This window comes from Schistocerca americana, chromosome 2, assembly GCF_021461395.2.
Source record: "Schistocerca americana isolate TAMUIC-IGC-003095 chromosome 2, iqSchAmer2.1, whole genome shotgun sequence".
Classification (NCBI taxonomy): Eukaryota; Metazoa; Arthropoda; class Insecta; order Orthoptera; family Acrididae; genus Schistocerca; species Schistocerca americana.
In genome coordinates, this window is record NC_060120.1 from 871,839,574 (window position 1) to 871,911,662 (window position 72,089).

Genomic DNA, 72,089 nt, shown 5'->3' on the forward strand with positions numbered 1-72,089 from the left:
TGACAACCCCTTTCAAAGGAGGAAAAGCAGGGCGTGGTGGGGCTGACCTTTTTCTTGAGAGACACAAGGATCAGCTGTCAATTCGCAAACCTTGTGGAACTTCATATGCTGGAGCCTTAGACTTCAGTAACGAGAATGTGATGGTTTTCTTTGGTTTATTGGCAGACGCTTTCAACAAACACTCATAGCCAGCAGGCGAGTGTATAACGTGAACGAGACAGGCCTGTCCATTGTTCAAAGCAAAATTCCAAAAGTGATAGGAATGGAAGGGAAGAAACAAATTACAGCTCTATCGTCTGCAGAAAGAGGGGCTACAATCACAATTATTGAGTGCATGAGCGCTTCGGGACATGTCCCGTCCCGTCAATGATAATTTTCTCTTGAACCAACATGTTCCAAGCTCCAATGAGAAGCTGCCCCCCTGGTGCCATTGGTAGACACCATTCTTCAGGATGGATTCAAAACAATTTGTTCAACGAATGGTTCGTTCACTTCACTGAGAAAACATCTCTGACTCAACAAAGGCCCATTCTCCTCATCTTAAATGGTCATTATAGCGACGTTCGAAATCCAGGTGTGATTGACTTGGGGAAAGAACACCACGTGACTATCATCTCATTTCCTCCACATTGCACCCACAAATTGCAGCATCTAGATGCAACGTCCATGGGACCTGTGAAAACATCGAGGCAGTGAGAGTATGATTGCATCACAGTGGGCGTCCTCCCATACCTTACGACGCCAAGCCTATCTTCGTACCCAATCAGCTGAGATAGCAATAAACGGATTCAAAGCAAAACTGGGTTGTACCCTATGAACCGTTATATCTTCAACGACGCAGATTTCATAGCTGCTGAGTTGGTTGTATGAAAAACTTTCTCCACAGTGGAACACTTTGGACCATCGACATCATCTGCTTCTTCCTCGAGTTATGGTGATGTACAGTCACATCAAGCTCTAGCTACGCCAGTTGATGAAGTCATTGAAACACCGGGAAGTTCTCCAGGGACTTCAACAAATGCAGTTTCACCATTCGGCATATCTCCTGTCCCGAACATTAAGAAAAGAACCACAACGAGGGGAAGAAAAGCAGCAACCGCCTACCACATCACTGGAAGACAATACAAACACCAGTTGACAAAGTCGCTTGACAAAGGTGCTGTCAAGAAGAGGTCGTCGAGTTTCTTTCGGGTTAGGGGCCGAGATGCGGACAGAGGTGTAAAATCCAAAGGCTTTCAAAAAAAAATATAATTTGTTCCACAAAACTATCTGATTCATCATCGGACTATTCAGGCTCCTGCAGCCCTCACCTTGTGGACAGCGATAATGATATCGATGTGAACGATGGGGATACACCACACTCAAGCAAAGCAAGTTGCATCTTTTGTTATGGAAAATTCTCTCAAGACAGGAGAGGAGAGGTGTGGATTAAATGTGTTATGTGCCACCTTCTCCTCTAATGGAAGCCATTTGTATACAAAGTTAAAAGTACAAATTACTCTATGAAACAATGGTGGTATGCTTATATATATATATATATGGCTAGTCACTTTGCAAAGTCTGGGTCTATATAATGAGCAGACGGTAAACTGATTCAGGAAGAAACTAGTTTATCTAGGCAGTTTCTTAAGTCTTCATTTCATATACTTCGTATACTTACGATCATCCGGGTATTTTCTAATGGCTGGATGCATTAGGTCGTAATGTACGTGATCTGCGAGTCTCAGTTTATATGTTCGATGCGCGTAAGCCATGGTTTATTTCACTGATTTCAAATTCAAATATGTATCCATACACCCATGTGATACGTAAAATTGATTTGAAAGCAAACTTTTTATAGAACGTTTTCTCTTCAGTCTGTTCTTCAGGACTCGTGTGTTCCACATATCTCCAACTAATTTTGGAATTTTTATGTATTGGATATGTTATGTATAGCGAAGGATGTATTAAACCATAGGAAGATTGCCCCTAAACTGAATTTTCCAGAGCTTGCTTTTTATTCTGAATGCCACATATTTATATCTATGTATCACAGTAATTGCTGAAGCACGATATATATCAAGTGTTCGTTCATCATAATTAGAGGTAATTTGGCTTCTAGCTGTAACTGCTAAACATTAACATCGTTATTTCATTGTTATTTGACATTATCTTCTTGTATCCTATATTATTTGAGATTATCTTTTTGTATCCTATATCACGCCCATTGATTTTGTCGGCATGGCAAATGGTAAAGGATGTTAAATTTGCTTTACTGTCGTCGCTTTGTCGCCTCTCTATGGTCTTCTATCTCTTTGGCCGCAACAACCAACTACAGGTAAGCAGACAGAGATGTGTCACTTCAATAATGTAGAGTAACGTAACGATGGTGTTTTTAATGCTTCAGGTGTTCTACGAGGGTGATTTGGAAAGTTAGCCGCGCGGGATTAGCCGAGCGGTCTTGGGCGCTGCAGTCATCGGCTGTGCGGCTGGTCCCGGCGGACGTTCGAGTCCTCCCTCTGGCATGTGTATGTGTGTTTGTCCATAGGATAATTTAGGTTAAATAGTGCGTAAGCTTAGGGACTGATGACCTTAGCAGTTAAGTCCCATAAGATTTCACACACATTTGAACCTTTTTTTGAAAAGTTCTCGGAATTTCCACGAGAGTCCAGCGCTAGCCCAGCGAGTTGTTCACGTGATATTCATTGGACTGTTGCCTGTAAATACGTGCCACGTCAGTGCTCTTGGAAGAGAGCTGTGGCGATGACGTGTCTGTGTTGATGTTCCCGCTTAGTGATTTGCGAAGCTGGAAAAATGGAGATTCGAGTAGTGATTAAGTACTTCGTAAAGAAAGGTATGAAAGCAAAGGACATTAAGACCGATTTCCATAATACATTGGGGGACTCTGCTCCCTCATATTCAACTATTGCCAAGTGGACAAAAAAATTTAAGTTTAGTCGGGAGAGCTTAGATGATGAACCGCCACAGTGGTCGGCCAAGATGTGTCACTACTCAAGAAATCATTGAAAAAGTGCACAAAGTCGTCATGGAGGATCGCCGATTGAAAGTGCGTGAAATTTCTCACACTTGCCAGACGTCATCTGAAAGGGTATATCACATTTTAACTGATGAATTAGAAACGAAAAAATTATTTGCAAGATGGGTGCCGCGACTCTTAAGGCGCGCCCACACACGTGCCGCCGCCATGGCAAAATTACACGGACTAAGACATGAATTGTCTCCACACCCGCCATGTTCACCTGATATGGGTCCATCAGACCCCCATCTCTTCCCAAAACTGAAAATTTTTCTTGGTGGACGATGATTCACTTCAAACGAAGAACTGATAGCCGGAGTTGACAACTATTTTGCAGGCCTGGAGGAAACTCATTTTCGAGATGGAATCAAGGCACTGGGACATCGTTGGACCAAGTGCATTAATTCACAAGGAGACTACACTGAAAATTAAAAAAAGTTTCAGTGATGTAAGTAATATTTTTCTATTCCGTTCCGAAAACTTTTCAAACCGTCCTCGTACTTAGCTGCCTTCCCCTCCCCAGCCATGCACCCACTTGGGTACAAAGCACCATGTAAAACTGCCAGAAATGTATTTGGGATGTCGTTCACCTTCTGCATCACATTGGCTTGAACGTCTATTACGCTATCAAAGCGTTGACGCTTTATGTCAATTTCGCACATTGTTGTTTTGTAGTTGGCTGGACTGATAACACCAAATCTCGTCACCTGTGACGCATGAGAGCCTCTGTTAAGTTTGGAAGGTAGGAGACGAGGTACTGGCAGAAGTGAAGCTGTGAGGACGGGGTGTGAGTCGTGCTTGGGTAGCTCAGATGGTAGAGCACTTGCCCGCGAAAGGCAAAGGTCCCGAGTTCGAGTCTCGGTCCGGCACACAGTTTTAATCTGCCAGGAAGTTTCATATCAGCGCACACTCCGCTGCGGAGTGAAAATCTCATTCTGAAAATAAATAAATTATCCGCGTTTTTCATTTCAGTCAAGTCGCGGGAGTCATCCAAGCGCCGTTGTTCTTGTTCAGAAGTCAAGGTGAGCGGAACAAACTTTTCTCTCCCTCAAAACATTCACGTGGCTGTCTTGAGGACACTTGATTTAGCTATGTTATTCCTTTGCGATTTGTGACACAACAAACTGACGCTCTAGGGCCGCACGTCCGTTACTTAAACACTGGCTGGTCGCTTCTACGCCAGAAATAAAATAAGTTTCGGAACGTTAGCGATGGACGGTGTATACATGTCATTGTAAGAAAATCGTATACTCCTGATGGTGAAAGGTTGCCGAAGATACAGCAACCTATAAAAATATAGATGCATTGTTGGAACGTTAGTAAGTAGTACGTTGTGACTATCTCCACCGTTTAACCCTCTCACATTTTATCTTTGTTTATAAACTACGAGGCAGAACAGTGTTAAATGGAAAAAGGAAAAAAGTCTTTTTCGATTAAAACGTTAACAGAGTATTGTTTATTATGTGGTACATTTCCAACTTTTGTTTGTATTTATGTATTCCTCCGCTGCAGTAACTGCTTCACATTCTCACGGAATTCTCTGAGGTGCTCCACATATTTTGGGTTAGAAGTCTCGACTCGTGAAAGCCACTGCTTGATGTTAGGGTACGTCTTCGGATCAACTCCTGCTTCTGGATTTAGCTGAAATAAGACGATAAATTTTTTTTATCAATACCTGCAGACTACAATACTGTAAGATGACTAAATGTGGCACAATTAAAGAAAAATGTTTCTATCAGTGAGATATAGCAATTCCTTCTATGTTTTGTGATTTAGAGTTGTCGATAGAGTTTAACATTTGGTTATATTTCCTACACTGGAGAAATGTGCAGAGAAACAATATCACAACTGCTTAAAAGGACAAAAGAATGGACAGATAGAGTTACAGATCAGAGTGGCTGACGTCCATCTGTTGCATTTCTTAGAGTACATTCTAAGCTCAAAATTATAAGTTCTTGGAACAAAAGAAATTTTTCTCAAAGCATCATCAAGAAATCAAGGAAAACTACTTGACACTTAGTGTGCTTTATTCAATCACTATGTCTTTCAAACATAAATACAGGTAAGTAGGTTAATTCCATTTTCCTAGATTTCAGAAAGTTAAAAACTGTAGGCCTACCATATCGTTGAGTAATTAAATTACTATACGAAATTTCTCCGCAGATATGTGATTGGACCGATGGATGCAATATGTGACGAAAAGTATCCAGATAATTATTAGTGAACATTAATATGGGATATGTCCATTGTTAGTATTTATAACGTCTTGAATATTTCTAGGGACACTGGGGAATGGCAACCCATTGTTCAAAAAAATGGCTCTGAGCACTATGGGACTCAACTGCTGAGGTCATTAGTCCCCTAGAACTTAGAACTAGTTAAACCTAACTAACCTAAGGACATCACAAACACCCATGCCCGAGGCAGGATTCGAACCTGCGACTGTAGCGGTCTTGCGGTTCCAGACTGCAGCGCCTTTAACCGCACGGCCACTTCGGCCGGCGCAACCCATTGTTCCTCAAGAGGTTTGCCACCAGATTTATCGCTTCAAATCACTCTTTCCAGTCATCCACTGAGCACTGGCGTCTCTCAATACACCGCCCTACGCGTCACTCAGTACTGACTATGGAAATGTATGGCTTGCGAGGAGCTGCCCGACCATTGCACCCCATTATTTTTAACTCCCTACGCACAGAGGCTAGCACAGTAGAGGAATTCGTGGCGAGCCGCATCAAACCAATCAGAAGACTGATGACCGCCCCCCCCCCCCCTCCAAAAAAAAGAAAAGAAAAACAAACGCACAGTCATTGTGTGAGCTAGACTGCTGATATCAGTTTTTGAAGCTCAAGTTCATTTCGTACAATCTTAAACAAACACCGTCCGCAATGCTCGACGGTCCCTGGCCGTAAGCACATGAGGTCATCCTTTAACTGTGCTTTTTCCCTCACATTTCCACTTCACAGACAATTCACGAAAAAGATCTGAAATATCCCTTATGGATTTGTTACTCAGGTGACATCCAGTGACAAGTCCACGTTCGAAATCACTGAGCTCTCCTGACGGATTCATTTTGCTCTTACTGCCTCCTTACTGAAACACAACAATCCCCACCTCCTATATTTGAGAGTCCGCCTCTGGTGACATCTGGTCGTCAATTCCGCAATACTTTTGATCAGGCAGTGTATTTCACTAACAGACTCCAGTATATTACACTAGATGGAGAACGTTCAGCAGAAACGAAAGTAACGTCGAGTGTGCTCCAAGTGAGCGTGACAGGACCTGCACTGTTCTGAATACAGATAGGCTTTATCAGATCGCATCGGTAATCGACAAAATTAGACAACATTGTCTGATGAGTGCAGCGATTTGGTGCTAACTTTGATTAAAACAACAGTCGATATCGCGATAACATTTGTTTATTATTACCAGCTTCGGCTTATGTTGAAGCATTGCTCAGACTTTTTGGGCTTCCTATGCCTGGTGGTGATGGTTCCTCGGTTATTCAGGTGATGCAACGAAAAACCGTGGTGTGGCATGAAGAACCGAGGAATCGCCAGCACCAGCATAGGGCGCCTAAAAATGTGATGATGGCTTCAACATAACCTATAATAATAAACGAATGTTATTGCGATCTCGACTGTTATTTTAATCATAGGTTCAGCAGCTCTCTCACATTGTTCGCTGTGGTGTTCGTTAAGTCCATAGTCTTTGCCTTCTCGAACATTGTTCCTTTACAGCGTCATCGCGAATATGAAACATCTTCAACGAAGAAAAATAAAACGAGAAAAGTTACCCAATTAGCTTTGAAAACGAACGTTACAAAATTAGCTGTGGAATACATTAATATGACTAGAACTTGGCCCTCGTTGAAAGCAATTTTAATGCTAACGGAGAACATGAAGAATACAATTAAACAGGCTATTTCGTCAAGGAACGAAGTAACAGTGGAGTAAGTTTGTAGCTAAATAAAAGAAATAAATACAAAGGAAATATAAATAAATACAAAGGAAATATTCAAAAGTAATTCCGCGGAAGGCTGACGTTTCTGTGTGTGAGAGCAACTGCGAAATTTCCGACATCGAAAATCTTGAAGAAGCCTTAGCAAGTATGCGCAGTTACACAGGAAATACGAAACATTTGGGAAAAGAAATGTCAATATAAAGAGAGCTGTGAGTACATACACACCCCACTCCCCACACACATTCAGCTAGCTATTCTTGCCGCTGCAACGAGTGACTTGGTTTTAACGCTCAGGTGAGACCCACAATAGTTTTATCTTCATGTAATCATATTCAGTCTTCATTTCCTGTTCCATCACAAAGTTTCACGATTTCCCTTGTTGTTGTTGTTACATGACAGTTTCTGAGTAACCTGAGTGCCGCAATTGATGGATCGACAAATAGCGCTGGTACACGAAAACTTTGGCCGTGTTACATTTATAACTACGTGGTTCCGATTCGTCCGAATGTCTCAATTGTGACTAGTTCTGTCGAAATGTGAGTTTTCCCTAACGGATCCATACATACCAGCACAACTACTACGACATGTCACACGTGCGCGTTCCTTACTAGTATATTTGTAAGTCGGAAAGCCGTACACAATACGACGTCGGTCCAGAACCGCCCCATGAGGCCGAGGCGTTAGTGCAAGCGGCCAGCCGAGTGTGTCGGGTCGTCTCGTTATCAAGACCGATTCTCGGAACACAGTAATATGCCAGGCAGCATTTTCGCTAGTCAATCTCGCTTACGAAAACGAGGGGGAATACGGCCTCTACTGTGTGGTGAGCCTTTCGCGTTTGCGGTTTCAGGGTAACGTCAACGATTAGCGTGGCCGAGGCCGCAGGTTCAAATCATGCTTGGGTATGGAATTTAATACGCGTCAGTGCTGAGTACACTCTTTGTGCGGATCAGAATAATAGTATCAACCACCACCAGATTTTCATTCGATGCTTTTTTTGTTTGTGAAAACACGTTGTGACGGAACTTGCGCATACCAGGGGAAGCGCAATCTCGTAATGATGAGCAGATTCAAATGAATGTAGGTATATATATTTCTTGCCGTTTTTGAGCCCTATTAACCAAACTAATTACCAGTCTGAACTAAATTACTATGAGGAAAAGGGTTGCATGTGTCGAAAACAACCTATGTTATTGTCAAATCCACAATTTCGGGGAAAGTAGGCCGAGTGATAACATGCCAGATAACATCTGTCTCCATGTTTAGCAGGAAAGAGTATTAAGTAAATACTTGGAAACAAACAGAACTCTTTCGGATCATCTGTCAGGAACTAAAAAACGAGACTTTTTTCAGCCCATTATGTTCTGAGAAATTATTCATCTTCTTATACACATACAAACATAAGGGAATATAAGACTAGAACCAGATCATACAAATGGCTCGGACATTATTTTCAGTTTGTCTAGGAATGCACCAGGTACTATATTGGTTGCGTGAGAGTGATTAAAAAACATTAGCTGCAATGTACTAACAGTACACTTACGAATCTCGATGGTGAAGTCAGCGTAATAGCAATGCAAATACACATTTTTCAATGTGAGAAACTCATTTGAGTTTGGCAGTGGTTTTAACTGAAAAACATGTAGAAAACAACGGAAACCGATTATAGCAACACTGACACAAAGAAATTCTGTTTTATCTTTCTCCGAACACCCATTATAATGTACGATTTCCCTCTTGTTTGTAGCACATCAGATATAGCCGCATGGTATCTGGAAAGTATACATCCTTTTTTAACTACTTATAAGGACGCAAATGTCCAAGTTTATTACTGTAAAACAAGAAGTGATCGGCTGTACTTGATGAAGTTCTGGGATCCGTCATATGTATTCGGTTCCTTTTGGTTCTCGACAATAGTGTTCTCGATTCCTTGAAGTTTTCGTTTACGGACATATCTAGTCCGGAGGTGAACAATTATCCCTGTTCTACGGCTGGGTGCTAGAAAGAGAGTAAGTCTCCTTGATGGATGGCTGAAAAATGGTCCGGCTTTCAAAGTGCTGCAGAATATAGCCACATTCTCTCAGATCTGGTGGTGCGGAATTATTTTTCAAAGTGATTGTAAAACTGTTATTGTATGTTCCATGGAGTGGCAGTAGTTACACTTTGTTACCTCTATTCTATATTTACTTCCACACCTCAGCAACAACGGTAATGACATCACTCGCAAAGAGACCAGTCACCCTAAAATTATTCCACATACCCCAGCAATAGTGATACGTTGTTTTTTACAGTACGAGGCTCGGCAATCGCCCGAACAAATCCGCACAACTTTATGATCTCGTCTTGAACGCCGTACTTATTTTGCTGCCTTCCAGCTTCTACAACTATCTTTATGGATGATGAATACTAGCCATAATACCTCGATTATTTACTATTTTGGAAAAGCACGAATCAAAACATCGAGTGATCGCGTGCGGCGGTGCATGCATTACCTCTAGCGATAATAGACAGTTAGCAATACTGTAATCGACAATGGTAACATTGTCCCCCGCCAGCCACTGTTTGCCGTCAAGCATTCGGTCCAGGGTCTCCAAACCTTCCTTTGCTTTGTCAATGTTATTAGGTTCTATCTGCTTTCCATGAAACTTTGGCACCTGTAGGCAGAAAAATCACAGCTCTGAAATCTCAGATGCTACTCAAAAGTAACATGTAGAACAAGATATTGAACAAGTGAACATTAATTATAGAATAACTCTAGAAAAAGATTTTGAATATAGGCGCATTTTTTTTAAAATCTTTGCTGTTCGACTAGTAAGACACTACTTCATTAACGTCAGTGTCACAAAAGTTCAACTTAGGTGTTAAATAGAGCCAAAACACTTCACGAAGAGTGTTCCATTCGCGAAAGATCTGGAGCGGAATGCTAATAATAACATTTGTTCTTCTCAAATGACTTTACTGTCACAAAACCTAAATCCATTTTTAATCCTTTAGTAGGCACTTAACTTTCACTCTCTCTCTCTCTCTCTCTCTCTCTCTCTCTCTCTCTGTGTGTGTGTGTGTGTGTGTGTGTGTGTGTGTGTGTGTGTGTGTGTGTGTTTGTTTTGTCCTGCAGCGTGCATTGATATCTGGCAATCAGTACTACAATTTCTCAAGAACAAATGATGAATAGCTTTTTATGCAACTGGATTTTACTAATCTAAGAATAAACTGCACGGCTGTATGCCATTCATAAGCGCTATCGAGAAATTTGGTCAATTAAACTCTCGCGCAGTGAAAAATCACTTAAAAATTGCGCAAATTTCAGTTGCCCGCATATGGAGCTATAGACAGGAACGATTTTTCACAGAGTATCGTACTGTCCATATTCAGTTATCAGCTTCAAATATTTTCTTTAGTAGTTCACAGATACGTTTTTTTTATATAAACAATGAATATGTATTTGGCCATTATTGTGAGTACTTACCACGAAATCTGAGAACTAATACCTCTTAACATGATAAAAAACTTTAAATAAAATCGAGAACGAAGTGGGTCGTTAATCAACAATTGTAACGAAAAGGCACTTCTTTCTATAGTGATAGTGAAAACCCTGATGTTGATGAAAGTTTCTTCTCATTTGCCTACCGTTTTAATTGTAGACACTATAGGATCAGAAAATAACGCTGGTGGTTATATTTTCAGCTACTGGCTTTTCTTTTTAAATAATATTTGAAACAATGTCCTACTAACGACGATATATACTTTCTCCAAAATGAAAGTACTGAAAATAAACATACAATTGACTTTTTGAGATGAGAGAGGGGGAAAGTGTGGGGAGAAATACTCCGTCTTCGGTACACGGTCCCTCGACGTTTGTTATGAACGGAAGAAATTAGCTCCAACATAGGGTTTTATGCCCAAGTAAAAGTAAATGAGTAGAAGCAACTAGAATAATTCTTGTTCTATTGCAATAATTCTACTGTCAGTTATTGACAGTAGAGTAGAACCTCGCTTATCGGTTGCCTATGGGACCGGGTGCATGGCTGAAACCCAAAAAATGTCAAATTATCAGAGGAACACTTTTAATAAACCCACAACATCACAATACAGTACAGTGGGACTTCAGTTTTCTACTGGAAGTATTGTCTGAAATACTGTTCCGTGTTAAAACAGTAGCAAAACGAAAAGAAAACGTTCACACACTAAAAAATCTTACACGAAAGTGTAATTTATACTAGTGCCTTTACTGCAAACTACATATGTATCGCACGGTAAGATATTTTTACTGTGAGTGAAGTTTAACATCTGTACATACCTTATTATAAGTGCCGCATTGACACGCAACCGATTGGCACTTAACTGTTTAAAACATGAGGAATCGCACAGTAAAAAATGTTCTCTTCTTAAGGAAGACGAAAAAAGTCTGTTATGTTCTTTTGTTTAGCAGGCGACAACCTTGATTTTGCCGCGATGTTCCGCTATTTCCTAATCCACGAAATGCCTGTTGGGCTAGACGTAAAACTTTGTTTGATGTGTTAAAGGACATCAAATGCATTTTTAGCATTTGTGTGTGATACAAGGGGCGTTCAAAAAGAAACGAGCCGGAGGCATAATCACTGAAACCAGTGCCTGTATGATAGAGGTATTGAACCTGGCTGTTGAGACACTTGTCCCACTGTGACACAAGGCGGTAAATGGCTGTCTGATAAAATTCCCGGGGCTGCGATGTTAATCAGTTCCGCTCGTACACCTGAACGTCGTCGTCCGAGATGAATCGTTTGCCCCTCAGAGCCTTTTTAACGGGACCAAAAACGGCGTAATCACAGGGAAAGAGTTCCGGACTGCATGGAGGGTGACCGAGAACCTCCCATTTGAATTTCTGCAGGAGTGCCGCTACTATGTTGGCCGTATGAGGCTTTGCATTGTCGTGGAGTAGAATGACCCCACAGCTGAGATTACCTGGTCGTTTTGATTTGATCGCTTGGCGGTGGGTGGTCAAGGTTTGCGAGTAACGCTGGGCATTCACTGTTGTCCCGTGCTGCAGGAAATGAATCAGAAGGGGGCCATCTTGGCCAAAGAAGAACGTCAGCTTTGAGGGGCAAACGATTCACCTCGGACGACGACGTCCAGCAGTACGTGCGGAACTGGTTAACATAGCAGCCCCGAGAATTTTCCACCTTGTGTCACAGTGGGTCAAGCGTCTAAAAAGCCAGGGTCAATACTTATAACATACACGTACTGGTGTCTGTAATTGCGCCTCCGGCTCGTTTCGTTTTGAACGCCCCTTATACTCGAGCCGTAGGTTCATTTCCTTCGTTGTCAGCATCTTTCTCGTTCTCATCGGTTGTTGAGTTACAGCGTCAATGAGTTGGTCGTCATTTAATTCTGCTTCTGTTGTCCAGTCAACGTCAGCTGTACTGACCCACCCACTTATATGACTGGGCTCAACGTCAAATTGTAAAGACAGCGTCACATTTTTAAGTTTTAGATGGTGGCATGATTTATTATTACAGGCTTTAATGTGTAAGAAGAACACTGTCACTAAATTTCAAAACAAACGTGTGCCCATTCACACTTATGGCCGAGTCAGAAACCAGTTATTTCATATTAAAACTGACTGATCTAACGCTCCTAACAACGACCAACTGGCAACTGATCTCTTTCGCAGACGGTGGGTCATCGACGATTCCAGACCTGACTGTAGCAGCGGCCCTAGTATGTCAACAACACCAGAAATGGGATGGTCAGAGCAAGAAAGAAGTCGGACCATCTGAGATCGGATTAGCTTGGTTGTACTGTATTGCTTCTTTTATGGAATAGAGAGTTACTGAAAATTCCACAAGACTTTTGCTGATGTAATTGTCAGAAGCGTTTGAATTCCAAAGTGTAATTTTGAATAATAGGAATAAATTGCAGGAGTTGTTCCCAGAGAATAAGGAACAACCCACGTCCAATCAAGGTAAGCTCGGAAATCCATGGATTGCTGCATTCATTCGTACCCTGCAACACAATGCCTTTTGAGAGTACAGAATATGGATGGGGCGTCGTGGACAGGACAACCATCAGTGAGCAGATAAAGCAGAAAGAAGCTCTACTTAACGGCATAATAGCATCAATGACGTGAGAGGACCTAGCGCGACGGTGTAGTGTTCGGGTCGATGTAAGCAGAATGACCCTTGCGTGGATATTAGCACTTACGGACGTACATTCAATAGATCTCATTTGTTAGTTATCCCATCAGCGATGGTTTCCCCAGTTCATCTGCATAGTTAAAATCATTCTTTGTCTATCGCTTAATTATGTCTATGCTGGCGTTGTATGTATGGTGGAAATTCAAAAAGAGAACTGTGAAAAAAGTTAAGTTGAGAATCAGTAATGAGTTTAGATGATGAATGTACTGGGTCGTAGGATCATTCCGTATTAATGTTGTTAGGTGTGCTATGGAAAGAGACGAAGCATGCAGTAGCACATAAAAGTTAAAAATAGTGTACATCCTGAGGAACATTATACAGAAACCTAAGTAGTTGCTCTAGTAATATTTTAAGCGAATATTACTTACGAAAACTTGCGTAATTTTAGAGTATAGGTCCACATCGAAAAATAGCCTCTGATCAACTAGGACACGTTTGTTGAGGTCTTTCGGGTAGAGAGAGTCATCCTTTCCATACTTCGAGACGAGGTACATGGCAATAGCACGGCTGTAATAAGAAAATCAGAGGTTAATGTTTAACGAAGGGAAGAGTAAAAATTTAATGAAAGGGATGAATAAAATGCATATTTCAGCAATCAGCTGCTTTTATTTTAAACCCAAATATCAACCGGTTTCAGTCTTGAACCATCTTCACGGATAAGGGTTGAGATTGTTTAAGCCACCATATTACATTAGTCATTTCTAAAATAATGCGTAATGCGTGCCATGGATATAAATGTGTGGCACACTACATTTAGAAACAAACATACGAATACTAAATGTACGTTTCAAAAAAACGGTGTCCTCACAGCCACAAGTGTGACAAGTGACTGTTTTTTCTATAATGCCCAAATTTTTAGGTGTCCAGAAAGACAAAAGCAACTTTATGTAAACATTTGCACAGGACATTTTATTGGTACAGGTGGAGCCATGGAAATAGCAAGAGTAAAGACCCGTTTTGGACGCACTCAAACGTATTATGATGTCCGTTACATCAGTTACTTAGGTGATGGAAACAGCAAAGTCTATGGAGATTTGCTAGAAATAAAGAAACTTGAGTGTGTGGGGCATGTGTAGAAGAGAAGGGGGGCTCGTCTTCATGAACTGAAGTCGTCGCTAGGGAAAACTTGCCTTAGTGATGGGAAACCAACTGGTGCCAAAGATGGACTGACAATACCGGCTATAAAGAAATTCCAAGATTATTATGGTTTAGGAATTAGGCCAAAATACTTTTTGTGTAGATCCAATGAAGAAAGCTGTATGGTCAGTGGATTTTCTTACACTGTCCAACACTGATGAATCTCAAGACGGATTGTGCCTGGCAGTTGTGCAAAGCTAGTGCAAATATAATAAGGGTTTAGTAACTGGTGAAAAATATAATAACTGAAAGAGTCTGCCTTTGCAATTACGGAGCCAGTAAAACAAGTATTCAGAGACTTGGCAAACACTGATCTACTTCGAAAGTGTTTGTATAGAAGACCACAAAATACAAACGAGTCTGTGAAAAATGTCTTTTTGATTCGTTTACCCAAAAGTGTGTTTGTGGTCTTACCCACTTTACACTGTGGGGTGTATGATGCCTTTGCTACTTTCAATCAAAGAAACATCAGTAAATGTGAAATGCTGCAATCTCTAGGATTAGGTGTAAGTTGTCGCACTGCTGAGATAATTAGAGATTTGGATAGCGAGAGACTGATAAATGCAGAAAACAAGCTAAAAATGTACGATAGGTATGCAAGATCAACTAAAAAAGGTGCCAAGGCAGAATGTCTTTATGTCTCAACTTTTGACTTCGTTTTCCATAGGTTTATTTTTTCGATACAAAAGGTACATTTTCTCTCTTTCTACTCAATAAAGAAAGCTGAAATTTTCAGGATATACTCAAACACACATTTTGCATCGCATGCAGAAGCTTTTTTAATATTAACAGAGACGTTTTTAACATTATCTCAGGCAAATAGAACTGAAGTTTAAAAGAAAAAATCAGTCTCAGAGAAAAACATTTATATCTTTCTTTATAAGTGATAATATTAAATTCCTACAACTTCAACATTTACACAGTGTATTTATTATTCCTAAAATTTCAAAAATTTTTGTTGCTTATTTTCTGAGATAAGGTACCTTATACACAACCTGGTTTTACATTATCCAGATAGGGCATTTCGTTTCGCCCACATAAAGTACTAGGAGAACCTACATATTTGGAAACATATACACACTATTTTTCCTTAACTTTTTACTGCCTCATTCAGTGCTGACCTAGTCAGAGGTTCCACACGGAGAAGAAATATTTGGCAGTTCTTTTTTCCGTTTTACGAGACTAATCGTATAACAGAAATTTATCAACGTGCTCTCATTTTCTCACATATGTTAATTCAAGCTCACCTTTCAGAAATGAATAAACCATTGTCTTCCAGCGCTGGGATTTTGTGCTGCGGGAATTTCTGAAACAGATGCAAAAGATGAACAATAGGAGGAAAAGTAAATACTATCAAAGGACATTGCTCTGAGAAATACCTATATTGCAATCCAGTAATAATAACTAGTGCACAATGGAAAGTGGGAGCGAAGTTAATTTTTCAGTATGCTACCTTCCGTCCAAAAAGTTACGGGACTGAATTTATTCTGGACGAATAAGCGACATCAGTGAAGAAATTACGGTGGGAGCTTGAACTAACAACTTTCAAAGAACGGATGTGCCCTTCTGCAGTGTCGTCGAGTATCGACAGCGGCGCAAGAAATATCGACCACCGCAAAGACACTGCACAGCGGAGCGGTATCACAAGGCGCCAATGAGATGCCAGGAAGAAGCCGTGCCTCCCGTGGTTACAAGGCCCCACCGCCGCGCCTCTGCCATGAACTAGCATCAGGAGAGACCTGGACAGTTCTGTTCGAGGTCGGATCCTGCCAACTTCCAGGAAATTCATATCGAAGTGGCGTCGTTGTGCAGCTCGCCGTGCGGCAGCCCGTGTCAACTGTCAGGGAGTGAAGAGACAACGGTCTCTTGTGTGCTGCGCCAACGCTATTAGAACTGCGTCAACAAGTGTCTGCGAATTTGTCTTTTCTAGTGTCTGTAGTGCAGCCACAGTGCGGCCATTCTGAACTTGTATCAATTCGCCACTCAGTAATCGTGACTCTTTTAGTGTGTTCTAAACCGCAAGTCCACGTGTACAGCTTCATAGCTACAGCCGACCCTGACGAGCAAAGGTAAGTCTATTTTGTAATTAATAGTATTTCTTATTCAGAATGCTCTAATTAACTGTATTGTTACTAGCTGCCTCAGAGGCCAAGAAGTGGGACACAACACCTTCGACCAATCTGTTGTGAGCAGGCAGTGTTAAGTAGTGAACGTCAGGAAAAAGTGTATCTAGATACTTGTTTTGCAATGGACTAAGAACTAAACGTCCCTAAATAAAATGTTCAAGCTGAACAACAGCCTGAATAAGGACATGGTTGTATAATGTTCTATTCGTTTAATAAAGTATGGGGAAGACTATGTAGAACACTTAAATCATTAAAACCATCATCATAACTTTTTTATATTTTTTAATAATAAAAAAATGTTCAAATGTGTTTGAAATCTTATGGGACTTAACTGCTAAGGCCATTAGTCCCTAATCTTACACTACTTAACCTAAATTATCCTAAGGACAAACACACACACCCATGCCCGAGGAAGGACTCGAACCTCCGCCAGGACCAGCCGCACAGACCGTGACTGCAGCGCCTGAGACCGCTCGGCTAATCCCGCGTGGCAAAAATCCAATCTCTAAACCTTTTGGACAGACGGGGTACATGTAATATCACTGAAATAGGTAAGAAACTTTACCTCGAGCATTTCCGGTGTTCGCATTTCTTTAGTAATTTCTTTTATATTCACTATTTTCAGCTCCACTCCAATAATATTGGCTATAAGGCGGACGAAGCGACTAGGAGTGCTCAGCGCGTTGCTGTAGAGTGTAGGCGGGGCCATTCTGATGTCCTGAAGATCAGAGCGAGAGGTGATGTTGTTCTGCTGCTGAAAAAGAATTTCTTTCATTCGTGTGTATCTATGTCAGCCAGGTATTTTACAAGGGGTGGTGTGTGACACTTTCACATTGTTTGTGATACATACTTTTTTCAGTGACCGAAATAAAAGTGAATGGTTTACCGGTACTTTATTATTTAGATTGGTCTTGTCAATGTTAAAAAGGAGTAATTCGTCACGAAATTTTATTACAAATTTCTCTCCACTGGTTGTGAACTCTTGAACCTACTGTCCTAATGTCCAGTTGCTTTTTTTTCTACTACCAGAAAAATTGAAATTACGAGTATGATTATCATTTATTAGATCGAAGTATTGCAACAGTCAACCGTCGACTTCATTGCAAGGTGCTTGGAAGACTTACAAATCATAAAGTCACACGGATTATACTTTGGGATTCGCTGCTTTGAAATCACCAAAAATCATTGGGAAAGAACAACGTCGTTGTATTGGAAAGTATTGTCCACGCAGTATGTGCCACGTTTAGTTCCTTGAAACTCTTTGCCTTCCTCTGAAATTTAAAGAAAGAAAATTTCCCTAACAGAGTTTAGTAGCAGAGGAAATGCAGGCAAAGTAATGTGGTTAGAAAAGGTTTTGCCAGATTGTATTGTGTCATTTTCTCTATGGACGACAATAGAAGGAAGGAAATTTCAGGAGGTGGAGAGATTTAAATACCTGGGAGAACGGATAAAACTTGGACTGACAGAAAAGGAAGCCAAAGAAGAACGAATAAACAAAATTAATTTATCATACAAACTAACTATTAACATCTACAATAGGAAGAATATTGCGATCAATGCAAAACTGAGAAATTTCCTGGCAGTGATCCACCCTGAAGCCTTTTCCGCAGCAGAAAATCTTAACCTAATAAGAACAGGAGTACTTAAGAGACTAGAACTTGTGGAGCGAAAGATTCTCAGGTGGATATTGGGACCGTGAAGAACAGAAGATGGTCAGTTTAGAAGACGAACTTACGAAGAACAGTGTATACCACACTAGAGAAAATGTCAGACCTAACCAGCAAAAGAAGGAGCGTGTTTCTTTCGACACATCCTTAGAATGGACCAGAGGAACACAGCAAATAATACAGTTTCTGATCATCAAGAGAAACAAAATACGGTGGTGCGAAAGTATTTGGAAGAAATGGGAATACGCTAACCAGAAATGTACAGCAGGGTGATTTTTAAATTAAAAAAAAAGACCAGGTTTTCACGCGTTTCGAGGGCAGAACTAGACCCAGAACAAAATCATCATGGTCAAAGAGCGAAGAAGGTTGCAAAGTATGAGAATAAAAAAATACTGGACAAGGAGAAAGGCCACAAGAAATGAAGCTGACGTGAATTAACGTGGTCCACAGATGGCCAGACAAAACGAAGAAGAGGAAGAAAGAAAGTATGCAAAGATGAAACAGCTTTCCCAGCTGGTTGGCTTGGCAAGGAGCACCCACTACCCTGACCACAGCTCTGACTTTGGCTAAAGTATCGAACTGATCTCCTGCTACAGGCGTAATGCGACCTTGTCATCACAGTTGCAGTAGAGCAAATCAAGTGTGATGACGGATTAAAGATGGAAAGGGGTAGTAGAACTGGTTGACTGACAGTGTTTTGCAGTTTTCAGATATCCAGCTGTCCAGCGTCTAACATAACCAGTCTGTTACGGCGTACAGTGGAGTAAGACAAACATAGACCTTCAGCCGCTAGGTAGTAGCACCTCCTTGGAGCACTCAACAAAACGTCAAATGCCTTGCGAATAATAGTGAAATGAGTCTGACTTACACCACAGCGTTCTCAAGCTTCATTAACAAATCAGACAAACTACACACTAGCACAATGGATACAGCAGTGATGAAATGCGTGATATTCTTTATGATAGTGATGACGGTGGTGCAGATAAGGACTAAAATTCTCATTGGGAAAAGAAAATGAAGATATATGCACCTTAACTACTGTTTTACAGAAAGCCCTCCCATTTCCAAAACTAATAGTGTCTGAGGTATACTTCTGTGGAAACATTTACTGTCACAAGCTCTGGGTGAATGATACAGGGAAAAATTTAGGGTACATGTACGTATGGGATGAGCCCACAGGAAGCAGGAAATCACAAGAAATCTCTGCTTGCTAACCAAGTACAGAAAAAACAATCCTGTAAATGCATAATTAATATATACAATATTAATGTAGCTTTAAATGCAATGAAATTGACACAAGAAACGAGTGTAGACATCACTGATTTAAAGTTCGCGGTTTCAGGGGCTCTATCTGCCTAATGATGCTGGATTTGGTCACATAGAACAAGCAGCACGAAATCGAACTGTCTTCGCTCCAAATGATTGGTAGAGAATAATACTAACTACAAGGAAAACAAACAAATTCCTGTTAGAAAGAACGGAAGGTAATGAGTTTCAGAGTATTAATAATTTGACAAAGGCAGCAACAAAACGAAAAAAAATGTAAATGAAGACAATGTGAACCGGTTGAAAATACAGCGGCTACATTTTGATAAGGAATAGGAGTATTCTGTCCTGTACAAATACACACTGAATGAAGACATGCCGTTTGAAGAGCTTTTGGCGAAACCTATCAAACAGGGTTGATCTCGTAGCCTTGCTCTGACTGACCAAGAAAAACTATACAAAGGTCGACAAGCTATACCCGTTCTTAAGAAGAGCGACTTTTCGAATTTGATAAGATACACTACGTGATCAAAAGTATCCGGACACCTGGCTGAAAATGACTTACAAGTTCGTGGCGCCCTCCATCGGTAATGCTGGAATTCAATATGGTGTTGGCCGACGATTAGCCTTGATGACAGCTTCCACTCTCGCATGCATATGTTCAGTCAGGTGCTGGAGGTTTCTTGGGGAACGGCAGCCAATTCTTCACGAGGTGCTGCACTGAGGAGAGGTATCGATGCTGGTCTGTGAGGCCTGGCACAAAGTCGGCGATCCAAAACATCCAAAAGGTGTTCTATATGATTCAGGTCAAGACTCTGTGCAGGCTAGTCCATTGCAGGGATGTTATTGTCGTGTAACCACTCCGCCACAGGCCGTGCATTATGAACAGGTGCTCGATCGTGTTGAAAGATGCAGTCGCATCCCCGAAATGCTCTTCAACAGTGGGAAGCAAGAAGGTTCTTAAAACATCAATGTAGGCCTGCGCTGTTATAATGCCAAGCAAAAAATCAAGGGGTGCAAGTCCCCTCCATGAAAAAAACGACCACATCGTAACACCACCACTTCCGAATTTCACTGTTGGCACTACACACTCTGGCAGATGACATTCACCGGGCATTCGTCATACGCAAACCCTGCTGCCATCGGATCGCCACATTATATACCGTGATTCGTCATTCCATACAACGTTTTTCCACTGTTCAATCGTCCAATGTTTACGCTCCTTACACCAAGAGAGGCGTCGTTTGGGATTTACCGGCATGATGTGTGGCTTATGAGCAGCCGCTCGACCATGAAATCCATTTTCTCACCTCCCGCCTAACTGCCATGGTATTTGCAGTGGCCGGCCGCGGTGGCCGAGTTGTTCTAGGTGCTTCAGTCCCAAACCGCGCGACTGCTGCGGTCGCAGGTTCGAATCCTGCCACGGGCATGGGTGTGTGTGATGTCCTTAGGTTAGTTAGGTTTAAGTAGTTCTAAGTTCTAGGGGACTGATGACCTCAGATGTTCAGTCCCATAGTGCTCAGAGCCATTTTATTTGCAGTGGATCCTGATGCAGTTCGGAATTTCTGAGTGATGGTCTGGATAGGTGTCTGCCTATTACACATTACGAACATCTTCAACTGTGGGCGGTCACAGCCGAGGAGGTTGGCCTGTACCCTTTTGTGCTGTGCGTGTCCCTTCACGTTCCCATTTCACCATCACATCGGAAGCAATGGACATAAAGATGTTTAGAAATATGAAAATCTCGCGTACTGGCTTATGACGCAAGCGACACCCAATCACCCGACCACGTTCGAAGTCCGTGAGTTCCGCAGAGCGCCCCATTCTGCTCTCTCATGATGTCTAATGACTACTGAGGTAGCTAATATGGAGTACATGGCAGTAGGTGGCAGCACAATGCACCTGATATGAAAAACGTATGTTTTGGGGGTGTCCGGATACTTTTGATCACAAAGTGTACATCCCCCCCCTCACCCCCCCCCAGTGAACCATGCTTTTTTTTAGAAACATAAGAAGCAATCAGAATCCACAAGACGTCGGCTTATCTCCTGACGCGATCTCTGAAGAGAGCGAGGAACAAATATGAGCTTAAAATGTGTGTCAGTTTTCGACTATGTTGTTATAAATGTGTTATTAAACGTAAATATCTTTTGGAAAATTTTTTTAATATCCGACCTCAGTTCGAAGTATGTCTTTTTTTGCATACCCAGTGGTGTAACTCTGTATTTCCCTGAAAGGAAAATACGTACAAATTACAAAGATCACAATTAAATGTTCTTTTTTAGTTTAAAAGGTTAATATAGTATGTAAACCATCAAAAACTTTCAATAAAGTTCCTCTCCTTGCTTCACTTGTGTATCTACAGTGTCAAACACAAAATCTTCATTATTGAATAAGTAGCTATTTTGACTTACACATCTATATTTCTCAGCCGTCCAACACTACTTGAATCAGAGTTGACTAAAGACTCAATTAAGTATAAAGTAAAAGATCCACAAATACATTGCTAATTGACCTCACACGACTGAGCAAGCTAAAAAGGCCCTGAAATAGATGGAGAACGTGCCTGGATACAACACAGTTATACTGTAATGGTGACAGTGCTCGAGCAATAAAAAAAAAAAAAAACAAAAAAAAAGACAAAAAAAAAACACGCCCATACAATATGAAGAAATAAAACGTGTAACTGAGTTCGCCGGCCATTGTGGCCGAGCGCTTCTAGGCGCTTCATTCTGGAGCCGCGCGACCGCTACGGTCACAGGTTCGAATCCTGCCTCGGGCATGGATGTGTGTGTTGTCCTTAAGTTAGTTAGGTTTAAGTAGTTCTAAGTTCTAGGGGACTTATGACCTTAGATGTTAAGCCCCATAGTGCTCAGAGCCATTTGAACCACAACTGAGGTCGAGCAAGAAAGATATTGTCTTTTGACGGCACATAACATCAGAATGTGACAGACTACCTTAGCGGTGACATGGGGCCGTCGGTTGTCCGGAAGTAATCGTAATTGACAGTTGCCATTGTATTTCCAAATGGTCTGATTGTCGCAACCAGCTAGAGACCATTAACTGTTTCTCCGTGTAACTAGCAATCTGTTATCGACCTGCTAATATCCGTAACACTCAGCTAAACTGTCACAACACATCGCGTAAAAGGTAGGACCAGGAAGTGTGAAGGCTGATGACTGATGACTGTACCAGCCACAGGAAAACGTGAAGACGGCAGGAGAACTCGGGTCCCACTGAGGCAGCGCTCTTGCTGTAGGTCTCATTGAAAACCTTGGGTTTCGAAAACCTAACGGTGTTCATTCACACAATTTTGGGCAGGCTCCTTGGTTACGCAAGGTTGTTTCTCGCTTCTGCACACGGCCAGAACTGCTTTTCTGGTTACTAACTTCTGAATTAACCGCCATTATCACCGTCACACGTTATGGACAATGTATCTATACCAGCGAATCATTACAGTCGACTTTGTACCTCTTGTTCGACCTCGTGCCAAACGTGAAATGGCGAATCAAATTTTACTCAAACTTACGAGGGCTATTTGTAAAGTAAGATCCGATCGGGTACGAAATGGAAACCACATTGAAAATCTGATGAAGCTCTGCACAAGTGTGTTGGGCAGTGTCTTTAGTATGCTCGTCGGTCGCGTCACGTCGCTCTTTTCATCTCTGAGAGCAGAGTGAGCAGAGCACGGAAAGATGTCTAGAAAGTAGTGTCTACCGCCAAGTATGAGGGCTAGCGAGAGATTTCACCTGATGTCATCCAGCTCACATAAAATGTCATGCGTTTCTTTATTCATGGCAATTCTCGGGTGCAGTCTCCTGGGGCAGTGAAGAGTCTCCTGCAGCGTTTTTGTTGGAAAGTATTTGATCGCCGACAGTACAACCCGTAATTAGCTCCCCCCTGAGTTTCAGATCTACTCATATGAACTGTTGGCTATGGAGACAACATTTTGGCACAGACAACGAGCAGCAGACCAGCGTAGAGATTTGACGGAAAGCACAGTCGGCTGCCTTTTGTGACGTGGGTGCTGGAAAGTTGGTACAACGCTGCTACATATGTCTGCGCTATGCAGGGAAGTATCTGGAACGTGTTGCAAACTGTCACAAATGAAATATTTTTTATTTTCACAGTGGTTTCCATTTCGCCACCGATTGGACCTTACTTTCTCAATAGCCCTGGCTATTACTTAATAGTCGGTCGCTGTGGCCGAGCGGTTCTAGGCGCTTCAGTCTGGAACCGCACGACCGCTACGGTCGCAGGTTCGAATCCTGCCTCGGGCATGGATGCGTGTGATGTCCTTAGGTTAATTAGGTTTAAGTAGTTCTAAGTTCTAGCGGACTGATGACTCAGATGTTAAGTCCCATAGTGCTCAGAGCCAATTACTTAATATAGGAATACCATTAGTAGCCTCAAAGTTTTGTTACTCTCTGATTAGCGGCGATAATAATTTGCCACAGCTGAAAAGTTCGGCATCACAAAATTAATGAAAGACTCTAACGATTTACTGTAAGGATCGTACCTGAGTCACCAACGAAGTCATTCAAATGAAAGAAGAGTCCGTCAGGATGAACTCATTTCCCCCAAGCTGAGAGTTTCAAGAGACAGTTTGGGACAGGTAATAGGGCAATAACATTAATGACCGACAACGTTGTAGTTTGCGAGCTTCTAATGATGTCAGTTTGGCACATGGTTAGACAGATTATAAAACGAGTGAAGGAATGTTGGGGTTTGTACTGTAACAACGAGGCCGCTAGAGACGGTACAGAAGTTCAAATTGCATAAGGATGGGGATGGGATTCGGAACTACCTCGTCCTTCGTTTTTTACGATGATGATGATGATGATGATGATGTTTGGTTTGTGGGGTGCTCAACTGCGCGGTTATCAGCGCCCGTACAAATTCCGAACCTTTGCTCAGCCTAATCTCGCCACTTTCATGATGACAACACAAACACCCAGGCATCTCGAGGCAGCTGAAAATCCCTGACCCCGCCGGGAATCGAACCCGGATCCCGGTGCTCGGGAAGTGAGAACGTGGCCGCGAGACCACGAGTTGCGGATATTTATTTTTTATGTAACTTTAAATAATCTTAATAACGAATAACACTTGGCACAGCGTACGAGCTGAGAAAAGTTTTATTATTCAGGAGAAAGAGCTTGACAATTTGAGCAAGTCAGTAAAGCGTTGGTCCACCTCCGGCTCCTATACTAACAGTTATTCCGCCTGGTATTGACTGATAGAGTTGTTTAGTGTCCTCCTGAGCGGTATAGTACCACATGATGTCCAACGGGCGCGTTAAATCGTCAAAATCACGAACTGGTTGGAGGATCCTACCCACAATGTTCCAAACGTTCTCAGTTAGGGAGAGATCCAGCAAACTTGCTAGCAAAAGTATGATGTGGCAAGGATGAAGACAAGAAGTAGAAACTCTCGCTGTGTGTGGGTGAGCATTATCTTGCTGAAAAGCAAGTCCAGGATGGCTGCCATGAAGGGCAACAAAACAGGCGTAGAATATCGTCGACGTACTGCTGTGCTGCCAAAGTGCTGCGGATGTCAACCAAAAGGGATTGAAGTATTTTTTTGTTAATATAAGGGAGTGATTTTGAAAGGTACTCGGCAGATCGCACAAGTAGAGAACTTTTGTAAAACCTAGCTGCAAATGCGCTGAACTAAGGCCAACTTACACTGGTACAGTACTGATACAGAGATATTTTGTTGAAAAACATAACTCAAGAAGTTTAAAACTGAGATGTGCCACCATATCTCAACCTCACCTTTCTTTACTGGCGTTCTTTGTGGTAGTTTTCACATAAATAATGACATGTCTTATTTCACCACGTGCTTCTTTGCATGTACTGAAGATTGCTGTCCTAAGGTATATCGTCCCAATGCGGAACACAGTTTACGAAAACTTGAGGCGATGTCGCCAACAGCCTAGCCGCAGTGGTAACACTGGTTCCCCTCAGATCACGGAAGTTAGGTACTGTCGGGCTTGACTAGCACTTGGATGGGTCTCCGTTCGGGTCCGCCAAGTTGGCAATTGGGCTGCGGTCAGCCCTTCTGAGCCGAATTGAGGAGCTACTTGATTGAAAAGTAGCGGCACCTGTCACGAAAACTGACAACGGCCGGGAGAGCGGTGTGCTTTCCACATGCCCCTTCGTATCCGCATCCGGTGACGCCTAATGCCTGAGGAAGACTTGGCGGTCGGTGGGTACCGTTGGATCTTGAAGGCCTGTTCGGACGGTGTTTGTTTGTTTGAGATGATGTGGAGATGATCCGAATTACTGTTCTACTGCTTTTATTGTAGCTTAGCCTTACAATGATAAGCGGTTTCGCTCATATTCTTAACATCTTCAGACTTATTTTAACTGCAGAGCGACCTGTCGGCTTCATGGGCTGCTAGCTGCCCCTTTATATTTTTAGCGTGCAAAGACAAATGCGACAGAACACTGTATTTAAAATATTAGAATAAGCATTGTTGCTGTCGTATCTCGAAAGATACAGTTATTAGTGCGCTGAGCACAGACTTCTGCTTCTGTCAAGTGTAAACGCGTTTTTGGGCTGCAGTAGAGACGACAAAGGAGATAACACTACAGAATCTTGCAGAAGAGGGGAAGATCTATGTGTCAAGCCATATCTGAAAGTTAGCAACTGTAAATACCTTATAAGAATGTTGGGGAATGTGCTTTTGCCGGGTTTTAAACATGTCACATTTATGGATTGACCGTGAGTAGACACAAACGTAATCGCTTTTATTTTCTATTACCTGCCGTTGTCAAAATTCTAATAACTTGTCTTCTACATATGTATACGGATAAGCAATTGATGATCAAATATAGTTAGCGAAACCAGTGGTGTCTTTGAATAAAGACTTTTAACAGTCGTGATGGTCCTTCTTATTCAGTGTGGAATATTTCGACTGCGGATGTCCTACATACAAAGTGTTACTTTGAGTGAGTTCCCTCGTAGTTATGGAGAACTAATTTTGTCGACAGTGTAACCATGAATCCCTCTTTAAAATATTGAGAGGTTTATCTGAATATAAACACCATCCAACGGTGCCAGCCTAAATTCCTTTAGCCCACGGTTCTATCAAACTAACACATTGTATACAACTGCAATACATTGCAGCAACCTCACTTCGTAGTACATGCGTCACTTACAGCTCACGCAATGTATGGTAGTAATGGATCTGAAAATCAGAACGATACAAGCTTCGCTGTGTAGCTACTATTCCAATGATAGGCGTCCGGTAGATCCTAATCGGCTGTAAAAGAAATGTGATGTTTATATTAATGTACTAAGAGTAAGCATATCTGGACTCTGGTGACAAGCGGTAGGTCTCTGACAGCGATACGTGGCTGTATTATCTCGTGAGAACGTCTGATAAGAGAACGATAAGGAGTCGTGCTACTTCCTTGTTCCCTGAGCGTTACATTCACAACATTTACAGGGGGTCCGCAAGTCTGGTTTCCGTAAATTGATTTCTCAATACCGCTCTGGTTGGTCGAATAAACAAACCAATAGTGGTTCTGGAAATGCGGCTCGGGCTGCCAAATTTCTTCTTCCAGCGTTCATATTCCCTCCTAACTGAACACTCAATCGTTTTTGAACTGTGCTACGGTTCGCCTTTAAAAATGTTGGTTACTCTGACTGAAGTGAGCCGACCGGTGTGGCCGTGCGGTTGTAGGCGCTTCAGTCTGGAACCGCCTGACCACTACGGTCGCAGGTTCGAATCCTGCCTCGGGCATGGATGTGTGTGATGTCCTTAGGTTAGTTAGGTTTAAGTAGTTCTAAGTTCTAGTGGACTGATGACCACAGATGTTAAGTCCCATAGTGCTCAGAGCCGTTTGAACCATTTGACTGAAGTGATTTTTGTGCATTAAAGGATAAAAAGCTTTGTTCCATTGACCAATAACTGTTATTGTGTTGCATGTAAAAGAAGCACAGGAAGAGTATCAGTAAGGAATGACTTACGAGAGGCTGTGTGTGTGTGTGTGTGTGTGTGTGTGTGTGTGTGTGTGTGGTGTGTGTATGTGTGTGTGTTACAGATGTGCATGGGCACATGCTACGACGGAGATCCGGCGAGGTTAAGCGTCTTTTATTTGTTTAGTTTTCACTTTATGGCACAACTTTCCTTGATTTTTCTTTCTAGTGCTAAGTGTCTTAGGCGTTAATGTGATTATTGTTACATTACGGCCAGTAATACATGTACCTAACACATGCCAGCGATCCAAAGGAACACGGAATGTCCTCCGACTTTGCCTATGGTGAAATGGGATAGTATTTAATGGGGAACCTGGGTCTTCCAGGCGTAACCGTTAGATTTTGAAGCCGGAGCTGCATTTCTCATTCAAGTGGCCTCTTCATGAAAGTGAGTATACCCTACTTCAATTGTTCGACAAACGATATATCATTGACTACTGCTTCGCGCGCCCGCACGGCTTTCCGGGCGGGAAGGAGCGCCTGGTCCCCGGCACGAATCCGCCCGGCAGATTTGTGTCGAGGTCCGGTGAACCGGCCAGTGTGTGGATGGTTTTTAGGCGGTTTTCCATCTGCCTCTGCGAATTCGGGCTGGTTCCCCTTCTTCCGCCTCAGTTACACTATGTCGTCGATTGCTGCGCAAACAAGTTCTCCACGTACACGTACACCACCATTACTCTACCACGCAAACATAGGGGATACACTCGTCTAGGCCGACCAGAGTGGCCGAGCGGTTAAAGGCGCTACAGTCTGGAACCGCACGACCGCTACGGTCGCAGGTTCGAATCCTGCCTCGGGCATGGATGTGTGTGATGTCCTTAGGTTAGTTAGGTTTAAGTAGTTCTAAGTTCTAGGGGACTTATGACCACAGCAGATGAGTCCCATAGTGCTCAGAGCCATTTGAACCATTTTTACACTCGTCTGGTGTGAGACGCCTCCCTTTGGGGGTCCACCGGGAGCCGAACCGCATAATAACCATGGGTTCGGTATGGGGCGGCGAAGGGGTGAAGTGGACTGCGATAGTCGTCGTGTGGTTGTGGACCACGGCGGCTGCGGCGGGGACGGAGCCTCTCCGTCGTTTCTTGCTCCCCGGTTAGCATACAAAACAATACAATACTGCTTCACGCGTTGAAACCACGTCCCCCTGGCAGCAACAAATGCTTAGCTATAGGGGAAGCCATTTGTAGCGAGAACGGAGCTACTCGCATTGCATGCAATTTACTGTCCAATATGTCATAATGTGGGAAACGACGCTAAAAAGTACAGTTAGGGTACGAAGTGAACGGCTGAAACTACGGAAACCAGCGTAAGAGGATAACTTTCACTTAACCGCATGGAATATTTCGATTCTTGCATGGTTTTCCCCAACGTTTCTTAATCCAGTCAGAAATGACAAGAAGGAAGATTAAAACATAGCGCCCCGCCGACGAGCAGGTAATTTGAGACGGAACGTAGATGGGGTTGCACATAGATGGGAAACGTGAGTGGGCCATGTCCTTGTCAAAGGCACAATCCAGTTACTAAACTTAACCGATTTAGGAAGACGACCTGAAACCTAAATCTGAATCGCCAAACGGCGAAAAGAATCGAAATTCTCCCAAACGCAAGTATCTGAACCAACTTATTTGGTGGGATAGTCTTCAACTTTCGGAACGAAAGAAATAGAGGAACTGCAGTTCTCAAAGGATATTAGAAAATACTGAACGTAATAAGCAGAAAATAATAGCACTGGAACAGTCATTTATTCAAATTAGTAGTAGAAATTGCAAATACCATGTAACCAATATGAAGAAAATACTGGACAAAGTATGAAGAAAACAGTAGTGCTATGTAAGACAATTATTTCCCAAAAATCTAAGAAACGTGCCAAAATAATAGGAATAAAGGCAATGTAAGACATTTCACACGTCATATGACAGTTGGAGCATTTAGCACAGTAGTCGAACATAGTTACTGAACAAATATAATATTTTGTGCGTATGGTACATACCCAGTTACACCAGGAGGAAGACTATGCTGTATTATGCTTCTCGCGCGTCCCACTAACGTACAAGCAACTTCAGCGCCATCATAAATTTTATACCACAGGGAATGCAGTGTCATCGTTAAGCGCTGGGTCATCCTTGCGTAGCAGTCAAATAATCTGATTAGATAAGGACACTGGGATGTTCCAGCCGGATCTATCCTAATAAGGAATACCTAATTGCTGCAAATGACCGATATCGGCAACCGGATTCTCTTAATTTCGGAGGGCAAGGGCGTGTAGTAGGTACTCAGCAACTCCACTGCTAATCGTTCTCTAGTGTGCAGAGCATGCACACTACCATACAAAAGGAATTTTAAATATATAAAATAATTGTAGTTGTATAAAGAAAATGCAGAGTATAACGGAACACTGTACACGGTCGCAACTTTGAGGTGAGGGTTGCAGAACTTTATGGACGAACGTGGACAACACATAGACATAAGATTGTCTAGAGGGAATATTTGAGCTATACCCCCACAAAATGTTACTTTCAGCAACATAAACTCTTTACAAAAATTAAATTTTTCTTGAGTCATATGAGTCTCAACTGTAACTTCTGTCATGATTGAAGATGAGAATGAGAATCAAATCTCTCAGGGAAAATTTGATTCCATCGGATCAATAGATCACCTATGCCTGAGGTACAGGCAGGATATCCTCATTACGTCCAAAGCTGGTGTGGCTATTCCAGTACTGTACAGTGTGGGCAATACTGACGATTTAAGAAGGGGAAAATAGACTGAAGGTGAAATTTGTGTTAGAGGGGGCATTGGACGAGGCCAGTACGAGCAGCTGTGTTAGCTATACTGCTAAGGTTGTATAATGGCTGGCACATGCGCCTCAGTAAGCAAAACCCGGTCCATATCACAAATTTTAATCCCTACTTCAGCTTATGTCATTATCTACAAAAAATATGTAGCGAAACATCACCGTAATAAAACATGATAACCATCGAGAGTGCTTAGCTGCTGTAGTAGTTGCTTTGTTGCTGTGTATTTGTAAATAATAAAATCGTATTTCTTTCAAGTAAAGGACTAGTTGTATTTACAACACTTCTCAGTGTTAAAGCAGACGTTGCACTTTCTGAATAACATACTTTCTCAAACATTACACATTCGAGGTAAAATACCACTTTATCCTGTATATTATGTGAACAGAAAATTACGTATGTCACATGTCACATGCTCCTGAAATTGTGTAGGCTGAAATCCACGCCAGTATTTGGTACTGAGAGTAATATAAAGTCACAATACCTTTCATCGTCTTCTCCAGGTGTCCAACATCTGCTAACTATTTACGTTTTTTAATTTTTTTTCTTTTAATTTGTGGTAAGATCTTATGGGACCAAAGTGCTGAGGTCATCGGTCCCTAAGCTTACACACTACTTAATCTAACTTGAACTAACTTACACCAAGGACAACGCACACACCCATGCCCGAGGGAGGACTCGAACCTCCGACGGGAAGAGCCGCGCAAACCGTGACAAGGCGCCTTCGAACGCGTGGCTACTCCACGCGCTTTTGTTTTTAAAGAATTCAGCTGGTAACTATTTACAGTTGTGTTCTGTACGTAATTAGCAGTGATACATATTACGAAATAATACACCAGCTGTAATCACTGAAAGCTATAAAGTTTGTAATTTACGTTTGTCAGGGAAAAGGAAACTCCTACTAACTACGCAAATAAACAGTTAAAAAGAAAGCTTTCGCTTTAAACAATAGTTACACATGTTCAAATGGCTCTGAGCACTATGGGACTTAACTTCTGAGGTCATCAGTCCCCTAGAACTTAGAACTACTTGCACCTATCTAACCTAAGGACATCACACACACCTATGCCCGAGGCAGGATTCGAACCTGCGACCGTAGCAGTCGCGCGGTTCCAGACTGTAGCGCCTAGAACCGCTCGGCCACACGGGCCAGCCTACGATTTCCACACTACACTGATCGCACAAATAATAAAAGAAAAATACTTTCGTTAGTTGCGCTCGTGGTGAGCTATCTGCAAGCCCCTCGCGTCAAATGCTACAAGACGATGAATTAGTGGCTTACATTTGTGGCTTGAAGCAATGCCGTTACTTCAGAAGCACTTCTTAGCCAGTATAAGGTATCTTGATGTAGCATAGTGCATAAGGTTACCCAGCACACAATAGCTTAGAACTGGCAGTTAATTATAGCCACCGCTTCTTCTGCGGATTATCGCTGCTTAAGTACACTGCGGAAATACTGTACGTGTTCCTCACTCAAAAGACAAAAGACTACACAAAGTGCAGAGACTTCTTCTACAACCTCCTCCAGATATGAAAATACGACAGGGACTTTACCGCCTAAACGGATCCGTGGCGATGCACCTAATGATTCTGTCTTAATACTAAAACCAAGACACTATACATTAATAATTACATAGCTTTTTAATATTTCTGTTAACATAATCCTTGTAACGAAGCACATAAAATAATACACAGACATCTATTTAAACACCGTGATTGACAAATATGCATATTAGTTTACACCGCACAGTTAGTTGCTTGGCGGCAGCACTCGTCAGTGTCTGTTTAGGTCTGCGTTTGCAGTCACCGACGACGCTCTTCAGACGCCGTCGCAAAGGTTCATAGGTAACATTGGCCGACAGCTTGGTCACTGTGCGCCCGATCTCATTCGTCAGTTTTTGACGGGATCGAGGAGGTTAGGTTAGTTAGAATCTATTTTATGTCTGAGGTAGGTTATATTTCAATCTCAAGGACGGGATGGACACCACGATCTGAAATAATACTGCCCTCAGGAATATTGTTACTTCCCGTCTCAAATCCACTGGGTAAGTGTTTAGAGAGCAGTGAAGTATACTAGAATCTGATTATCTGAATATCCTGCCAATACTGCATTCATTTTCACCATTTTTAGAATAAAGTGAGGTGCTGTAAAACCACAAATATGCCTTTCATTAATTAGATAATATTTGCTTAGTTACGTACACATTTCATCCATTCATCATATACTAGAAAGATGGACTTTCACCATGTAAATTAACAACTATGTGCCCATAACCTCATTGACAAAAACTTTACATACTGAAGTCGTACATCTTGACACCGTAGCATAATAAACCACACTCGGAACAACATATTTTGGAGAGATCGTTACGGCAGTGTATCACTGAAACTACTTATTTTCTTATGTACAGGCCTGTTTGTTTCTAAGGTGGTGGTCCCTTCTAACGCTAAACGCTGCTGTGAGAAGGAAATTGGCGTCACAGAGTTAAAGCGTTTTTAACTTTTCTGACACGGTGTTTTTTCCTTCATCTCGGATATTCTTAACACTTGTCTAGTAGTTGCAGTAACTGAGGACAGAGTGAACAGTTGTTGTTGTTGTTTGTGGTCTTCAGTCCTGAGACTGGTTTGATGCAGCTCTCCATGCTATTCTATCCTGTGCAAGCTTCTTCATTTCCCAGTATCTACTGCAGCCTACATCCTTCTGAATCTGCTTATTGTAGTCATCTCTTGGTCTCCCTCTACGATTTTTACCCTCCACGTTGCCCTCCAATACTAAATTGGTGATCCCTCGATGTCTCAGAACATGACCTACCAACCGATCCCTTCTTCTAGTCAAGTTGTGCCATAAGCTCCTCTTCTCCCCAATTCTATTCAATACCTCCTCATTAGTTATGTGATCTACCCATGTAATCTTCAGCATTCTTCTGTAGCACCACATTTCGAAAGCTTCTATTCTCTTCTTGTCTAAACTATTTATCGTTCACGTTTCACTTCCATACATGGCTACACTCTATACAAATACTTTCAGAAACGACTTCATGACACTTAAATCTACACTTGATGTTAACAAATTTTTCTTCTTCAGAAACGCTTTCCTTGCCATTGCCAGTCTACATTTTATATCCTCTCTACTTCGACCATCATCAGTTATTTTGCTCCCCAAATAGCAAAACTCCTTTACTACTTTAAGTGTCTCATTTCCTAATCTAATTCCCTCAGCATCACCCGACTTAATTCGACTACATTCCATTATCCTAGTTTTGCTTTTGTTGATGTTCATCTTATACCCTCCTTTCAAGAGTGAACAGTACCCGCCACATTTTTTTCGAGGCAGGTATAGCTCGTTTACTTGCTTCTTTTAATAGCAAAAGCCGCACTGCAGCACTCGTCTTCAAGCACACCATCGTTGTGTGCATCCCATCCTTGGAGATTAACATATAACCTACCTCGCACATAAAATAGAGTCTAACTAACCTAACCTCCTCGATCCCGTCAAAAACTGACGAATGAGATCGGACGCACAGTGACCAAGCTGTCGGCCAATGTTACCTATGAACCTTTGCGACGGCGTCTGAAGAGCGTCATCGGTGACACTGCAAACGCAGACCTATGCAGACACTGACGAGTGCTGCCATCAAGCAACTAACTTTTGATGGTTCTCGAGCACTGCTCGGGAACAGACGTGAAGCTGTATCTGGCTTCCCCTTGCCGCTTAGGACGGCAGTCCGTCACGTTGATCATTCAGCTATCGGAGCGGACCGGGTAGACATGATTCCCAAGGATAGATTCATACTTGTGTTGATTGATTATGCCTTCCAGGATGACGAGATCACCCACGGAATGCCACGAAAACATTACCCAGGCCATAACGGATGCAGGGTGTTTGTTTCCTGACTTTTCACGCCGTACAGGCAAACGGCCATCTGTCTGATAGAGCGCGAAATGCGATTCATCTGGCACCACCTGTCACCATTCAGTGGACGTGCAGTTGCAGTACTGGCGTGCAAATTCCGGCCTGTGTTGCTGAAGAATAGCAGTTAACATGGGTGCATGCACTGGGTGCCTGCAGCAGAAACCAGTATGCAACAATGCTCGCCGAATGGTCGTTTAGGAGACATTGTTGGTAGCCCACTGATGCATCTGGGTGATCAGTTACTCGACAAAAATGGTTCAAATGGCTCTGAGCACTATGGGACTTAACTTCTTAGGTCATCAGTCCCCTAGAACTTAGAGCTAGTTAAACCTAACTAACCTAAGGACATCACAAACATCCATGCCCGAGGCAGGATTCGAACCTGCGACCGTAGCGGTCGCGCGGTTCCAGACTGTAGCGCTTAGAACCGCTGGGCCACCCCGTCCCGCAGTTACTCAACAGTTGCACGTCTGTTCGCCCGTACACATCTCCACAGCCGTCAGTCACTTCTGATATCTGTGGCTCATACCGCACCACAGTTGCCTCGGCGCCGGTTTTGCATAGCGCCGTTTGCCGTGCAGGGTATACTTTAACCACGGCGGCACGCGGACAGTTTACAGACTTCGCCACCTCGTAAATGCTTCCACTCCTGGCCCAAAAGCCAATTATCACGACCTTCTTGGATGTCATATAAATTGCTCCGTTTCTGCTTTACGACAGCCGCACGGGATTAGCCGACGCTGGCACGGTAGCCCAGCGTGTTCAGTCAGAGGGTTAGCTGCTCTCTGTAATAAAAAAAACTGAGTTAATCGCTCAACAACGAAATTAAACGGATGTCTTACGACGTCCGCCCCGAGCAGCTGCAACGAACAAAAGCGAAAAAATGAGCTTAAAAAAAAAAAACGGTCTAAGGCGCTGCAGTCAGGGACTGTGCGGCTGGTCCCGGCAGAGGTTCGAGTCCTCCCTTGGGCATAGGTGTGTGTGTGTTTGTCCTTAGGATAATTTAGGTTAAGTAGTGTGTAAGCTTAGGGACTGATGACAGTTAAGTCCCATAAGATTTCACACACATTTGAACATTTTTTGCATTACGACAACGACTGCACTGTTTTCCACATCCCCCCGACACGCTTTATAATACACCGTCCACTGATAGTGCTGCCACCTGCGGTCTTGGGTGGTTATTGCACGTTGGCGTCGAATATAACCGGTGTTCACATTAATGTGACTGGACTGTGTTTTTACTTATCCCGATCAGCATTACCTTGAGATACTTTTCCTTCGTCATTCTGTTCTAAATTTCCAGTTTTCTGCTTGCTTGTGTGTTCTTAATTCTTCATGCTGTTGAATTTGAGGTTACTGTTCAGCGCACCGAGGGTGTGATCTGAAGCTATGTTCCCATGTCGGAGCTCTTTGCCAATCACAAGTAGATTTCTAAATCCGTATTTTGTAGCCAAGTGGCTGCGAAGCTCTTCCACTTATATCTTTCTCTTATGATTTTCAGAGGCAAGAAGGGCGTAGAAGGGATGGAGGGAGCAGGTTAGTTCGTAAAGGTTGCAGCATATAGTAGAACTCTAGAAAGCTTCTCTCCATTTTCTTGCTTGACCTCAGCGCACATTCTCCAGAAATTCAGCTATATACAGCGTCATTTACTGTTGCCTTCAAATCAACGAATATTATCATATTTTCATCCCCCTTCGTATAATTTAACAACTCCACTATGCTCTCGCACATTTACTAAGGTTCGTCATCATCAGTTGGGAACGTGGTCGTCTAAACTTGTACGTTGGTGAGTGGAGCTGGCCCCCTCAGAGAATTTTTCAGTTTCCTGCCGCTTGTAGTGGCTTACTCTATTAGCGACATACTTGCCCATATCAATGCCAATATCTGGTATTGTGAATCCTGAAAAAACGACTGCTGGGAAACTGAGGGATCAAGACATATAGAAACTTACAACACAACATAAATAAATATACGTTTCCAGAAAACGTAACAATGTTAAATACAGTAAAGCAAAACGGCCTCACTATCACCTTATACCAATGGTAGAATAGGGGTTGTGTTGCAGAATGTTTGTTTCCTGTTCAGGACTTGGCATTTTATAAATCGCATTATTGTGCACAACAAAATGTTTCAAATGGCTCTGAGCACTATGGGACTTAACATCTGAGGCCACCAGTCCCCTAGAACTTAGAACTACTTAAACCTAACTAACCTTAGGACATCACATACATACGCCCGAGGCAGGATTCGAACCTGCGACCGTAGCGGTCGCGCGGTTCCAGACTGAAGCGCCTAAAACCTTTCGGTCACACTGGCCGGCCTGTGCACAACAGTACATTTGGTGATAGGCATGCGAAAATTAACAGGTTGACGCACCTGTGATTTGAGTGAGCTGCATAATCCTAATATAAGGGTAAAGTTGTGAACAGATTGTATACGACCTTCCATAAGTACTGTTTGCTAATGCATTTAGGTTTGCGCCCCTCTAGCTTCAGCTACAAAACCAAGCAACCTCTCCGCAGTGAGCTGCATAATCCTAATAAGAGAGTAAAGCTGTGAATATATTGTATACGACCTTCCATAAGTACTGTTTGCTAATGCATTTAGGTTTGCGCTCATCTAGCTTCACCTACAAAACCAAGCTTCTCCGATGACAGGAACTTTCATTGTGCTTCGGAGTGGATATTGTTTTCTCTGCAATTCTATCATCAGTGAAGTGATTCTTGTAGCATACGGTTGACTGTAAAGGGAAATGCACATCAGTGCTGACAAAATGTGAAGCAGCTGGAAACTTCAGATCTGAGACAATTATCCGTAAAGACCGTCCACTCAGAAGTAAAACTCCTTTAAACCTGTTAAAAAAAAGAGAGCACATACAAATTGTATAACAAAAATAGAAATCATTTTAACTTTAAAACTCTAGAGAGAAGCAATTAATATCCGAAAACTTGTGGAAGGTTTGAGGAAACGTTCAGGCTGCTTGACAGGTGGTGCGTAATACGAAGTTAACCGGAATGTAATTTTTCCATACAGGTACTTCCCGCATCTACTTATCTACTTCACTTCATCGTTTGTGGCGTGGGATCTCGTCCTTGTCATTTCTGCAGGCGCTTTTGTTGAAAGCACTTTTTGGGGTTCTTTCATTTCGTCATCGATACTGATCGTAGTGTCCGCAGCTCGTGGTCTTGCGGTAGCGTTCTCGCTTCCCGCGCACGGGGTCCTGGGTTCGATTCCCGTCGGGGTCAGGGACTTTCTCTGCCGCGTGATGACTGGCTGTTGTGTGTTCTGCATCATCATTGACTCGCAAGTCGCCGAAGTGGCGTCAACTAACAAGGACTTGCAATACGGCGGCCGAACTTCCTCGCATGGGGCCCCCCGGCCAACAATGCCATACGACCATTTCATTTCACTGGTCGTAGTGGTGTAGGAGGGCTGATATTTATGACGACTGCGATTAAGGGGGGTAGGACGTCCAACGGACTGACTTGGAGCAGGAGAGGCACCACAGGACATTTTAAATTCCACAGTCTATACTTTTACAAATAAATTCATTAAACTTTGTCAGCATGACCAGGAAGGATTCAGAATTCACACTCATAGCAGTGGAAGTTCTAAAACATAACGAAGTAATTTTTTACGTGTAAAATTTCATCATTTTCTTCACTTACTAATGGCAGCATTTGTTGTTATAGGTACACATTTCTTCATAAGAGAGATTCTTAGATGAATTTTGCACAGCATACAAACTATACTTAAATGTGTATGAAACTCTAGAATTTTCCAAATCTATTAAAAACTGTGGTAAAAATTGAGATAATTAACTATAAAATTTGTGTTTTTTCTAAACATGAAGTTTAAAATATAACAGTTCATTCGTTAAATAAATTCTAGAGTTTCATACACCTGTGAGTGTGGTATGTATGCTGTGCAAAATACATCGAAGAATCTCTCTAACTTATGAAGAAAAGTGTACCTATAGCAACAAATGCAGCCATTAGTAAGTGAAAAAATGATGAAATTTCGCACGTAAAAAAAATTATTTTGTTATATTTTCGAACTTCCACTCCAATGAGTGTGAATCCTGAATCCTTCCTGGTGATGCTGACAAAGTTTTATGAATTTATTTGCAAAAGTGTAGACACTGGAAATTAAAATGTCCTGAGATGCCTCTCCTGCTCCAAGTCGGTCCGTTTCACGTCCTACCCCCCTTAAAATTCCTTGACGATCTTTGTTTAGGTTTACTGGTCACCAGATATGTTTCCAAAAGGGTATGTGATTGCACACTGTGATGGACCGTTTGGATCACCAGCAGACTCTTGAGTGGTCATAAGCTTCTCTAAGCTTATGGAGTGTCTCTGTGTACCGCTCGTTGTTGATGGCACGACAGTCTTTTAAAAAATCAAGCGGAATGTACTTACTACCACAAAACAAAATGAACAGAAGTTTCTGTGCTGACCAGTGGCTCTTCACCTTCCTCGCTCTCGAAGATGATTTACGATGGCACTATAAAGTGTGCTAGCTTTGTTACGCGTCCTAAAGATACTCTAAATTTCGCTTACCAGCAGAAGGAAACACATCTTCACTGGCAGTCTCAAGGAAATCAGTACTCAGTGCTGACTCCATCTTCCTCTCCCTCAAATATGGTACCACCTATGAGATAACAACTTCTCACGCGCTTTCCGATACTCCAAGGTTTCCACCGCATTTGTACAGTGCTGGAACCACAATTCAGTTACGAAGCCAAAGCTCGCAGACACTGCAACTTCAAAGGTTTTCGCTTCAATCTACTCGTCCAGCAGAGGAGTACTATCTTAAGCCTTGCCTCACATTGCGCTGTTTGTCTTTAATACATTACTGATTTTGCATTCTGTTAACTTCTTCATACACTTTTGTCAATGGTATCATTTCCGGACACAGCCTTCTATCGATGTTGCACATCGCACCCCACCTAAATTGGCAAGAGCAAAGTCTAACATGTACAGTCACGACACTCACTGCTGTGAAAATTGTTACAATCTGACAATAGGTGCGACACTAGCGCCCCAAGTGCTGAGAAAGCAGCCGTAACGTTAAAATTGGATTTTATCATTTTTCTAGTTAATTAGTGAAATATTTATTAAATTCTAGCTTTCCGAGCGTTGTTAAATTAGGACGAGATAAGAATGATCATGAAATACACGTAAAACAGCCGAATCTCCTTGATTCACTGATATAAGCTACAACTTATTGACGAAGAAATACTTTCGAATATGTGTATAATTGCAGCTTGCTCCACTGAAAACAGGAGAATATAAACATCTGTTTCATGCATGAGAAGAATATTTCTTTTGTTGTCTGTTCTTATTATGACAGCACTTTCCTTGACACTTATCACCTTTTTAGGGAGCATAATGTTTCACACAGTCTTACACTTTACTCGAGTTTTTAATACATAAATATTTTTGTAAATGTAATTACTTTTGTTTCAAAAACCGAATGTGTTGCAGATTCTTGCCGTTTGTGCCTTAGATGCGGCATCAACTGTGAAATTGGTTTCTTCTGTGTTGGGAAACAGTTAATTCTTTTTGTTCTTTTATTAACATGTCTTTGTGTTTTCTCCTTCACCTACAGTTATCATAGATTGTCTGCTACGTTAAAAAATGTAGTTCTTGCATTCCATACACATTACCCATGTTCCTAATTCACTGATTTGACTGGAAGTGTAGCTGTTTACTAGCAATTTATTGTCCTTAAAAAAACACGACGTTCTTCAGTAAACATCTGTAGGTTACAATAAAATCGTGAATAAAATGTTCTGTAATGTAGGGGAGAGTGGGGCACACTGAACCATAAAAAATATTTCTCTGTGTTACTCATCCAATAATTTTATTACAGAGTTGTGATTTACAGATATTACAGTTTAATCATTCAAGTATAAAATGGCCTTATATGATTGCATGGTCATTAATTGTTTTTTAGCTGCACGTCTTTGAAGAAAATTTGGTAAATGGTTCATTGAGCCCCACATGTGGAGTACAGTGAACCACTTTAAAACAGGTTCATTGAAAGAACCTATTTAGCATACAAAGTAAGTGTAAATGTACTTTAAACATAATGTTTACATATATTCCACGTGTGAATCATATAATTAAATCTGTAGGCACACAATCATGTAACTTAGTTTGGAATTACCGAACATCATTGGACTCGAAGCTGATTCCAAATTTGAAATATGATTTTTGTGTCTTTCTCACACCATCAGTATAATAGGTCATGGGAGCACATAAAGTATGTTGAAAGCTGGAACAAAAGCTTCATCCTTTAACTGAGAAAAATAAAACTTCCCATTTTTTCACCTTTTTCTGGTAATTTGTCCATTTCTTCAAAGTTGTACTCACATTCACCGGACACATCCACGTTGGCATCACTCTCTTCATAATGCGCCTCACTAATGTTGTCATCTGCTCATAAAGCTTCCAGTTGGTCTTTTTATTGGGACGTTTTGTGGCTTGCAACAAATCTTTCTCCAGTGTCTCAGTTGCAATTAAACTTCGCCCTCTATTACGTTTATTGCTCTTCTGTCTGTTCTCTGCTTTTGGGTATCCTCTAATTATTTCAGGAGAAACTCCATTAGGAAAAACTGTTTGGGTGTTAAGCACAGCAGATGATCCTGCTTGCTGCAGATCTTGTGACTGGCTGACAACAACTGAAGCTTGTCCTGCAGATTGTGCATCCTTGATATGATGGAGAGAATTAACATCTGAAGTTGTTCTGTTTGCCTCCACGACCCTACCTGTTACTTTTCTGACCATAAAGTCTTCATCAGTGAAGATGTCTTCATGAAATGGAAATATTCCACATTTATTGAAAGCTGAACATATGTTAGTGGATGTCATTGATCTGTCATGAGCAATTTTGACGCATGCAGGTACATCATAAATAGTGAGAAGAGTGCCTTTCCTGTGTAGGAGTTTTGAATTTAATGCTGAGAAATAAGTTCCCTTGAATGAAGAGAACACTCCTGTATCTAGAGGCTGCAGTTTGTTTGAGGTGAGTGGGAGTATAGTTAGCATAACCACCCCACTGGCTTTTGTCACATGTACTACCTCAATTGACAGATGGCGTTCATGATTGTCTAAAATTAGAAGCGCGGGATTGTCTTTACTACTACTGGATTTGTGGATGAAATGTACCATGACATCCACAAAAACTATCTTAAACCTGATAATATAAAACAGGACTGCTGAACATCTGTAATTTAAAAGCCTTAAATACATACACATATGTTTTCAACCATGCTAAGGAAACAAAGTACAGAGTGCTTGTATTGGACAATTAAAACATTCCTGGGGCACAATGGACCACCCTGGGGCACAATGAACCATGGGTTATTGTGCCCCAGGAGAGCTTGGATCAATGTGCCCCAACAGTACGTATTTCAAACAAAGCTCTTGTGAGGTTATGTATGAACATTGTTAATATTTGAAGATCTATATCATTAAAATACAGTATTGATATTTTTACAATGACTTACTTTCTCTAAATTTTGGTGACAAAGGATTGAGCAAAATTCAAATTATCTAGGTTTCCAAAAATAAACTTCACTGCCGTGAAACTAACGTATCACCAGTACAACACTAATGGCGGGAACTAGATCGTGCAGAAAACAAATGGCAGTCATTAGAGCAGTACTGACAACATATGCACAGAGGAAAAAATAATTTACCACCTTATACTGAAATTATGCTACCTGATCAATTGTGCCCTGTGGTTCAGAGTGCCCCACTCTCCCCTAGCGGTTCACAACTCCTAGGGTCTTTAGGAAACCTAAAAAGAAAAAGAAGAAGGAAGGTCAGATGTGGAGTTTTCTTGTTGTTGTTACTGCAGTTTATTGCACTATAGATGCTCCCGCTTGTAACAAATATTCTACACAGCAATATAAGCAGCTAACATTAGCTTTCACTTTCACAAGAACTCGGCGAACTCAACAGTATAGCTCCGTGGCCACTTGGTGCGCCGCAATCGCAGAGGGTAGCAAAAAAGAGGCGGAGTGTTGCGACTGTTATGATGGAACTGTGGACAAGATCAACGTGGTATCTGGAACATTATACTGTTGTATTAGTGCATTATGAATATAAGCAGTTTAAGTGATACAACACAATAAAGATGATTTCAAAACGCCTTCTTCCCTATAGAATGGTTCTTGGACAGTTAGTATGTTTTTGGCTATCTTTTGTTTTTTACGTCTCGTATTTTGGTACATAAAGATTAAAGTTCGGTGTTATTTAATAACTGATTACGAAAAGGAAATGAAATACAATTGGTAAACGGTTTCGAGGGGCTTGGCAAAATGGTTCTGAATGGTAGATGTCGCATCCTTCCCCAAAATTTAGTTTTGTACGCAACCTTAAGTAGGTCTAGATCTAATGTAATAAATGCAAAATTAGCTAGAGGAGTATTATCAACTATATTTTGCCGACCGGTGTGGCCGAGCGGTTCTAGGCGCTTCAGTCTGGAACTGCGCGACCTCTATGGTCACAGGTTCGACTCCTGCCTCGGGCATGGATGTGTGTGATGTCCTCAGGTTAGTTAGGTTTAAGTAGTTTTAAGTTCTAGGGGACTGATGACCTCAGAAGTTAGATCCCATAGTGCTCAGAGCCATTTGAACCATTCAACTATATTTTCCCATTGCAGAACATTATGCATTAGCAGTGTGACGCAGAAGTCCTGACACGAAGTCTTTTCTTAACCGGCGAATGGACGACTACATTGTAACTTGTCACGAACTCAGTGTATTGAGGGATATTCGAAAAGAGGCAAAGCAAAGGGAAAGCTGCAAAAAGATTTCCTGAGGAATATCTTTTCAAGACCAGAAACTACCATAAAGTCCTAACTGAAACTGTAAATGACGAGTGGTAGGTAATGCCCTCTTACAGGAAGAAACACAGTCAAGCCGTATGTGGAAGAGAGACCATATTACAGAGGGAAAACCAGAAAGACATGGAGTAGTGCAGAATTTAATTCTGCAGACAACTGACTGAAGAAATATTAGTTGCACTGTGCAGTTGGTTATTCTGCTTGAGATTAATCAGGGTGGGGAGAATGTTGAGGATTATAAATAAAAACTCTGTTTGTTATTTACTTCTGGATTGTTATATCCATTACTGTAGACATGATAAAAGAACTGTAACAAAATACGCATGGTGTCTTGTGTGGTCATCCATGTCATATAACAGAACATCTAGTAATAAATTAAGATAAAAGAAGCATACAAAGAGTAAACATGTTAAACGAACATTTTATTTGTACTATGTACATACCAAATGAACATTACAAAATAAAGAATGCAACACACCTCATTATTATCATTTTCATCATAATTTGACAACTCTTCACAAATTAAAATTTTCAAAATACAGAAGCAAGTGATACGATTTGTTCGTTACACCAGTGACATACAATCTAGTAGGGAACTAAATAATTATGTACTGTAACTATTAATTCTCAGTTTATTTATATTTTAATAGAATTTATTGGAAATGATACATTTATAGAATTAATACATACTGCAGAGGTAAAAGTAATCTTCATTGTGGCTTACAGAGTTTCATCCTAGGTCAAATGTCCATTACACAACACTATAAGTCTTCAGTAACTTTCCAGAAAATATAAAAAAATGAGCTACAAATTGAGTATAGTTTTAGAGTGATCAGAAGAATACATTAACGGCAGACTCCTTCTTCTTAGTCAGTTACTTTCAGAGATGAGTAACTGATGCATGAATTGTCAATAATATGTGTAATATGTCATATAATAGGAGTTATATGCAATATTTGACTTCTACGGTTCATAATGCAATCATATGATCTGTGAAATACAACTTAAATTAGCCTAGAACTTAATTAATGCACTTTCGCATCTCTGAAATAAAATATTTACTAAAACGGTTCTATCAATTTGTGAGTAACCGAGTGTCCAACATTCTGATTTCTTTCAAATTTTTGAGAAGTAAGATCTGCAGAGTGAATATTAAATCTAAATATAATACATCCTCCATAATATTGGTACCATGTATTTTGTTTTAATGATGTGTCTTCACTCACTAGAATCTCTGAGCTTTGGGTGTTGGACTAAATAATTGTTGGAAACTATTGTGTTCACTTATTGCTGAGAACATCTTAAATGTAAAAAAAGTAATTATTATTTTTTGACAACTATAATATATACAAATTTTTTGTGTTTTTTCCCTTTGGATCTTGTAGATGTATAATGTGATGCAACTTTTGACCAGAGGACTGTATCAAATTTGTAATAAATTGGTAACATAAAATGGTGTTAAAAGTAACATTGCATCTATTAACAGATATGTATATATCATTATCATATTTATAACTGCCTATTGCTGCATTTTTTGGATTGATTAGTTAATGCTGCTGTCAGTTTATTCTCTGAAGACACAGTATTAGATATACAGAGAATGAGAACTACCTTCTCTGCTTCATTAACATATTAATGTGTTTTCTTTCCTCCTTTCTTTTACTGTTGTGCAAAGAAGTAGTGTACTTTTTCTGCATACTGTGCTGTTCATTTTGACTTGTGTTTGTCTAAGGAAAATTTAACCATACAAAACTCTATGAGGGAAGCTACACAAATGAAATAGGTCTGAGTAAGTTCATTCTACTTTCCATAGCAAAAATTTTGGGAAGTAGATGTAGAGGCTTTTTCAACACAAATATTTTAGGTCATGTTTTCCATGACAGTGTGGTGTATGAGAATTAAGTACATACACCCATTCTCAGATGTAAAGGTCATACCTTTCTTACATCACTAACATTCCCTCTGAATTCTACACTCACCGTCAACATTGTTCTGCAAAACAAAATTTGCTGAATGTCCTATGAATTAAATTAAAAACAAAATAAGAATTCTACAAACAACATATTGCTGTTCCATTGTGTGTTTATGAATTTTTGGCCTGACATCTGGAGTTTTTTTAGAAAAATGACTAAGGTTAGTGACTTGGTTTGACAGATTGAAAATGTTTTATCTTATATGAAAAATGTATTCTCTGATATCTGTTTTGATTACTTTCAAGTGGCCAATCTAGAAAAAGCACCTAAAAATAAGTTATGTTACAGCAACAAAACCATATGGTATGCGAGATTAAAAGCTTGTTAGTTATGTAATTACTTGGTGACAGTTCATTCTAACATCAATTTGTGGATTTAGAGTGTTCTTAATACTGATGAATATTACTTGATTACTGAATATTAATTAATAATTCTGAATTTCTTTTATCTCTGCAGTAAAATGAACTAATACCACTAATGATGAATGTTTCCTGAACAAAGTAATCTCAAGTGTTTGTTTTGTTATTTTAAGTGATCATGAAGAAGACCACCTAAAAAATGTAATACAATCCATTTCTGATGTTTGTTTCTCTCTTATAATGTGGGAATGGAATCTAATTGCATGGGAAATTAAAAGGTTCTTAATTACTTAGTTCCTTAGTGGTGATTCACACTGACACCAGTTAGTGATGTCAAAGTATTCTTAAAATGAACGTAACTGATCGTCCATTTATTCCTATTTCAGTAACTAGAAATGCAAAAAAAGCAGTTAAATGAACAGGTACATTTATGATTACAGATGATATTAAATTATAAGAAACTGAGATATAGGTTAAGTAACTGATTATGTATCAGTCATCATGTTCAAGTATGGGCTCATTGCTAACATGAATGCTTTAATTGAAAACTGAACTTAACTATTAAAATACTCTGTCTCTTTAATACTCTCTCTTTTCTGTATTCTGTCTATAATGTCAATACATACACCCAAGATGTAATTGTTAGTATTGGTTTGATGACTATGCTGGTGAACATAATTCTATCACTAAACCATTCACACTATCTTACTCTTTGCCCTGCCATTCTATTCACAACGAATCATTCTCTCTTCACATCAGCTTTTGGTGCCCTTGACGATGATACTGTGTAGCACACATTAAATGGAAACAACACTTCTACAGAAGGAAGGCACAAGAATTCGAAGCAAATTCTATGAATACAATCATGTAGGAAGAAAGTCTATGAGAAGGCCTATGACAAAGTGATGAAACTGGAACAAGCATAAGTCTTTCACGAAGAGGAAGGAAATGGGAAACAATAGAAAGTTAGTTATCCAGTTTTTTTCCTATCTGAAATTTATTATGACAGCAAAGAGTGATATGCAAGTTGCAAAAAATTTTTGACAGCATGTTCAGTAGCAATATTATCAAAGTCTTAATCTCATTGCTGAAGAAGATGGAGAAGTAAAAGCATAAGAAGAAACATAGAATACTGTCTAAGTGTAATTGGGAATATTGTTGTGTACCATGCAGTTTAGTTAACTTAATAGATTTGATCATTGTGGTGACTAACCGAGCCCGTGTATGATGAGTGATGGTTGAAGTAACCATGTATCCCGTTAGTCCTTCACATCTGTCCACTAGATGTGTGAATATGAAATTTACATTGCTGAAACATATTTACATATTCCTTAAGACAACCGTAGTGACACACTAGTCCTTGTGTGAATGTAGAAGAGCACTCAAGAGTTGCAAGATTCTTAGATAGCCACTAAACACTTGTTTCCTTGGAACGGTGATAGCTGATACAGCTTTGAGCAAAAGCATGACAAAAACCTTGTCACCGCAAACATGGTGCTAATATCGTGTAACACTGACCTCAGTTCAGGGAGCAGATGACTCCACAAGTTTTTCCAGCTGAAGCCACTTGTTGAGATGAGATCCCACAGAGCACAGATATTGACTGGATATTGATTGTTACCTTCAGTTAACCAGCTGTTCCGAATAGTCCCAGATTTTTTATTAGATTAAAATCGAATGATGTAGAGTGCCAGTCAATGTGCAAAAATGATGTTTAATTTTTTGTCGGACCAAGAGCGTATGTGCGAACTCTGTGAACATGGCTGTTACCAGCTTGGAAGACAGCAGTGTCCACAACGTACTCAGGACGAAAATGCAGATGGAGGGGGAACACTTCGTCACTGAGTATGTTGATACGAAAAATTGTGTTTCATGTTCGAAGTAACCTGAATGAGTTGGCCCAACATCATACGAGAATAGCTCCAAAATCGTCCCCTCATTACCTAGTGGTCAGCACGTCCGACTGCCATCAGTGGGCCTGGGAACAGTTCCTGGCCAGCTCAGAGATATTCACCACTTGAGGATTGAGTGTTGTATTGTCCTCATCAGCATTTTATCATCACCTACGGGTAATTCGTCCAGTGTGGCGTCAACTGAAAGACTTGCAACTAGGCGGCCGAACTTCCACAAGTGGTGACTCCCAGCCATAAATGCTGTACAATCATTTCATTTTTTTCACATCCAAAACATCACAGAATCACTCATAGACAGAAGTGCAAGCACTAGACACAGAGTTAAATGCCTCACTGGGGTGACAGTCCACTAGACACTATGTATATTTTCAAAAGAGTCAAAATAGCAACTCATCCTATCACAACTAATACCTTCAGCCAGATCCTGTCATGCTTGTGTGTTATTTGGAGTATTGAAAACATGCAGCTTTATGTGCCACTGCGAGCAGTGCTCTTTGGCGAGGTACTCCACTCCATAATTGCATTGCCTGCAATCTTCTTGATTTAATTTTTGAGAACATTTCTCATGAAGAAACAGTGATCAGGCTGGAAGTACTTTAAAAATGGTTTAAAAACAGTCATGACCGCAGGAAAAATTTACTTCAATAGTTACTAGTTTCGGTCAGAATGTGACTATCCTCAGACGTTTTATACCACGATGGTTGGCGAATGGAGCAGGTGTTACGATTCCACAAACGTCAACGTCTCACAGGTCTGCCTACCAAATGTTATAAATGAGTCTGAGGATAGTCACATTCTGATTGAAACCATAACCACTGAATAAATATTTTATCACGCTGCTTGTAATACATTTTTAAAGTTCTTTTTGCATGATTCACTTGGAAACTTGCAAATTGTCATTGTCCAGGCGTGTCACTCGTCTCTGGTCCATGTTAGGATCTTGAAACGTCTCCTTAGAACAATTAGTGAATTACTGTACTGATAAACCTCTTACGTTATTTGATTTTCAAACAGCTGAACAGAACTGAACGTACTCAGACATTTCTCTCTTTGCTTATTCTGATCAACACTAAACTGACACACAATATTTTTAGCTCAACGCAATCTGACTTTCAACAATCCCTACAAAAGAATGGCCCTGACTGACAATAACCTATAACTTTCATGAATCACTTACCTCACAAAAATCTTCGTTACTCGAACTACTGCAATACAGCGAGTGCCAATACTGTCAGCTAAATAAAAGATTCTAACTACTGAAGGCACTAACTACTGATAGGCATAGTTAGAAAATGAAAGATTTTGATAGAGAACAAACAATGTATTTACCTTAATAGTGTTATATATATATAATCAGTTAATGACATCCAGTCTTACAAATTTACTGTCTCTGATGGACACATGTCCAGATCATCCGCTCTCAAAACTCCGCCATCTCTCTCCCCACATCCACAACCGCTGGCGGCTCACCTCCAACTGCGCAATGCTATGCGCTGTTCACATGCAACTGCCCAACACTACAATAACGACTATTCCAACAATGCCAACCAGCCACAGACGTCACACAGCACAGTCAGTGATTTTCATATAGAGCGCTACGTGGCGTTACCAACATAAAAACCTAAACAGCCTACTTACAATCTTTTTATGACCATTGTTCTTGCACGTCTGACTTGGCTGCAAGTGGTACACAATTTCTTGTAGACACTCTGGACAGTCTTTGTTGATATTCCAACAAATTGGGCACTTTCAGTCATGGTGTGGTCGTGGAGACTCCGAAACACAATAACTCCTTTATATTTCTCTGTCAAGTCCCACTTGACCCATCTTACTGTGCTAACAGTGCTCCAAACCGATCACTGTGCCCTTTGGAGGGGTGGATAATATCTTATCTGGTGAAGTTATTAGCAGTACATTTATAAAATGTTGTAGTATTCAGCAGTTCCCACTGAACTGAGTCAGTAAGACGAGGTACGTGACTGCCGCAGCCAGGGCAGACACCAGCAGGCTGCGGCCGACGGTGACGAACCCGGCGGCGAAGCGCAGCTGCGGACTGAGGGCGACCAGCTGCAGCAGCGACCCCAGCTGGGGACCCGACCTGCTGTGGAGGCCGACCGCCCTCTGCAGCAGCAGCTGCATAGCTGCCGGCTCTGCGGAAACCGCCGAGCAGCTCAGCGTCAGCGCCGCCAACTTCCACGCGTGCAGCACCAGCCACAGCAGAGACACATGCGTAGCCCCTTCGTACAGGATGTTTCCCGCCTCTTCCTGGCGGCTGACAGCTGCAATTACCTCGTACGAGCTGCAGATGACCCCAGAAATTGAGAAAGTGAGGTCTAGAACTACCGTCATTCCGAAATGATTCTGCAGAACTTCCGCAGCCCGATGAAGTAACAGCTGTGCCTGTCGCAGGTCTTGGAAATAGCTTGATGTAGTAGCTGGTGACCTCGAGAGACCCAGCAGTGTACCCACCACACACGAGTCGATTCTTGGCACTACTGTCTGTATAATGCTACTGTTCAGTGCTTTGAATCCAGCCCACACTTCCAACATGAATACAATAAATTGCAGCGTCACTAACGGGTCGAGTATTATGTGATATACATTTTGTATAGGTTTCATTACATTACTGAAGTCACCCACTGCATCGACACGGTAGTCTATGAATACAAGCAATGCTGAACATATGATGCACAGGAACATACATAGCATTACTCTCAATTCCTTTGTTTTGCTGCCAGTGTCACTGTGTAAGTGGACTGTTACATGATTTATTGAAGCAAAGAATAAACTGAAACTTTTGTCTCCCTCTTTACTGTTCATTGCAAAAGCACAGATTTGCTCATTCCAATCAACGACATAGTTTTGTAAGCAAGTCTGCTCAGAAATGATGCATAATGGTAAGATGGAGTAAAATTTAACAAAATTGACATATATACCAATAATGCATATGATAACCAAATATTGGAAGGACTAAAAAGTTTCCTCCAGTGCCATTTTTTGTTTTTCATTCCCCTACACATTGGAATCACATCCAATGGCGCCAAACCGAGCACTTGCCATACCTTGTAAATCAACATTGCTCCGAAAGTACTTGTGGAGGCAAATCGTCAGTAACGGCTATGTTCCCGAAAAGATGCTGTTGTCAAGCAAAGTAATGTGAGCCTGACAGTGTCTTCTTAGGCAATGAAACGCAGACGTACACGCAATGCACGAAGCTGTCTATAAGAGAATGTTCTCTGCCCTAAATTTGCCATGACCCGTTTAGCACTTGTTCCTATCACACTCTATGAAATTAAGCGACATACTGGCTCTGTAGCTCTCTGGAACTTTCGATAATCCATCACACGTATGACCGTTTACTAGGCATTGTTGGATGCTTATGAATACACACACAAACTTAAATCACTGGCTGCACAGAAGAGGAACAATTCAGAAATCAATTCACAACAGCTGGTGGCGCAGTCTGCCTGAAATGGCATTTCCATAAAGTATATTAGGCCGGAGTACATATATATTTTTTCAGTATCATACCACTCTTACCTTATTATTTCCAATTATTCTTATTAAAAAACTCTTCCTCCGCACAGAGTGTAACATCAATCCAACTCTGTTACGTTTCTTTACATTAAGACTGTGAGATACGATAATTTACATGAAGGCAGCAACACTGCACAAAAGGAAATATTGTATGACCCGCATAATACCTTAACAAATGGTTCAAATGGCTCTGAGCACTATGGGACTTAACTTCTGAGGTCATCAGTCCCCTAGAACTTAGAATTACTTAAACCTAACTAACCTAAGGACGTCACACACACCCACGCCCGAGGCAGGATTCGAACCTACAACTGTAGCGGTCGCGCGGTTCCAGACTGTAGCGCCTAGAACCGCTCGGCCACCCCGGCCAGTTCACCTTAACAAGTTTCGATTAAAAAGTGGGTGATACGTTATTAGACATTTGATCAACGGAATAAATAAGTTCAACTAAGATCAATTTAGAAATGACGTCTTAAGAGTCCTAGAACTTCACTCCTTTTAATAAGATTTCCGGTAAAGGACCATTCATACTCTTTGTACAGAGAGATACGTAGCTAGATGATACAAACATGACGTTTATTACCCGTTTTTTGAGTGGTTTTGTGAGGTGCGAGGAATATTCTCCTTATATATATGTGTGGTATCTGTTCTTTCGGACATGTCCAAAAGAACGGGCACCATGCATACATATAATTAATTCGCCTGGATGGGTAATGGATCCACCTTCTTCAGTGAAGATGCACAAGTATGTCTGACCTTCTGCGGGAATCTCAGAGAAGCGAGCATGAAGGTAATAGACAAAGACTACTGGTAGATGGCGCTCGGTGGAAATGTGGATCAGCCATGAGGCATACTGAGATAGTCAGCGCAGGTGCAATAACACTTTGCCCCGTGTTACACAGTTGTTAACGCCCCTGTCTAGTAAGCAGCAAGTCCTGGGTTTGAATCCTGGTCCAGTAGATATTTTCACTCGTCGTCGATTCCACATAATGTCCCGATGCAGCTGACATCAGTAATCCCTTCCCTTTCCTTTACTTTCTCTCCTCCTCCATCTTCAATCTGCATAGAAATTGTCCTAAGACTATCTTACTTGTTGTCCAGAGCGTACAGAGACTGAACCACTGCCCCAGTTGTGGAAGTCTCATTCCCATTGAAACATTGAGCCCCTGAGGCGCTGCCTATGCTACCAAATGAAACAGAGCTCAAGGCAGGACATCTTTCAACCCTGCAGATGTATTCAGCGTTAACAACCACATGAACAGTATCAGAAAGACTAAGATATCAGAGCCAGACAAAATTTGGTTTCTTCAACTAAATCACCTTCCACCCTTATTTCAACACATAACATCAATAAAACCGTGCACGCCAATTTCGAAAACTTTGACCTGGCTGAGCAGGAATTTGAAGTAAAGGCTTAGTAAGAGCTAGGAAGTATTTTGAAAGACATGGAACAGAACAACTGTGTCATGTTTTACCGCAATGAATCAATTTGGAGGCCGTGGAGACGCTCGATTTCAGTGTGCTGTATCTTTAAGCAAATGGCTGATTGTTCCGTTTTTAAAAGAGCCCAGTTTGGCAACTTAGATTTAAGATTTGGACTGTGTGAGAGAGACAGTCAATTAATAGAAGAATGAAGCGAAAAGTGTGGACTGTGATATTGCTGCACTGATAGGCGCTCGTCTATAACCTGTGACCTTCGAAAACTGTGCTACAGAAGAACAGAAGACGCAAAAGATTTGTGATTATGAGCACCGTAGCAGCATATTGGCATTATAATTAAATTATAAAGGCCAAAAGTGAGTTTTATGTGTTACTGATGGAAAGATCAGTAAATGTGCATGTTCCGGAATAATAAGCGTTTAGTGTTTTACCTGTTCCAAACCTAAAAATCCCATTCTAACATTTCCTGTAACTACAGATACCTTATATATGTAGGGACCAGAATGAGTGTCAGCTTTACATCACTAGTTTACCTTAACATAATTTCTTTCATGTAATTTACTTTAATATAGCAAGAGGGACTATGCCATCTTCGTCCGTCTAGTGCAAGATGAAGACATTATACCATAAAAGCGAGCACACGCCCAGCACAGATGTTTGAAAGTGTGTTATGTCCAAGGAGGTTAGAATTCTATCTTTATTGGTCATGTCTTTGTACTGCGGCCACTTCTCTGAACTCAGCAGCGTGGAGAAAAGTAACATCTCAGGAACCAACGACCCTTACAACGTTTATCAGAGTTGAAGCCGAACTTTAACAGCTAGTGAACGTCATTTTAACCAAGAATTAGCTGAAGTATCCTCAGTCAGACAGAAGACTATTATCTGTTGTGTAGTGCAGCAATTTTTTATGTCAAATTAGTTAAATGTGATGCAACAGTAATAAACTGCTTCACAGTCTGCACATTTGCTGATATTTTTGAATAACACTGTCGTTAACTTGATTAAATTAACTGATTTCTTGCAGTCATTCTCATCAGATGCACTATAGTCAAAGAGGGTTGAAACAGATTGAGGAGTTTTTAAAACAATAATATTCTTGGATTTCACCCCTGGTCTAGGATTGTCTCTTTAATTAATAATCAAAACGTCATAGGACGTGGCTTCGAAACTTCCCCCCAATTAAATTTTGATTAATAATCAGCATTGGCGGCCGAAGACTTATGGCATAAGAAGTCATCCTCATACGACCTCACCAAAGGAGGCGGAGGAGCGGACAGAGGTTAAGGGCACTCTCTCGCCTTTGGTATTGGAAACTGTCCTTAAACGTGGAAGAATCGGCAATGAGCAACGGCATGAGGATGCAGAAGGCAATGGCACTCACTGCATTAAAGACACACGACTTGTATCCACAGGACTTGTGGCCTCTAATGGAAAAGTGTCATCAAGACCTCTCCTTTGGCAAAAGATTCCGAAATAGTCCCCCATTCCGAACTACGGGAGAGGACTTCCAAAGGGGAGGTCACCACGAGAAGAAGATTGAGTGTTGCTGTTGTGGTCTTCAGTCCTGAGACTGGTTTGATGCAGCTCTCCATGCTACTCTATCCTGTGCAAGCTTCTTCATCTCCCTGTACCTACTGTAACCTACATCCTTCTGAATCTGCTTAGTGTATTCACCTCTTGGTCTTCCTCTACGATTTTTACCCTCCACGCTGCCCTCCAGTACTAAATTGGTGATCCATTGATGCCTCAGAACATGTCCTACCAACCGATCCCTTCTTCTAGTCAAGTTGTGCCACAAACTCCTCTTCTCCCCAATTCTATTCAATACCTCCTCATTAGTTATATGATCTACCCATCTAATGGTCAACATTCTTCTGTAGCACCACATTTCGAAAGCTTCTGTTCTCTTCTTGTTTCACTCCCATACATGGCCACACTCCATACAAATACTTTCAGAAACGACTTCCTGACACTTAAATCAATACTCGATGTAAACAAATTTCTCTTCTTCAGAAACGCTTTCCTTGCCATTGCCAGTCTACATTTTATATCCTCTCTACTTCGACCATCGTCAGTTATTTTGCTCCCCAAATAGCAAAACTCCTTTACTACTTTAAGTGTCTCATTTCCTAATCTAATTCCCTCAGCATCACCCGACTTAATTCGACTACATTCCATTATCCTCGTTTTGCTTTTGTTGATGTTATCTTATACCCTCTTTTCAAAACACTGTCCATTCCGTTCAACTGCTCTTCCAAATCCTTTGCTGTCTCTGACAGAATTACAATGTCATCGGCGAGCCTCAAAGTTTTTATTTCTTCAAAATGGCTCAAATGGCTCTGAGCACTATGGGACTTAACATCTGTGGTCATCAGTCCCCTAGAGCTTAGAACTATTTAAACCTAACTAACCTAAGGACATCACAAACATCCGTGCCCGAGGCAGGATTAACATGCGACCGTAGCAGTCTCGCGGTTCCGGACTGAGCACCTAAAACCGCTAGACCACCGCAGCCGGCTTTTATTTCTTCTCTATGGATTTTAATACCTACTCCGAACTTTCTTTACCTTTACTGCTTGCTCAATATACAGATTGAATAGTATTGGGGAGAAGCTACAACCCTGTCTCACTCCCTTCCCAACCACTGTTTCCCTTTCATGTCCCTCGATTCTTATAACTGCCATCTGGTTTCTGTACAAATTGTAAATAGCCTTTCGCTCCCCGTGTTTTACCCCTGCCACCTTCAGAATTTGAAAGAGAGCATTCTAGTCAATATTGTCAAAAGCTTTCTCTAAGTCTACAAATGCTAGAAACGTAGGGTTGCCTTTCCTTAATCTTTCTTCTAAGATAAGCTGTAGGGCCAGTATTGCATCACGTGCTCCAATATTTCTACGGAATCCAAACTGATCTTCCCCAAGGTCGGCTTCTACCGGTTTTTCCATTCGTCTATAAAGAATTCGTGTTAGTATTTTGCAGCTGTGGCTTATTAAACTGATAGTTCGGTAATTTTCACATCTGTCAACACCTGCTTTCTTTGGGATTGGAATTATTATATTCTTCTTGAAGTCTGAGAGAATTTCGCCTGTCTCGTACATCTTGCTCACCAGATGGTAGAGTTTTATCAGAACTGGCTCTCCCATGGCTGTCAGTAGTTCTAATGGAATGTTGTCTACTCCCCGGGTCTTGTTTCGACTTAGGTCTTTCAGTGCTCTGTGAAGCTCTTCAAGCAGTATCAAATCTCCCATTTCATCTTCATCTACCTCCTCTTCCATTTCCATAATATTGTCCTCAAGAACATCGCCCCTGTATAAACCCTCTATATACTCCTTCCACCTTTCTGCTTTCCCTTCTTTGCTTAGAACTGGGTTTCCGTCTGAGCTCTTGATATTCATGCAAGTGGTTCTCTTTTCTCCAAAGGTCTCTTTAATTTTCCTGTAGGCAGTAACTATCTTACCCCTCGTGAGATAAGCCTCTACATCCTTGCATTTGTCCATCTCTGCGTAGCCATTTTGCACTTGCTGTCGATATTTTTGAGACGTTTGTATTCCTTTTTGCCTGCTTTATTTACTGCATTTTTGTATTTTCTCCTTTCATCAATTAAATTCAGTATTTCTTCTGTTACCCAAGGATTTCTACTAGCTCTCGTCTTTTTACATGCTTGATCCTCTGCTGCCTTCACTATTTCATCCCTCAAAGCTATCCATTCTTCTTCTACTGTATTTCTTTCCCCCATTCCCGTCAGTTGTTCCCTTATGCTCTCCCTGAAACTCTGTACAACCTCTGGTTCTTTCAGTTTATCCAGGTCCCATCTCCTTAAATTCCCACCTTTTTGCAGTTTCTTCAGTTTTAATCTACATTTCATAACCAATAGATTGTGGTCAGAGTCCTCATCTGCCCCTGGAAATGTCTTACAATTTAAAACCTGGTTCCCAAATCTCTGTCTTACCGTTACATAATCTATCTGGAACCTTCTAGTATCTCCAGGGTTCTTCCATGTATACAACCTTCTTTCATGATTCTTGAACCAAGTGTTAGCTATGATTATGTTATATTCTGTACAAAATTCTACCAGGCGGCTTCCTCTTTCATTTCTTAGCCCTAATCCATATTCACCTACTTCATTTCCTTCTCTTTCTTTTCCTACTGTTGAATTCCAGTCACCCATGACTATTAAATTTTCATCTCTCTTCACTACCTGAATAATTTCTTTTATCTCATCATACATTTCATCAATTTCTTCATCATCTGCAGAGCTAGTTGGCATATAAACTTGTACTTCTGTAGCAGGCGTGGGCTTCATGTCTATCTTGGCCACAATAATGCATTCACTATGCTGTTTGTAGTAGCTTCCCCGCACTCCTATTTTTTTATTCAATATTAAACCTGCTCCTGCATTACCCCTATTTGGTTTTGTATTTATAACCCAGTATTCACCTGACCAAAAGTCTTGTTCCTCCTGCCACCGAACTTCACTCATTCCCACTATATCTAACTTTAACCTATCCCTTTCCCTTTTTAAATTATCTAACCTACCTTCCCGATTAAGGGAACTGATATTTTACGCTCCGATCCGTAGAACGCCAGTTTTCTTTCTCCTGATAACGACGTCCTCCTGAGTAGTCCCCGGTTGGAGATCCGAATGGGGGACTATTTCACCTCCGGAATATTTTACCCAAGAGGACACCATCATCATTTAATCATACAGTAAAGCTTCATGCCCTAGGGAAAAATTACAGCTGTAGTTTCCCCTTGCTTTCAGCCGTTCACTGTACCACAACAGCAAGGCCGTTTTGGTTAGTGTTACAAGGCCAGATCAGTCAATTGTCCACACTGTTGCCCCTGCAACTACTGAAAAGGCTGCTGCCCCTCTTCAGGAACCACACGCTTGTCAGGCCTCTCAACAGATACCCCTCTGTTGTGGTTGCACCTATGGTACGGCTATCTGTATCGAGATTGAGTAACCAAATATAATGTTCTACAAGTCGCGGCATGGAACATCAGAAGCTTGAACGTGGTAGGGAAGCTAGAAAATCTGAAAAGGGAAATGTAAATGCTCAGTATAGAAGGAGTAATGGTCAGTGAAGGAAACGAAAAGTTCTAGGCGCTACAGTCTGGAACCGCCCGACTGCTACGGTTGCAGGTTCGAATCCTGCCTTGAGCATGGATGTGTGTGATGTCCTTAGGTTAGTTAGGTTTAAGTAGTTCTAAGTTCTAGGGGACTGATGACCTCAGAAGTTAAGTCCCATAGTGCCAGAGCCATTTTTTGAAATGAAAAGAAAACAAGGATTTCTGATCAGATGAGTATCGGGTAATATCAACAGCAGCAGAAGATGGAATAACAGGAGTAGGATTGGTTATGAATAGGAAGGTAGGGCAGAGAGGGTGTTACTGTGAACAGTTCAGTGATAGGCTTGTCCTTATCAGAATCGACAGCAAACCAACACCGACAACGATAGTTCAGATATACATGCCGGCGTCGCAAGCTGAAGGTGAAGAGATAAAGTATATGAGGATACCGAAGGGGTAATACAATACGTAAAAGGAGATGAAAATCTGATAGTCAATGGGGGAATGGAATGCAGTGGTAGAGAAAGGAGTAGAACAAAAGAGTACAGGAGAATATGGGCCTGGGACAAGGAATGAGAGAGGAGAAAGATTAACTGACTTCAGTAATAAATTGCAGATACAGAGCCAGATCACAATGTAGTAGTGATGAAGAGTAGGCGGAAGTTTAAGAGATTAGTCACGAAGAATCAATATGCAGAGAAGTGGGATACGGAAGTTCTAAGGAATGACGAGATATGCTTTAAGTTCGCTAAGGCTATAGATACAGCAGTAAGGAATAGTTCAGCAGGCACTACAGTTTAAGAGGAATGGACACCTCTAAAAAGCGCAGTCACAGAAGTTGCAAAGAAAAACATAGGTTCAAAATGGTTCAAATGGCTCTCAGCACTATGTGACTTAAATTCTGAGGTCATCAGTCGCCTAGAACTTAGAACTAATTAAACCTAACTAACCTAAGGACATCACACACATCCATGCCTGAGGCAGGATTTGAACCTGCGACTGTAGCGGTCGCTCGGCTCTGGCCGGCAAAACATAGCTACAAAGATGGGAACTGCATAGAAACCATGGTTAAAAGAAGAAATCAAGCTGATCAATGAAAAAAAGAAACACAAAAATGTCCAGGGAAATTCATGAATACAGAAATACAAGTCGCTGAGGAATGAAAAATAATAGGAAGTGCAGGAAAGTTAAGACGAAATGGCTGCATGAAAAATGTGCAGAAATCGGAAGAGAAATGATTGTTGGAAAGACTGACTCAGCATACAGGAAAGCCAAACAACTTTTGGTGAAATTACAAAGGTGGAAACATTAAGAGTACAATCCCACTGTTAAATCTGGAGGAGGGAGCGGATAGGTGCAAGGAATACATTGAAGGCCACTATGAGGGGGAAGATTTGCCTGATGTAATAGAAGAAGAAACAGGAGTCGATATAGGAGAGATAGGGGATCCAATATTAGAATCAGAATTTAAGAGAGCTTTGGATGACTTGATAACAAGTAAGATGGTAGGGATAGATAAAATTCCATCAGAATTTCAAAAATCTTTGGGGGTAGTGGCAACAAAACGACTATTCACGTTTGGTGTAGAATGTGTGTGTCTGGCGATATACCATGTGACTTTCGGAAAAATGTCATCCACACAATTCCGAAGACTGCAAGAGCTGACAAGTGCAAGAATTATCGCATAATCAACTTAACTTCTCATACACCGAAATTACTTACAAGAATAATACACAGAAGATGGAAAAGAAAATTGAGGATCTGTTAGATGACGATCAGTTTTGCTTTAGGAAGGGAAAGGAACCAGAGAGGCAATTCTGACGTTGCGGTTGATAATGGAAGCAAGACTAAAGAAAAATCAAGAAACATTCATAGGAGTTTTCGACGTGGAAAAAGCGTTCGACAATTTCAAATGTTGCAAGATGTTCGAAAATCTGAGAAAAATACGGGTAAGCTATAAGGAGGGACGGGTAATATAAAATATGTACAAGAACCAAGAGGGAATAATAAGAGTGGACGACTAAGAACAAAGTGATCGGTTTAAAAAGGGCGTAAGACAGGGATGCAGTCTTTCGCCCCTACTGCTCAGTTTGTGCAATGAAGAAACAAAGCTCAGCTCCACTAACCTAAGACACTCGAATGCCAACTCTTCCTAGGGATTGGTGGGAAAATGACTCAGCCTGCACTGGACTGCTGGAGAGAGGAAGGAGTGTGCTTCATTTATTTTGGAACAATATATTTAGCTAGGGATGGATTATATTTATCACACTGATACAAAACACTCGCCCTGATGTGCTTGGGGTACAATACACAGTCTGCAGGCATGCAAACTCCTCTTAAATAATGCAACACAGTGATGTGCAGACACAAAATCGTAAACTGTACAAATAACGCATAGCACAGCCTACAGATCTGCTCACAAAATAATGCAACAGTTACAAAATCAATGTACATAAGCACCCTTCGCTTCCCCTTGTCCATTACACTGCACAGGAGGTTACCAGCAGCCCCTGCCAAGTGATGCAGCTGTCAGTTGTCAAACCACACACAGATGCCCATTAAGGTCCCACATGCATGACACGGTGGCACCAATTTCATACTTGACACCTAAGAAATTCCTAGCAAAATACGTGTTCACCTAGGCACTCATGTTGACGCGACCAGGTTGGAGCGCAGATCCTCCAGGACCACACGCACCATTACAGCCACGAGCTGCCACTGGATGCAGATGAAAGTTGCCTCTATTTTCTGGTATACAGTCACTGCTACACTGACATCACAGAACTCCAAGGCACACTTGTGCAACACCCATAAGCGAGAGACCTCCGGGCAGCACGTGTCTTGACCATTGCTGACAGAGTAGCTACAAACCTTTGCAAATGTATCTACCAACGTTCTCAATCTTATACTCATGTCACATGACTATGTAAAAAATAAGAACCAAGTCAACCTCGTGGAAATTGTATAGTGTCCCAGAAATAGTTAACATTTGCTTTCTTGATGTCTCAGCTTGTATGCACGAAAATTCTTCCAATAACAGAAGCTGTTGACGAAAATAATGCAGAATAGCCGAGTCCATTATGTGTTATCCTTCCTGCTTTCAAGACACACACAAACGTTCCCTCCACTATGTAGAGGCCCCTATATCCCAGCACAAAGGATTTGAATGAATCGAGCATTATGATTGGCTCTTATCGAATTTATCTGCTGAATTACTGATGCCCCCTGAATCAAAGTACCATCATCCTTTTCTTTCTTTCTGCAAATGGGACTTTCAGTGGTAAAATTATTTTGCACAGATTGCTAAATTGCATTGACAGTTAAACCCGCAAAAATGTCTACACATCATTAAATACATACGAGACTCACAAGAATATCGGAAGCCAGGAACATGTTTACCAGTCTAACTCAAATTAAATATTATTACAATTGCCACATCAGTCTGACACCAATCAGTATACACGTAATTTCTGCTCCTGACATTTGTGCTTCTGGAATGAATCTCACTATCTATAATGCACATAATTTTCCACGTAAAAAATATCTCGCATTCATCGAAGTGCTGAATGTATATGCCCCTCACGATAGGACAAGCACAGTCATCCTCTCTAGTCATGCCGCAACATAAAGCATAATAACTCTACAATGCAATATATACACATGTTACACAACATGAGCCACAGTAACTTAACAATACAATATATACACATTTTACACGAACAGTGCAGTTATATTTCATATCTGTACAGTACATAAAAAAAATTATGGTATGCATACACTCACACCAGCTATATGTCACGATGCTCCTCAGTCCTAGGAAAACACCATCAGCCTTTTCTTTCTTTCTACAGACATGACATTCAGTAGCAATAAACTATTTTACACTGATCAACATATTGCACTGACAACTAAACCTTGCAAAGTGCCATCCATGTCATCAAATACTGAAAGACTGTTACTCAAATACACTGCTTTCCCACTGAGGGCAGTAGCATGAATATTAAAGCGTGAAACCAATATCCAACCCAGCAATATATCACCATGTACCGTGTCGATGTAGTAAACATACAATTCATATCCTCTGCCATACAAAATCATCCCATTTACATCAGAGCACCCTCAGCGGACCCAAGTCACTCTCAGAACTGTTGTATAAATTCGGGATCATTTCCCCCTTGACACAAACGCGTTACTGTTTCTGCTCTGAACAGGCTTCGTTGCTTGCTCGCTTTTCTATGCACAACTCCAGACTCGGGGATTACAAGAACACACATATTTTCATATGGTTCACCATAACATTAGACCATTTTTGAGGTACTTCTCGATATTAAGAACCAGGCAGCATCCTACTGATCACTAGCTTTGAATGTCTGATTTAATCTGTTAGATTTGCAGGAGGATTCAACATGTTTGCTCTAACTTAAACTGGCAGACAAAGCACACATATACACATATCAAGGATGATAATGTAGAGGAGCAATACTGGAAGTGTGCTCTGTGGTTCCCTGAGGTTCTGCAAGGCCTCTATGAGGGCTCCATTCAAGTGAGTCTGCAGCTCGTGGTCTCATGGTCGCGTTCTCGCTTCCCGAGCACTGGGTCCTGGGTTCAATTCCCGGCAGGGTCAGGAATTTTCACCTGCCTTGAGAAGACTGGGTGTTTGTGTTGTCCTCATCATTTCATCATCATTCATGAAAGTGTGGAGATTGGACTGAACAAAGGTTGGGAATTTGTACAGGCACTGATAACAGTGCAGTTGAGTGCCCCACAAACCAAACATCATGATCATCATCATCATCCATCCATCCATCCATCCAAGTGATATCAACCTAAAGAACAAAGCACATTGAGTCTGATCACAAACTGAGAAAAACAGTTATTTTAAATATCATATCATTGTAGGCATTATAAAAGTTATTATTTCTCTTAGTGCATAAAATCCGAAAATAAGGCAACAAGCAACATAATAAATCTACAATAATGCAACAATCAAAAACTGCAGTCAAGAGAGCTTAGCTTGTGCGAGTTGGTATGTGATGCCCCGATACTCATAACTGCTCCTGCACACAGCAGTCGCCCTGGCACTCACCCTCCCTCCACTTCCCCTGGCTCACCCCCTTTTCTCCCTCTCTCTCTCTCTCTCTCTCTCTCTCTCTCTCTCTCTCTCTCTCTCTCTCTCTCTCTCTCTCCCACTGTACACTGTCACATCTACACACATTGCAAAAACTCCACCTGCTATGTCCACCTCTCTCTCATCCACAGCCACCTCAAACTGCCTCAGAGATTTCATTGTTTTGCTATCTATGCTTCACCACCACGACCATCCGTCCCCGATAGTTGAGTGGTCAGCAGGACAGAGTGTCAGTCCTAAGGGCCCGGGTTCGATTCCTGGCTGGGTCGGAGATTTTCTCCACTCAGGGACTGGGTGTTGTGTTGTCCTAATCATCATTATTTCATCCCCATCAACGTGCAAGTAGCTGAAGTGACGTCAAATCGAAAGACTTGCACCCAGCAAACGGTCTGCATGACGAAGGCTCTAGTCACACGACATTTTATTTACCACCAGGACCTATATGAACCTGTGCCACATGGCACAGAGAACAGTTCCTACTCAAGTTTTTGATTGCAAAGCACAGTCCAATTTGGCAAGATGAGCCCATGCACCACTCTCAGACCATAGTATACTCAATTCATGTTTGTTATTCACTGTGGTTGTAAAACTCTATATCTTTCAGTGATACTATTCTTTGTTTGTCATACTGTAAAATGAAACTATTCACTTTAAATGACAGAACTGAGCATTGGCTTAAAGCAGTTGCATTGAAAGTTCAAAGTTGGTTTGCCCAGAAGATGCAGCATCACCTTCAAAGATTTCTGATCAAGACTGTGAGATTCAAGAACGTGATACAAAGACTTCACGCTCCAGCTTTTCAGCCAGTAAGGTACCCAACAACTCACTAAAGGTGGAAACCAGAAACTGTGATGAATCTTACATCAGTCTCACCTCACCTCTCAGCTTGTTATGCAGCGACCTACTTCCGAATAATTCCATGGTACCTGCTAAGATGTACCTCAGATTTTGAAACTATAAACCCCAACTGCAAAGACAAGAATCTTGTTAACTGTACAAAGTAATGTGTTTGGCTAGTAAATGGATGTTGTGCTTGGTGCTGGATGTTTCAGCTCAGTTTCTGTTATTGCTGGATCTGTAACCATGCATAGTTTCCCATTTTTGATCTTATCTTTGAAGATTTCCATAAGTTCATCACCTGTTAATACTATCTGTCACAGATTCTGTTGATGCTTTTCTGGTTTCATTGCTTAACTCCTGTTCAAAGTTCATAAGAATGCAGTTATTTTCATTTTTCTGCTTGGTGATAACAATAGACCTCCTTGAAATAGTTCGTTATTGTCAGAAGGTCTGGTGAGTTGCATGTCTTTGCATGGTTACTGGCTAATATCATTCTTCTCATTAGCGTTCTTTGTCCCATTGCTAATTTGTAGACACCACTTTTAATCAGGTGACGTGTGATCTCTGGACCTAACATATTTCCCTTCAGTACGTCTGCTTATAGTTGGAATATTTTCCTTTGTAGCATCTTCATTTTCTTACCCCTGTCATCACTACCTTCATTTCCATTTCTATTTCCAATAAGACCCTGTAATTAAATTCATAGACATCATTTCTTTCTCTGTAGATTTGATATGAAACAATGTGAAAAATCTTATGATATCTGATTTGGTTACCTTGTCCCATCATTTAATGTGATTTCTATAATGCTGTTCCTTTCCTTTTGCAGCTGTAGTATTCAGTGCTAAAGTTTTCTTCAATGTGTTTGACATAAAGGATGCTGGTATTTAGTTTCCGAAAGAAACACAAGATAAGTTTTGGTAATACTTTGACTTTAATTAGAACAGTATGGTAAATAGTTATACTGAGTGGTATGACATCATATCTATCTATGTCAATATTTTCTGAAACATGAAATCTGTCCAGTCTGGATGCTGCGTTTGAGCTTATATAGGTGAAATGAGTGATCTGGGTTTTAAGTTTTTTGACTATACCCTTTGCATTGACAACAGTTGTTATGTCTCATAAGGTCTCACAGTTTAGAGTTCTACTTGTGGTAGCCATGGCTCAAAGTACACAATTAAAGTCGCACCCAAATATCAGTCCATTATGGAAGTTTCTTAGATAATGGATCAGAGTTTTCAGGAAAAAGTTTGTCTTTATCATTTGCTCATCTGAATGAAATTCAAGCTGACCCATTGTCAGACAACTCTTTTTTAAACTGCATGCATTATCTCCCACATTATTGTGGGTGTTATATGTAGGTGTAAGGGGAATGTGTAGATATATTACTTTCTGCTGGAGCTACATCAGTGCCATTAATTTCTAAGAATTTCTGTGAAACATTCCATTTGGATGAGGTGACAGTACCTTAGACATTGAGTTATAGGATCATAATAATTATATTTAAGTTTACATATGAAGTAACGTGTCAGTCGGGGTTGAAACTGCCAGTTTATAGTTGCAGTAAGATCAGTTCAGCATTTCTTTCTGTTATGCATGGCTGTTCCTGTGCTGCTCCATAGAACACATGGCAGGCCTAATAGCACCCATCAGCTCCCCATTGGGCAGATGGAGGCTGGGCAGGGTTCCCATCATGTGGCACTATTACATGCATTCTGAGCATGTGCAATCATGCAGAATTCTTTGATGTGCAGCACAGAGATTGTCACAGTTCCAGTATCTTCCCCATTCCAACCTTTTTTTTATTTCAAGAAAGGAGTTTGCATTGTATTTCACAGCATATTCAACTTGCCTGTTATTAACGAGGTACTAGTGTTGTTGTGTACTTTTTGTGAAAGTGGTTTTGTCATTGCATCAGTTTTCCATGTGTTTCTCCTGGTTGGTGCTTTTATCAGTTCGAGATTCATTGTAACATTATTTTCTGCATTTCAAAATAACTTGTTCCACTGTTTTCACTTGCCATAGAAGTTATTGTGCCAAAAGGTTTCAGGCCACATTTCTTCTCTGATAGCATAAACTGTTCCAAGATGATCATCAATAAAAGCAAAACAAGGATAATGTAATGTAGTCAAGTTAACTCGGGTGATGCTGAGGGAATTAGGTTAGGGAATGAGACACTTAAATTAGTAGAGGAGTTTTGCTATTTGGGGAGCAAAATAACTGATGATGGTCGAAGTAGAGAGCATATAAAATGTAGACTGGCAATGGCAAGGAAAGTGTTTCTGAAGAAGAGAAATCTGTTAACATCAAGTATAGATTTAAGTGTTAGGAAGTCATTTCTGAAAGTATTTGTATGGATTGTAACCATGTATGGAAGTGAAACATGGATGATAAATAGTTTGGACAAGATGAGAATAGAAGCTTTTGAAATGTGGTGCTACAGAAGAGTGCTGAAGATTAGATGGGTAGATCACGTAACTAATGAAGAGGTATTGAATAGAATTGGGGAGAAGAGGAGTTTGTGGCACAACTTGACTAGAAGAAGGGATTGGTTGGTAGGACATGCTCTGAGGCACCAAGGGATCACCAATTTAGCATTCGAGGGCAGTGTGGAGGGTAAAAATCGTAGAGGGAGACCAAGAGAAGAATACACTAAGCAGATTCAGAAGCATGTAAATTGCAGTAGGTACTGGGAGATGAAATAGCATGCACAGGATAGAGTAACATGGAGAGCTGCATCAAACCAGTCTCAGGGCTGAAGACCACAACAACAACAACATGAACAAAGCACTTATCAGATCTTTTTGAGCAACATTTCAAATGGCAAATTACAGACTTTCACAGATGTCAAGCCAAGACCTGCACATGTTATTAATACTTTGCTAACAGAACCATCTCTATTGTATTTTATCCCCCCATTACTGTTCCTGACCATTCACTGACAAACTTTTATGCATTCAACATGTACACCATTCACATCATTTTTAATTTAAATACCTATCACTTTCTTATGAAGAAACTTTAGATAATTAATCAGCCATTTCCAAATAGCTTTTCAGTATGTCTTTCAGAACTAAATTTCTAGGTTTCTCTGCTTGAGAAAGATAAGTTACACTTTCCTCTACCACAAATGACTGTCTACAGTACATAGGCACCCCACTTATATAGCCCCAGCATACATCCACACACCACCATGTCTAAATGGACACAGGAGCTATCTGAGCACTCCTTAACGTCTCACTGACTTCCATTGTCACTAATGTTTCCACATATGATATCCAGACACAACTACTGGAAGTGAGACATCAGTGATAATTAAAGTTCAAATCTGATTTGGAGGTATGATCTGACAGCCCACCGGTTAAGGCAACTGCTTGAATAAGAAGGGAATGTGAGATCAGTCCCCTGTATTGCAGAGATTTTAAACTGTCACTAAACATTCAATACATTGCAAGTTCAGCATTCATAAATGGTTTCCACCAATCCATTTCAGTTTAAATCCATCTTAATTGGTTTCATACCAGTTGATCCACTCATTTCAGTGCAGTTACTTCATTTCTTTAAAGCCCTTGTGGTAAGATAATTCACAGTCTTCCACTGACTGCATTTCCATACTGAAGCTATTCTCACATGTCCTGTGGAAAACTTACATTAGTTATGTTTTCAAATCATAGTTGAAATCATGAACAACAGTGAAAATTTGAGTGAAGTCTGGAGACATGCTCAGGTAACAGCTAATGATAAGCAGGAAATCCAGTGTTCAATCTTGGTGACGCACATTTTTTGACTTGTCAATACATGTTTATTCCCTGCACTGTTCTATGTTCATTAGTACTCCCTGCTGGTAATATCTGAAATGAGTCACCAATCATTGTGAATCATTTTGTGGGTAAAACAGTTAATTAATTTCTTTCATACTACCATCATCAAATCTGTGCATTTAACATTAAAGAAACACAAGGAGTGACAGAGCAATGTATCATTAAAAATTCGAAGTTAAATAATATTTATAAAAACTCATTCACCACAAACTTAGAACTTGGAAAACAAGGTTCAGTATCAGTATTAAAAATCTGTATCTACTCAAGGTGTTGACTACCAACTTTCCTCCCAAAATTTACCAAGTTGTATGTTTTAACTGCCAGGCAGTGCTAGTGAGGACAATGTTACCTCTAAATTTTATTTATTTTGTATTTCCTTCTGTCTTCCTTCTGTCCCCCTCCCTCTTTCATACTTATAAAATCACAGACAATCTTTAAATTACAAACATTCAAAGTCAAATAATAAGAAACCACCAAAATGTGATTGAAAAGAGTGTAGTGGCATCCTCATAAAATTAACCTTTTCAGATGATGGCAATTAATCCAAGTGGAGTTCATCTGAATTTGAAAATAAGTATTCATTGAATACATCACACAATAATATTTATACAACAGCCATGTGAATTTTGGTATTAAATACATTTTACCTTAACAAGATTATAATTACATGTGTCTGTTAAATAAAAAAAAAAAAACTGTACCCACTGAACTAAAATTTAGTCAAGCAGCTTACTCAAACATGTAGACTTGTAAAATATTATAAAGTTTAAAATAATTTGATCATCAAATTGAAATATTTTGGACGGCAGCTCCATCTTGACAGAGAACCAGTAACTTTCTTTATGAGGCAGGTTGTTTGCTGCAAAACAAAAATAAAATAAATAAAATTTGAAGGTAATGTTCCCCACACTGGCACCACCTGCCAGCTAAAACTTACAGGTCTGTGAAATTTGTGTGGCAGTTGACACTCTGGGTAGGTATAGGTTTTTAATACTTACTCCGAACCTTCCTTTGCAAGTTATAAGTTTGTGGTGAGTGAGTTTTTATAATTATATTTTAACTTTGAGTTTTTAAACTTTTGTAGCTTGGTGTTGTGTTAGAAACACATGTTGCTTGTTATTTTCCTTTATTCTTAATTGCAGGTAACTGATGATGGCTACAGCCAAAACAGCTTAATAAAGAAACTTACAAAGTTACCAAGACAGTTTTACACACAGAAGGGAGATGAATGTATTCTTGGTTTTATGTTGTGTCCTTGGTACCAATGGCAGAAATTTCTTTGCAGTATCCTGTATTCTTTTATGGAGCAACATAGTTTGATCCAGAAAAGTTTAAAAACTAAAACAAGCCTATGATTAGCTAAATACTTCCCTTGAAAGAAAGGAGTGGGTGGCTGGAACATCTGTGACTACTGCCAATTATTCCATAGTATCTTCAGTTGGCACAGTGGAAGTAAGTACCGTCTGTGAAAAGTTAACCAGTGGAAATGTTTTATGAAGCTAAAACCTTTCTACATTATTCATTCATGAAATTTTTTACTCACTGTTATCAAAACAGAAGCATTTCACTTGGGGCAATATTTATATTTTTTTGGGCAAATAGCACTTTGGACTCTACATTTTAAAGGTAGTTTGATCAATTATGCACCATGTTCCATTAATCCCATAATGAAGGAGAGTCTGAGGCAGCTATTTTGATGAGAGAGGGGAGGGAGGGGGAGGCTACAGGTCTTTTCCTTGCACTATTCAGTTGCTGTTCTTATCTACTACTTCATTCTAAGAATTTATGTAGCAGTATTGATTTCAGGGAACATGATCAGCTGCCTATACATATTGAAAAATTTAAAACCTGTTTAATATGATTTTAGTCTTAAAAGGAATTTAGATCAAAGGGTAATATTGTGATAAATTGTAGGTGCACCTTCTTTTTGTGCAGGGACCTCATTTTATTTTATCTTGTGTTCTTGATGCTCTTTTGTGAAGTTGTATTTTTGTAGCAAATTATTTGTACTGAAAGCACTCTGTCTGTAATAACTCTGTGTCACAGAATAGATGATTGTAAGTCAGACGTTATGTAAACTGTGTACTTTTCATGGTAAAATTTCCATCATTGAATTAATAGTTTTGTCATGAATGGTAGAGCATTAAGTAAAATAGTACCTATAAATCATCCTTGTGCAGTTAGTGACACAAGAATGCTTAATTTTTGTAATTTTTGCAATTCATGTGAATGGTGATGAATATTTAAGAACATTTTCACTGATTAGTCATGTAGAGTAATGTTGTGGAGAACTGTAACTTTACTTTTCCTACTCTGATCCTTGTTATCATTCTCACAGACAAACAGCCATGCTGATGTTCTAATTTGCTGCTGTATGTTCAGTGCTGTTTGGGCTGACAGTGTAAGCTGAACCACATGACTGTATTCTGGAATGAATCTAATAATATTGCAGGGTTAATATGCCATCTCCCACTTCACTCTATAACATGCAGTGAAATACTAAATTGTTTCTAAACAGACAGTCATGTGTTTTACTCACCATCCACACTGAAAGTATTCATTTCTTCTGTAAACCAAAGATACACATTGAGGACGTACAAATAGCTAAGTAAATGGGCCCTGTTTTTAACAAGTTTGTGACTTTTAAATGAAGAGTTCTGTACATTAAGAAATGAAAATGAAGAGGATGCTTTATGTCAAGAAGCAACCAGTAATTGCAGAGAATAAGTGAATCAAAGTGAGATCACTGGGTAGTATTTCAGTGAGAAATTTGTTATTTTTATTTTTTTTGGTATGCATATTCCATAGATCCGTACATGGGAGTGATTCGCCTGGATGTGGGACGTGTCAATACAATTGTACAAATACAATTAATGCTACAGAATAGTAATATAATACAATGATATAGATATTATAAGTATCACTTTTTCTCATTTACAAGCTGTCATTAAACTAGTATAGCAATTCTCAATATACCATTATAACTATAACATTAACACTATAACATTAACATAATATTGTATAATCCATCTAATAACTAAGAGACTAAATACATCTATTATTATGGGAGGGCATTACTTCTAGAAAAGAATTCATCTAACGAGTACAGTGGATGGTCGAGCAGGTATTTTTTTAACATACCTTTGAACAGCGTTTCATTTCCTATTGTACATTTAATATAATTAGGCAATGCATTATAAGTCTTTATAGCAGCATACTTTACTCCCTTAAATTTTTTAGTTCAACATGTAGATCATCTTTACCTCTAGTGTTGTAGTTATGATGTGAACAATTTGTTTCATACTGAGCATAGTCTTTATTAACTACATTCATCAGAGAGTATATGTACTGACTTGTTGTTGTCAGAATACCTAACTGTATAAAAAGTTTTCTACATGAAGTTCGTGGAGGAACCCCATACGATTCTGACTGCTCTCTTCTGAGCAGTTAAGATTTTTTTTGAGGCTGGTGAATTACCCCAGAATATTATTCCGTAACTCATTAATGAGTGGAAGTACCCAAAGTAAGATGATTTTAAAATGTTGATGTCCCCAAAATGAGTAATTATTCTTAGAGCAAAAGTTGCTGATGAAAGCCTTTTTAGAGTAAGGGACACACGCTGTTCCCAGTTGAGTCTACTGTCAATGTGAACCCCCAGGAATTTAGTGGATTGCACCTGTTCTAGTTCCTGGTTGTCATGAGCAATTACTATATTTTCTAGAGTTTTATTTTTTGTGTGGAACTGTATAAAATTAGTTTTTTTAGTATTAACTGAAAGAGAATTAATTGAAAACCAAGCTGTAACTTCTCTGAGTATATCATTAACATCAGTCTCTAGATCAGCAGTAGACTTACCATCTACGACAATGCTTGTATCATCAGCAAACATTGTGAATTCACAATTTTTGCTAATGGACAGGGGTAAATCATTAACATATATTAAAAACAGCAAGGGTCCAAGGACAGATCCCTGGGGAACTCCATGCTGAATTCTGCCCCATTCAGAATCCACTAGATTAGGAGATCCTTTGTTGCAGCCATTTAGAACCACATTTTGTTTCCTGTCTTCAAGATATGATTTTAGCCAGTTACCTATAGGCCCTCTGATTCTGTAATGATAGGCCTTCTCCAAGAGTATCTTGTGGTTTACACAATCAAAGGCCTTGGAAATATCACAGAAGACACCAACTGGTGACATCTTACAATTAATAGATTCCAAGACATCATTTGTGAGGGAATATATGGCACGCTCTGTGGAAACCCCTTTTGGAAAACCAAACTGTCTGTGGTTAAGAATATTAAATTTATCAAGATGTGCCACAATCCTGTTATACACTGCCTTTTCAAGAACCTTTGAAAATGTTGTTAAGAGAGAGACAGGACAATAATTTTTTACATCTGTAGCATCGCCAGACTTGAAAAGAGGTCTTACAATGGCATATTTCATTCTCTCTGGAACAACTCCCTCATAAAGAGACGTGTTGCAAATGTGAGCAAGTACTACACTTACATCATTACTACAGGCTTTCAACAGTTTATTAGAGATGTTATCTATACCTGAAGATCCTTTACTTTTCAATGAGTGAATTATTTTTTTTATTTCATTAACAGTTATGGGTGTTACATTTATATCATTAAAACATTGTGGGAGGTTAAGTTTCAGAATATCTAAAGCTTCCCTTAGGTCACCACTGCAACCTATTTGAGAGGTGACACTTAGAAAGTGGTTGTTAAATGTGTCTGCTATCTGTTTACTATCAGTTATTTCCAAATCATTAATTTTTAGGACAGCAGTTTTTTCATTGTCAGATGGTGCAGTACCTGTTTCCCTCTTTATTACATTCCAAATCGTTCTGATTTTATTGTTTGAACAGTTAATTTCAGATTGCATGCACATACTTTCAGATTTTTAATGACTTTAGTTAAGATTTTGCAGTATGTCCTATAATGTTTCATCTGCAGGGGATTATTGGATTGTCTAGATATTATATACAGTTCCCTTTTTCTCTGGCATGATATTTTTATGCCCTTGGTGAGCCATGGTTTTTTGCTTGATTGCCTGTTCTGTAGTCTACAGACCGTTTTTGGAAAGACATTTTCAAATGTACCTGATAATTCA

At 40.6% G+C, this 72,089-nt stretch overlaps 1 protein-coding gene across 1 annotated transcript; it reads right to left on the reverse strand.

Moving 5' to 3' along the window:
* Positions 1–4,507: 4,507 nt before the first annotated feature.
* On the reverse strand, positions 4,508–29,366 carry LOC124594502 (glutathione S-transferase 1-like). The gene is made up of 6 exons (XM_047132877.1): positions 29,316–29,366; positions 16,975–17,163; positions 15,531–15,589; positions 13,515–13,653; positions 9,466–9,627; positions 4,508–4,657 (listed from the first exon to the last, which is right to left on the reverse strand). Exons 2-6 carry the CDS (start codon positions 17,116–17,118, stop codon positions 4,508–4,510), a joined length of 654 nt encoding a protein of 217 aa, XP_046988833.1. The 5' UTR covers positions 17,119–17,163; positions 29,316–29,366.
* Positions 29,367–72,089: the final 42,723 nt, after the last annotated feature.

Bases quoted from the DNA above. Each gene is read 5' to 3' on its own strand.
- LOC124594502 (XM_047132877.1), bottom strand. From the start codon at position 17,118: ATGGCCCCGCCTACACTCTACAGCAACGCGCTGAGCACTCCTAGTCGC. The intron at 15,590-16,974 runs GTAAAGTTTCTT...CATCTGTTTCAG, and splicing joins GAACACCGGAAATGCTCGAG to AAATTCCCGCAGCACAAAAT. The intron at 13,654-15,530 runs GTGAGCTTGAAT...TTCTTATTACAG, and splicing joins GGTTTATTCATTTCTGAAAG to CCGTGCTATTGCCATGTACC.